The sequence below is a fragment of the Paramisgurnus dabryanus genome, chromosome 6 (assembly GCF_030506205.2).
Source record: "Paramisgurnus dabryanus chromosome 6, PD_genome_1.1, whole genome shotgun sequence".
In the NCBI taxonomy this organism is placed as follows: Eukaryota; Metazoa; Chordata; class Actinopteri; order Cypriniformes; family Cobitidae; genus Paramisgurnus; species Paramisgurnus dabryanus.
The window spans coordinates 41,827,194-41,899,282 of record NC_133342.1 but is presented as its reverse complement, the minus strand read 5'-3'; the positions used below and the strand labels follow the sequence as shown (position 1 = coordinate 41,899,282).

General features: G+C 38.3%; 3 protein-coding genes and 2 long non-coding RNA genes across 16 annotated transcripts; 3 read left to right on the top strand and 2 right to left on the bottom strand.

The window, feature by feature from the left end:
• Positions 1 to 27,209: 27,209 nt before the first annotated feature.
• On the top strand, positions 27,210 to 38,771 carry LOC141282311 (uncharacterized). Of its 9 annotated transcripts, XR_012336878.1 has the most exons (11): positions 27,210 to 27,423; positions 27,530 to 27,701; positions 28,772 to 28,788; positions 29,006 to 29,023; positions 29,188 to 29,374; positions 30,265 to 30,382; positions 30,481 to 30,532; positions 30,641 to 30,674; positions 30,854 to 30,932; positions 32,557 to 32,625; positions 37,810 to 38,771. It is a non-coding gene; the product is annotated as an uncharacterized lncRNA (long non-coding RNA). The 9 variants fall into 9 exon arrangements; XR_012336876.1 differs by having other exon boundaries at positions 27,210 to 27,701; positions 37,810 to 38,769; XR_012336877.1 differs by having other exon boundaries at positions 27,210 to 27,701; positions 30,265 to 30,390; positions 37,810 to 38,769.
• Positions 38,772 to 46,888: 8,117 nt separating this feature from the next.
• Positions 46,889 to 52,568, top strand: LOC135767176 (uncharacterized). 3 transcript variants are annotated; one of them, XM_065276830.2, is made up of 8 exons: positions 46,889 to 46,966; positions 47,098 to 47,156; positions 48,215 to 48,891; positions 49,012 to 49,057; positions 50,704 to 50,795; positions 50,944 to 51,054; positions 51,127 to 51,400; positions 51,762 to 52,568. In XM_065276830.2, the coding sequence occupies exons 2-8, from the start codon at positions 47,112 to 47,114 to the stop codon at positions 51,966 to 51,968; spliced, it is 1,452 nt and encodes a 483-aa protein (XP_065132902.1). In that variant the 5' UTR covers positions 46,889 to 46,966; positions 47,098 to 47,111; the 3' UTR covers positions 51,969 to 52,568. The 3 variants fall into 3 exon arrangements, with proteins under 3 accessions (XP_065132902.1, XP_073671127.1, XP_073671128.1); XM_073815026.1 differs by lacking the exon at positions 46,889 to 46,966 and having other exon boundaries at positions 47,010 to 47,156; XM_073815027.1 differs by lacking the exons at positions 46,889 to 46,966; positions 50,944 to 51,054 and having other exon boundaries at positions 47,010 to 47,156.
• A 1,630-nt stretch (positions 52,569 to 54,198) lies between these two features.
• Positions 54,199 to 54,826, top strand: LOC141282338 (uncharacterized). Its single transcript, XR_012336940.1, has 3 exons — positions 54,199 to 54,330; positions 54,432 to 54,567; positions 54,699 to 54,826. It is a non-coding gene; the product is annotated as an uncharacterized lncRNA (long non-coding RNA).
• Positions 54,827 to 59,116: 4,290 nt separating this feature from the next.
• LOC135767177 (uncharacterized) lies at positions 59,117 to 61,975 on the bottom strand. Of its 2 annotated transcripts, XM_065276833.2 has the most exons (4): positions 61,762 to 61,975; positions 61,014 to 61,208; positions 60,623 to 60,699; positions 59,117 to 60,411 (listed from the first exon to the last, which is right to left on the bottom strand). In XM_065276833.2, the coding sequence occupies exons 1-4, from the start codon at positions 61,858 to 61,860 to the stop codon at positions 59,439 to 59,441; spliced, it is 1,344 nt and encodes a 447-aa protein (XP_065132905.1). In that variant the 5' UTR covers positions 61,861 to 61,975; the 3' UTR covers positions 59,117 to 59,438. The 2 variants fall into 2 exon arrangements, with proteins under 2 accessions (XP_065132905.1, XP_065132906.1); XM_065276834.2 differs by lacking the exon at positions 61,014 to 61,208.
• LOC135767321 (G2/M phase-specific E3 ubiquitin-protein ligase-like) lies at positions 61,918 to 63,894 on the bottom strand. The gene is given in 7 exon segments (XM_065276962.1): positions 61,918 to 62,162; positions 62,298 to 62,424; positions 62,563 to 62,707; positions 62,792 to 62,898; positions 63,014 to 63,336; positions 63,420 to 63,625; positions 63,884 to 63,894. Coding segments are annotated over 7 exon segments (1,164 nt in total).
• Between the last annotated feature and the right edge of the window lie 8,195 nt (positions 63,895 to 72,089).

The window sequence follows — 72,089 nt, the reverse complement described above, 5'->3', positions numbered from 1 at the left end:
ACACAAGGGGGTGTACACAGATACAGTGACTTCTTGAGCATAGTATGAGCTCACTGTGAGTGTACTGTGACCTCACATATTGAACATAGTATAAGTGAACTCACATCGCTCACAATGTGAGATCGTACCACACTCACTGTGGGCTCATACTATAGTCATGATGTGAGGTCACAGTACACTCACTGATACTTCCTAACAGGCAGAAGTCAGGTGGTCAGAATGGGCAACAACACTTCATCCCCGCTGACCCTCAGCACTGGTGCTCCTCAGGGCTGTGTCCTCAGCCCGCTCCTGTACTCCCTGTACACACATGACTGCACAGCCACACACAGCTCCAACGTCATCATCAAATTCGCTGATGACACAACGGTGATAGGCCTGATCACTGACAACGATGAGACAGCCTACAGAGAGGAGGTGAGCACCCTGACAAAATGGTGTCAGGAGAACCATCTCTCACTCAACATCGACAAGACCAAGGAGCTGGTGGTGGATTTCAGGAGACAGAGCAGAGAACACAAACCCATCACCATTGACAAGACACCTGTGGAACGGGTAAGCAGCTTTAAGTTTCTCGGCGTTAACATCAGCGAAGATCTCACCTGGTCTACACACACTGATGCAGTGCTGAAGAAGGCACACCAACGCCTCTTCTTCCTGAGACGGCTGAGGAAGTTTGGAATGAGCCCCAGCATCCTCAGATCTTTCTACACCTGCACTATTGAGAGCATCCTGACGGGCTGCATCACTGCCTGGTTTGGAAACAGCACCGCTGGCAACCGCAAAGCTCTGAAAAGGGTCGTGCGAACTGCCAGCCACATTGTTGGAGGTGAGCTTCCCTCCCTCCAGGACATCTACACCAGGCGGTGTATAAGGAAATCCCGGAGGATCATTAGTGACTCCAGCCATCCGTCCCACAGACTGCTCTCTCTGCTACCCTCAGGAAGACGTCTCCGCAGCATCCGATCCCGCACTAGCCGACTGCGGGATAGCTTTTTCCCTCAGGCTATTAGACTAATGAACAGTCAAAGGGATAGCTTTTTCCATCAGGCTATCAGACTAACGATCAGTCAGAACTAATACACCCCACAGCATACTTCACAACATGGTATGCCACACACTGCACTTTAACTTTAACAGCCCAACACCGAACTATTTAATACAATAATCTATCTGAACTATTTAATACAATAATCTACCTGAACTATTTAGGACAATAATCTACCTGCTCCCACTGGACATAACATTTCTGTGTCCAACTCAAGTACACTCTGTTGCACCTAAGCAGAATTTCATTTTCATGCGTAATTATGTCTACATAATGCAAGCGTACATTCTGTGTATAATGTATAATTCTGTGTACATTTTGTGTACATTCTGTGTATAATGTGTAGTGCTAACTGTATGTATGTCTAATAGTACACCGTGTGTACTGACTATTTGTATGTGCACATTGCACATCTTTACCTGTTAAATGTGCATATTGCACATTTTTTATTTGTTTTCTTTTTGGTTATATGTTAACTAATTCTGCCATTTCTGGAGCACGCTCCCAAGAATTTAACTCACCAAGGCACATGTGCTATGATGATGTGACAATAAAAGTGATTTGATTTGATTTGATACGGTTTACATGCATCCTAAACATTGCAATCTGATTAAAATGTTAGTTCACATGTACATTCTATAGAATCCGTACAGAACGTCTGCGCGAGCGCACAGCCAGGGTTGCCAGATTTGCGTATCAGAACCATAAAAATTGAAATTAAAAACTAGCCCAAAAGCATCCAAATGACTATTCACAGCGCAAATACCAATAACTAATGAACAAAATTCTTTTATCCTTATCTCGCAGGAAAAAAACCCCAGTGGAAACAGTTTAAACAGTATCCCAAATCTAAACTCGAAAAAGCAGAGGACTTGGCAATGCTGCGGACAGCATCTCTCGTCGAGTTCACGCTTTATCTCACAGCGCGTGACCCCATTAACGTTACCTTAATAATGCGCGATGCGTAACCTTGTTGTTGCGTGTTAAGTGAAGACTTTTCAATACGATTGAGCCATCAATACGATTACAAACGGATTATTTGGTTGCATGTAATCATACCTACTGTGTGCTCATAGCATGGTCATAATATAAGGGCATGACAAACTCATTCTGTCATAGTAGGACAGCACATACTGTACAGTAATGTGCAAGAGTAGGACACCATGCTACCATTAGATTTGTTGTTTTTGCAATTGTATAGTGATCATATATAATTATTTCTCAATCTCTTTATTAGAGTACAACCAGAAAATACATGAAATGTTTATGTAGTATTAAAAACAGTATAAAAGTATAAACTGAAGTGTCAAGTGTTTAGGGTAAACTCCCCTTCCACTTGAGCACTAGCAGGCAGCTGCAGGATCTCTTAAACCTAAATGAAATTAAATCCTAATTTCTAATACTAATCGAATGACTTCAGTACTTCAGTCCCTCAAAAAAGCTCAAGATGTGTTTCATGCCAAGAGAGGTCACACTAAATACTGATTTATGCCTGAAGAAGACATTTAGTTCTGAAAATATTTTGCTTTTAATTTTGTGTTCATATTTCCTGTATTTTCTGTTTGTATCTAAAACCAGAGTGTAAAATGTGGTGTGCAAACATCTATTTGTGGTGGCCAATTTAAATTTTGTGGCGGATGGAGAAATAAATAAATATATGGGAATGTACAACGATGCTCTCACTTGAATGATGTCACAGCAGTAGAAAGCGCAAATATAACGACACACCTATAATCCCTCCCACTTCGAAGTGATACTAAACTAAATGGAAAAGCTTACCAATCCAAAGTGAGGCGAGCTGACCGAATGTAACCCAAACCAAACCATGGGGTACTGTAATGCAATAGAAAAGCGCCAAATATGTCTGGAAAACGTTGGCCCAAAAGTAGAATGTAACCCTTCTTACCTACAATTTCTAAGAAATATTATAGGAATAATCAGGATAAAATTTAGTTTATCAGTAAATTTTCAGTAAAGAAAATACTAATTTATGTCAAAGAGTTACTTATTTATGTCAGTTTATGCATTGAAGTTGTGTTTGAAAAAAAAACCTAAAACAAAAGTGTAGCATTAAACTAAACTGCTTAAGAAAATCAAACATCCTATGAAATAATTTTGTAAGTGTATATATGATATGTGAATTCAGTTTATAAGAGACACTTTTATCTTTTGTGTATTTAAGTTAAAGTTGTTGTGTATTCATTGTTATTTTAACCCATGACCTTTATGCTACTGAAAAGTTAATTTGTTAAACTCACCTCTATTGCAGATGAAATAGTACTTTTGGTCACAGTAGTATCGAACCCATTTCCCAGAGTCAGTTGTTGACATAGCAACACAGTTACCATATTTCCCCAATGGATGTCCTGCTGCCCAGTTTTTAAAGGTGAGGTTCCACTGATCAGACCACTGCCAAGAGTCTGAATACAGACCGATCCAGAAGCTAGGAGAACTTCCAAGAACTGCATGTAGCTTTTGCTGCTCTTGAAAGTTGTGGACAGTGGCCAGATCAGTGTAATACCGTCTGCAGTAACTCTGAGCATCTGTCCAGGTTTTCAAAGAATTTATTTTGACATATCCAGTACTTGCTATTGAGAGATGCAAAATAAAAACACATTTCAGCTCCTCTTAGATAAACTGAATGTTAACAAACTCAATAAGCTGACTACTTACCATTGTAACACGCAAAACGATAGTAGTTTTCACACCGATTAGAGTACCAAGCATTATTGTAATTTGTAACACAATCTCCAGTTCCATAAGGTGCTCCTCTGTCCCATGCATTGTACTGTGAAATGGTATCTTCTCCATTTGACCAAACCCAACGGCTCTGGATTGCCATCTGCAGTCCAATCCACACTGATCCTCTGTACCCATCCGTTTCATTCACTAAATCTATCATCCTGTTCACATCATCCAACGAGTCTACAGTAGCCAGATCAGTGTTTCTCTCTCTACAGTAACTCTGAGCGTCTGTCCATGTCATACTTATTTTTATGTACTGATAATTTCGCAAAAGACCAGAAGCACTGCACAGAAGTCCTGTTAAAATAAACATGTTTAAAGGATTAGTCCATTTTCTTAAATAAATCCAGATAATTTACTCACCTCCATGTTATCCAAAATGTCTTTCTTTGTTCAGTCAAAAAAAAATTATGTTTTTAATGGATTTTAATAGAACCCAACACTTAATACTTAACCTCTTGAAAAGCACCCCCACTCTGGCCCAAACCATGAAAAGACCTACTTTCACTAAAACGGCTGTTTTTAATAAACCATTTAGAGTATAAACATAACTGTGGTACCATAGATAGAAGACACTTTGAGCTCTTAAAATTATTTTAAGATAAAAATTAAAAAAGTTAGAGAGGCTGAAGTACATTGTAATAATTTTTTTTTTGCATAACATCTTTTTTACTACTAAAAATCTTAATGATTTATATGTGTGTGAAACCTAGAAATGCAATGATGCCAAAGCCACAAGTCTGAAGAAGTGATATTTCACATTTGAAGTCAATAGGTCCAAAAATGAGGTTCTTGCAAGAGTTTTTGTAAGACTAGTGCCTTTTCTAAGTGCCAGTCAGACCCAAAATAAAAGTCTTTTGTTTACATGCATACACGTTCGTTCATATTATTATTTATTCTTATGTAAGCGTATAAAATGCCGTTTCCACACCAGGAAAAAAACATCACACAAAGATCGTTGAATTCGTTATCTAATTGGCTACACGTTCTGTCTATCAATATTTTCCATGAAGTCATTGGAGGAACGCGCGAGTCAGATGACGTCACGATATTTGACAGCGCTGTTTGGATATTATGTATTACACTCCCGCCTACTTTTACAAACAAGTTTGACTGCTGGTTTTGAACGCGAGTGTAATCTCATATACAAGTGTTACGATGTAAATAGTCCTCAGATTGTATATTATAATCTATTACAAGACGTGCATGTGAAATCTGATGTAAATAATGGATAATATATCTATATTTCACGGATTATACGCATTTGTGGACAAAAATGGTCATTGGATGTACTTCATTGGAGAGTTTTTATGGCTTATTCACACATCTGAAACAGACTGGATTCGATTCGCGATCGTTATATCAACACAAAGGTAAGGAGTCCCGTTTATATTTTGCATGTTGTCATCTGGACTTCTGTAACAATACTATATTTATGATGCTAGAGCATCTGTATCTCAAAACAGAGACCGTACACTGATTCTAAACCAGTAGACCTTTTAAACGATGTATAGTAATGGTAATATTATTATTGTTTGTAGACAGTAGGCTTTATAGATATTGTTACCAGCGTTAAAAAAACTGACGTATTTCTAGTGCACGTCGAGAGGTTAACTCAACACTTAACAGTTTTTTTCAACGGAGTTTCAAAGGACTCTAAACGATCCCAAACGAGGCATAAGGGTCTTATCTAGCAAAACGATTGTCATTTTTGACAAGAAAAATAAAAAATATGCACTTTTAAACCACAAATTCTCATCTAGGTCCAGTCCTGTGATGTGCCAGCACGACCTCACGCAATACGTCATGACGTCAAGAGGTCACAAAGGACGAATGCGAAACTACGCCCCAGTGTTTAAAAGTGTGGAGAAAGAGGACCGTTCCGACGTTGTTGTATGTCAACTGATACTAATTAATGTCTTTGTGTAAGTTTATTGTTTAAAATGGTCCGCAAATGTGCTTTTTATATATGTAACACCATGGGACAGGACCCACCCACTTTTTAAGACCAATGATAATGGACCCACCCACCTTTTCCTTATTTAGCGCATTTGTCTGTTTACGTATCAAAGCGCTGTTAGTCACAATCCATTCTACTAGAGCAGGGGACCCCAACCTTTACTTTTTTTTACACCGCGGACCCCTTTCAGTTTTTTTTTTATTTATTCGCGGAGGGGGGTTTCGCTTAGTTGCTGTTCAAAAAAAGTGCTAAAAAAGCTACTTTGCGAAATGTATAACGTTTTAAATGGAAGTAAAGGTCAAACAACCATGCATTAGAAAAATTAATAACTGCCTTATTTACTGTATAGCAGGGGTGTCCCAATACGTCGATCGCAAAGGCAATGCCAGTAGATCGCACATAAGTTAACTGTATATGCTGCTACATGAGCATCGGAAAACAGAGCGCGAAATTGGCATTATGAGAGTAATTGTGAAACACGCAAAACTTTTTGAGTAGCTGTGCCTTTCTTCTCAAAAGTGTTTTTATAAATCTTATGCCTGCCCGCTGCAGCGCAATCGTCTAATTTCCGAAATTTACCAGGATGCGCATTCTTGCCTTCATCAGGAGCGGATCCATGCGCACGGAGTGTGTGTGTGTGTGTGTGTGCACGAGCAAACGAACGAGAGAGAGAGATACGCTTCTGATACTGTTGTCTTTTTCTAGTTTGTTTCACCAAACCGCATCTCCGCTATTTGAAGTAGTACTTGACATGTACTCAATAACTTTTTTAACTCCTCAAAAAGAATGGAGTAGCCTAATGGTGACAGCCTTAAATTCAATGTAGAGATATGCAGTATAGTCCTAATACGCATTTAAATTGTTATTAAAAAAAATTACAAGTTAAAGTTAAAGTTTTTTAGCAGGTAGATCTTGTCAGCTTTATCATTTTAAAAGTAGATCACCACATAAAAAAGTCTGGACTCCCCTGCTGTATAGTATATTTTCTATAGACGTGTAAAACCATATTATGGCGGATTGTTTTACTTTCACTGTTTCATGAGTTTGACTGCCCATTTCGTCTTTATAATAAACTGTAAACGAACTTAGCTTGCTGTTCTTAAAGGCAGCTCGAACCTTAGGTCGGACTCAACCCCCAAGTTCAAGAAACAGAAGAAAAAAAGGAGGAGATGAGTAGGAGAGATGCCAGAAGAATTGCGGCTGTGCGCGGAGGCACGGAGACTCCCGTTAACCATATGCTTTTAATGATAATTGACACAGGTTCCTTTCAAACCTTTGTTAAAACCTGGGGGGTGTTGACCTGGGGACCCACCCACTTTTCATTTGCTTCCGACGCCCATGTGTAACACGTGACCTCTCTACGTCACTACGCATTTACGTGAGGTCGCGCTGGCGCATCACAGGACCGGACCTAGATGAGAATTTGTGGTTTAAAAGTGCATATTTTTTATTTTTCTTGTCAAAAATGACAATTGTTTGGCTAGATAAGACCCTTATGCCTCGTTTGGGATCGTTTAGTTAGTCCAGTGAAACTCCGTTGAAAAAAACTGTTAAGTGTTGAGTTAAGTATTAAGTGTCGGGCTCTATTAAAGTCCATTAAAATGAGAAAAATCCTGCAATGTTTTCCTCAAAAAACATAATTTCTTCTTGACTGAACAAAGAAAGACATCAACATTTTGGATGACATGGTGGTGAGTAAATTATCTGGATTTTTTTAAGAAAATTGACTAATCCTTTAAATATTTTCATGTACACACATATACTTGTGCAAACAGATTTAAATAATGGCACCAACCTGACAGCAGAAGCAGCACAACAAACAAACTCATGTTCATAACTGCTGTCACAGCTCCTCACTGATGTTTCACCATCACTGGTACGAGAAAACAACTATTCAAGCAAAAACAATGTGACAAAGATTGTTCATATATGTGACCTGATCCAGCAAAATGAGTCACAGTGACCCAAATTTCAAAACTTAGATTTCGGCATCAATGGAAAGAGGAGATCATAAGTTTTCAAATGATATCAAAGTCATACCTTGAATGGTTTTAAAGATATAGACAACTGAAAACCTGAGAAAAACGCCTTTAAAGTTTTTTGCCTATTTTTTGTAGATATCTTTCAAAATCCATTGCATTTTTAAAGGGATAAACTATTTATTTTACAGATAAATTTTACCAAAGACATTAATATAAATGATATTAAAGTAAACCAGGAAACAAGCTTATAAATCAAACAGAATGATGTTTATTGAAAATGTGAAGTAACAGAAAGGTTTCTGTGATGGTTGGGGTTTGAGTTAGGGGATGGGAATAGAACATTACGTCTATGGAATGTCCCCACAAAACATGGAAACCAGAATGTGTGTTTGTGTGTGTGCGTGTGTGTTCGCGCGTGTGTGTGCGTGTTCGCGTGTGTGTGTGCGCGCGTGTGAGAGAAATCGAGAGAGGCAGAGAGACAAAAAATAATAATAATAATGCTTGCCTATGCAATCATATCTTTGTGTAGGCTAGTTGACAATAACAGTGTAAACAATTTAAAAAGGAGTTAAATAGAAGAGGAGAGTGCTACAAGTCTGACCAATCGCGTGCCCCGGGGTTTCCCATTGACAAATGATCAGCGTTTATGAAGATTTCTGTTTGGCTCTAAAACAACGTGTAACACCATATTTGGAGAGATAGTGACATTTCAGGGGATACCCGGGAAATGCTCGGAGGTGACGAGAGGATTTGAGAAAAGCAATGTTCATTAACTTAAATAGTCATTTAAACACCTTTACTCAATTATTTGGACTACGAAACTTTGGGAGATTATTTTTTAATGTCTGTTCTTTGAAATTAGCTTAAAATATTTTTTTTTATAATTTCATTGTTTTTCACATTATCAGCTCATATCTTAAAATGGAACGTAAAGACTTCCGACTCATTTTGCCAGAGCGGGTCACATTTGATTATTTGTTCTTATGTTAATGTTAACTTGATTTTAACAATATCTAAAATTCATACAAACTAGTTTTTGGTGTCATAACCCTACAAGGATCACACAGGTCAAAAACAATTGAAACAATAATCAGGCCTGTTTCATGTAGAACATTTTTATGGTGGGACCAGGCCAGTAGAAAAAAATTGCGTTAAGTCCTGCAATCATTAATTAGTGTTAATTGTATCACCTATTTTTTATTTAGTCTTATTCTTGTGCCAAATATCCTTTTTAGTTTAAGTCATATTCAGACATTAACATATCTCAATGTAGTTATTTGTTGCAGCTACAGGGTGGTAGCAACAGTAGCAACAGAAGCATGAGACCTGTACTAACTTGAGCAACAGCGCAAACTCATTCATTGTAGGCATAACGTAACTGTAAACATTTTAGTCCCGTCTATTTTTGTCAACAATAATGCATGTTAATTTAGTTTTAGTCAGCATTTTTGGACATCTGTGCAGTCTCATCATCGTCTCGTCTTAAGCACTATTCGGACGGGATTAGTTTTCCAAACAAAGTTTGAGTTTCAACGTGTCCCCCAGGACGTCTGTGATTTTGTGTACCGATTCAGACGGGATTAAAATTATGCAGGCTATTCCAGAGATGGGAGTGTCTGTTTCATGCATTTGGGTATTGCAGAAGAGCACGTGCTCTGGATACGCGTGTTTGTAATGTTTAATATTTTGCTTTAAATGTAAAATTATGACAGAATGTAATTTATTAATTTATTTTTAAAAATCAAAATAAAATATACAAATCCTACTAAATTTACGTTTAAGAAATAATGATTAATAACAATTTATTATCTTTATTATTAACATTACCATTCCGGAGTTGAACGGAGTTTCTTATAACGTTACTGATATTACAGTGGCCAGTCTTAACAGTGTTTGATATTCAGCTCGTCTTGATTTAATTATTTTATTTTGCCGAATGCGTAAAAACATCCATATCTTAATGAACAGGACTCAGGAAATACAATATACGCGCATTAGTAAGACCTTACGGCAGATCACGTTGGCCAAAACACGAAATGAACCGCGTTTTCAAAAGATATTGCGGGCAAACACAGACATTTGCATCCGGACGGGATTAAATTTCTCAGAGGACCTCTGAGTTTGGTGAAAAACAGTAGGTAAATTGCTCTGGAATTCTTACGGAGGTCGTCAGAGAAAAACACAAAACATGGCCGATTCGGACGGGATTAAAAACACAGAGGACCTCTGAGAACGCTTAGGTTACTCACGTAACCCCGGTTCCCTGAAATAACGGGAACGAAGCATTGCGTCAGTTAGCTATGGGGGAAACTCCTGTTTACTCCGTGACTGAAGCCTATTGGTTAACGTCTGTACAAAGTACAGACCAATGACGTTTGAACCCGCGCGTGGGATGCACACGTCCTTATATAAGCGCGGTTCAATCGTCAGGAGCTCATTATTATTCGACTGAAGCGCGCAGCCGAATAACACTCGCTGCGTAGATGTTTGTAGCATGGCAAGAGACGCAATGCTTCGTTCCCGTTATTTCAGGGAACCGGGGTTACGTGAGTAACCTAAGCGTTCCCTTTCAATACGGTTCACTTCGCATTGCGTCAGTTAGCTGACGCTATGGGGGAACGTAATCCCATCACGCCGTGCATACACAACGTACTGAACTGCCTTACCGGAGAGACACTGCGTGTGGCCCTATACCTGGCATATTCACAGCTTTAAAGCAAATGTGTAAGCACCATATAAATTGTTGACGCGCACACGGTGGGGTTTTAAACGCACCGGGGGCACATAACATAGCACAAGACGGCGAGGTACCGAGCGCGCCGCGGCTGTGCGAGATAAGTAAATTCAGAGTCACGTTGGTGAGCTCGCTGAGCGCACCGTGGTGTACACATAAAACGCATGAGCGTGCATGATTGAGCCGAGAGAACCTGTGCTTGTAGGGCAGGGACGTCTAAGCTGTACAATCTGACAACGTAGACGGCGAAGACCAGCCGGCCGCATAGCAGATATCAAATATAGATACCCCTGTAGACCAAGTTCATGAAGAAGCCAAACTCGCACAGAGTGGGCTCTATATATGACATAGCTCATAGAGGGGCGTGAGCCAGTGCGATGGTTTCAACGATCCATCTAAATAACCACTGTTAGCAACAGACATACGTGTTGTGAGTGATCTGCGAAGCTCACGAACGGCCGATCTGACTATAATATGCGGCAGAACGGTTCGTAGCGTGGGATTATACAGATACCACAATAGTGTGAACCCAGGTGCACCCTCGAGCGCATCGGGATGCATATAGTAGTATAGTGCACAGATCGGTGAGCTTTCCAAGCGCGCCGTACATGTGTATTGACTATAAATTGCACGGGAACAGGTGAACACTTGAATACATCTTGAATGCATATAGATGAATCAGAGTGTTATAATGCACAGGCCGGCAAGTTCTCGAGCGGTGTCATGTGTTCTGATAATAAATTGTGCGCACACAGGTGAACTCTTCAGTGCACCGTGAACGCGTATAGATAAATCAGTGCACAGAACGCGCCGTGAATGTGTACAGATATGATTGATGAACGTAACGGTAGGCACCCAACGCACCGTGAACGTACACAGATGAACAACAATGTATGTGTCACAAAGCATAACACAGCTGTGTATACAGGTGAGCTTTTCCAAGCGCATCTTATTGTATACCAAAATGTTATAGCGTGTACATGTGAGCTTCTCTAAGCGCACGGTGGACGCATATAATTAAAAACCCATATCGTGCATACAGGTGAGCTAATGGGCGCACCTTTAATGCAACAAACCTCAGTAGTGCGCGAAGCAGGGATGTCAAAGCTGTAAACTGACAACGTGGACGGCCGGGACCAGCCGGCCGTGTCACAATTGTCAAATGAGAAACCTCTAAGACCATCCCCATGCTCTAAGACAAGTGAGCATAATTGTCACGGTAGGTGATAACGTCAATGATCCATAAATAACATGTATTGACAGGTGCTCTAGTGAGTGATCTGTGACGCAGATGAACAGCTGATCGTCTGATGTACGTCAGACGTATCTGTCATACAGGACCTTGGACAGTTCCAGAGCGCTGTGCCTCGGGCACCGTCCACATCTGAGAAATGACAGGCTTATGAATAAAGTGAATGGCCAGCCGTAAAAGCATGGTTCACTGTTACCGCCGCCGTCCACATCTGAGAGATAACAGGCTTGTGAATTAAATGAATGGTCGGTCGTAAAAGCGTGGTTCGCTGTTATCACGGCCACATAGATATAGGTAGGGGAGAGAGCCGCCGTGCCTGTGTAGTTAGGAGAAAAGTGTTCCACCGACGATTCGCAGGGGGTTTAGACTTTCAATGTCACTAGGCAGAATGGATCAATATTTGAATCTTGGTAGTTTAAGCATGAGATGCGTATCAATCTGATTGAACATAGCTTATAAAGCGATGCAATGAGTTTATAAAGGCAATGACTCGTCAGCTTGTTCAGGGGGCAAGATCTCAGTCTGGTTGGGTAAATAATGAAACCACCGTAGATTACCCAACCGCATTATCACAATAACACGGTCGAGTGCTGCAGAGCTAAATCATCCCCTTAATGTACCGTATTCACAGTACAAGGTGATTTATATGAGACAAACGGCGTTCCACGCGCCAAAGGCTGATTGCCGTCGTAAAGCGTGTTCAACCCACAGCAGATGCTGGGCTAGCTCGTAATGACAGCACTTCATGCAGCCGTGTGTAACTTAAGCAAGCTTCCCGGCCGTCAGCTCGGGGCGGGACCTTTGCTTAGTCAAACTGAAGTGGACTTATGAACAGAATGCCACGATATTCAGCTTTCTGAGGCTCGTTAGAGGGGTACGTGTGCCCGTCTTAAACGAGATGCCGCGCGCGTCTGACTGTGCGCGCGCTTTGAGCTTTGAAACTTATTGTGGCGGGTAGCAAGCTCACTTGAGGTTGATATTACCCTTAATATCTCAGAGTATTGGAGCGGGGGTGTGAGCGTCTTCGGATCCGCTAATATAAATCAGCTATATGGCCGAAAAACGTCATAAACCGCTTGGCTGTAAGCCTTTGAGTGGTCGTCCGGAGAGGGCGCGATTCAAACGCTTGGAGCCATGCAAAAGACTGAGGAAGAGAGAATAACAGCCGTAAGACCGTGCTCGTTTGCGCCATCAGCATCGTAGCGGAGAAACTGAGGTGGGCTGCGAGCAAATTTTGGCAGAAAGGTGTTAGAGACACCGTACAGTCGTGGGGTGTCAATACACAGTATATGGCCAAACCGGGTTTTTTTCGGCAAGCGTCGATAGAATTATGGACAGCGGGCCGTGTGTGCGTATTACTGATTGCTTGTCAGTAAGGCAATAAGGTGTTTAGAGACACCGTACAACCGTGGGTGTCAATACACAGTATAGTAAGCACGGAAATTACTCTTTTTAGAGGGATTAAATACAGTTCGCCACTATAGTGAGGTCGCATAACCGACAGTATTACACAGTATGTTTGGATAAACAGCACACAGAAAACATTTCAGGGCAGTCCAGCCGAGGCGCGACATAACCCCTTTTCTCCCAGACAGTTTCGTTTTCTGTTGATGCAGCTGTGCTGCGGAGACCAGAGCTCAGCCGTTCAGGTGCACAAGCCTAAGCCTAAGTAGTGACGGTGACCGAACGGCTAACGGAGCAGGGCAGTATGTCTAGGTGGTTTAATGTCAGACTGAACCCATCGCAGAGAGGAAGTCTGCCGTGAGGCCCGCGGTTTTGCCGTTTATTAAAAGGGCAGAAAAACCGGGTATATAAGAATGTACCAATACTCAGCGCACTGATATAGGACGGGACTGAATAAAGGGAGGTACGGCAGGGGAAGACGCTAGGCCTGGACTCCGCTGCAGGGCTTTTGTCAACGGCGAGGTAAGGCTTCTTCTTTTTCTTCGGAGCAGCGAGAGGTTCGCGCTGAAGGAGAAAATAATGAGCTCCTGACGATTGAACCGTGCTTATATAAGGACGTGTGCATCCCGCGCGCGGGTTCAAACGTCATTGGTCTGTACTTTGTACAGACGTTAACCAATAGGCTTCAGTCACGGAGTAAACAGGAGTTTCCCCCATAGCGTCAGCTAACTGACGCAATGCGAAGTGAACCGTATTGAAAGGGAAGCACGATTTTCTAAGAGGTCCCCCTGTAAAACTAATCCCGTCTGAATAGTGCTTTAGTCATCGAAAAAAGGTTGTTGACGAATGTCAGGGTATTATATATTGCTGTTATGTGTTGCAACATCCACCCGCTAGGGGGCCTTAGAGAGCTATAGAAGGGTGAGTAAATCTAGACGAGCAAGTGTGTATTCAGACTGAGCACATGTACAATGTTGTGTTATAAATATGTGTTCCACAAGCCTCAATAAATGAACCGAACTGCTTAATGCAGGCATGCAAACTCCTCACCTTTCAGCGAAATTCATAGTTTTGAAGCTAAAATGGGTCACTTATGTGATTCGTGCAGATCCGAAGAGAAAATATATATGTATGGGGGGAGGGGTCAGCTTGGCCAAAACACTGGCTACGTCCGAAACCGCATACTGTATAGTGGGTACTGAATAAGATGAAGTACCTACTTACTTGCCGTAAAACAGTAGGTACTGTATAGTATGAATCCTGGTAGTATGAATGAGATTCAGACGTACTACATCCGCCATGTTGCTACATCATGTGACAAACGTCGTCATCATGTCATGTCATTCCAGCGCGACAACAGCCGCATGTCCCTTCTTCTTCGTTGGATAACTCCTCTGCCAGGGCATCATGGGATAGTGAAGTGTCCATTGTATGCACGCTGCAAAATCTAACCAGAAGTAGTAGGTCATCCGGGTACTTTTCGCATACTGTTTTTCGAAAATTATGTATTCGGACATACTACTCGCCAGAGATGGGACCAAGTCACACATGTGCAAGTCTCAAGTAAGTCTCAAGTCTGAACCTTCAAGTCTCAAGTAAGTCCCAAGTATTTTTTTTCTTGGTCAAGTCGAGTCACAGGCTATGTCAAGTCAAGTCAAGTCCTGTAGTAGGTCAAGTCAAGTCCAAGTCAAGTAATTTTACCTGCAGAATCTGATCTTAATAAAGATATATAGAATATAAAGATATAAAGAAATACTTATTCAGTAAAATACATCATGGAATCAAACAAAATTGTAATCTCTTCCGTTCGCGTGCCTACATTTGAAATAAGAAACTTGAGCGCGCAAAAGACGTGATATGTGAACCGGCCCCTACATTGTAGAATCCAGTAATTTTTTTTTGTCTAAGTTTGCCACCTGAACACAAACAAAATTATTTTGCCCATATTTGTCCCCAACACGGTATGATGAGGGTTAATGGCTACTTTAGCTATTATTACATTAGCTAACTACCAACTAACCTTCAAATGACGGAGGAATTTGGAAGTTGTCGTCTGGCTGCCCGTGATTTTAATGTTGCATGTCTTGCAACGCACTGTTCGTCTTTTGCCATCGTGTTGAAGCTGAAAGCGATGACCCCTGCTACCCCTCCGGCTGACATGTTGATATCTGTTCTAAGTGGGCGTCGTGTGCGTAAGGTACGAGAGGGCATGACTGATGATAATGTTGTGATTCAGTCATGACAACGCCATTCTCAGCCTGCGCTCCAGCTGGGTCAACTTTATGTTTTAAAATAGTTTATATATTTTATATTCAAACTGAAAACATGATGTGATTAACACTCAAGTCATTCAAGTCATCGTGTCTCAAGTCAAGTCAAGTCCCGAGTCTTTAACTTCCAAGTCCGAGTCAAGTCTCAAGTATTTTAATTTTTGTCAAGTCAAGTCACAAGTCACAAAAATAGCGACTCAAGTCGACTCGAGTCCAAGTCACCAAGTCACAAGTCCCCATGTCTGATAGTAACTTGATGATGCAGCTTAATGATGCAGTAACCAAAGATCATATGATAACAAAAGAACATTTTACACACTATTTCACCTTGGCAGTTTTTCTAAATGGCTAGTAAGATTTAATATGATTCTAATACATTCATAAATCTAAGCCAAGGATTATACATTCATAAATTAACATAACATAAAATATTCAAAAATGTAATAAGAAATACATTTTCTCCAACACAATGTAAACCCGTAATTTCTCCCGCTCATGTTTAAACGACAGATGTCTCATCCACTTGTAATCCTATTGACAAAAAGCGCATCTTAATGTCACAGGTAGGGGTGGACCCAGATGTTAATAAGGTCACGCCCCTTTTTCCACCTCGAGGAGGTTCCCAAAGCCACCCCAATGACCAGACACACAAGGCAAGAATAATGTTAAAATACACTTTATTTAATTTACTTAAAAGAATAAATTAGGGACGGGGAGAAAAGGGAAAAGGGCAATTAAAACAAAAAAACTCCTGCTCTGCCTTCCAGGCAGGCTGTGGCCAAGCGAGTGACAGAAAGGGGGGGCAACGGGGGTCCAGGGCACTATAGACCATAGGGGAGGCGTGGAAAACAGGCTCCTGCCTGTTCCCGCTATCCGTGGCGCCCTCCTTTTCTTTCAATTCTTTGTCGTTTGTTCACTCTCCTTCTCCACAGGCAGCGGCTGGGACACAAAGACACAGTTACTCTGATTTGGATGACTCTCACCTCTTTGCTGTTTACAGCTCTCGGTAAGTACAGGTTTCACACAGTTCGTTCTCTTGGTGCTCACTCTCGTTCTCTTCCTCCACAGGCAGCGGCTGGGACACAAAGACACAGTTACTCTGACTTGGATGGATCTCACCTCTTCGCTGTTTACAGCTCGCGGTAAGTACAGGTTTCCCACAGTTCGTTTTCTTGGTGCTCACTCTCGTTCTTTGTCTCTGTCAATACAGCTTGTAAAGGTTAGTGCATAACTGGGCGAGGTGGCGGACTCACGACCATGGACGTCTACGTTGTGTCAGATGGGCAGCAGTTCCTATATGGCGCCGGGGGCGAAACCCTCTCGGCGAGCTCGATGGTCTGCAGAGGGGCGAAACGTCACACCGTCCCACCCGGGTCGAGCTCTGCCCTCTCCTCGCTGCTCGTTGGCCGATCGAACACTGGACAGGGGCGCCCCTTTGTAGAGACCTCGGGGCGGCGAAACTCCTTCACCTTTCTCTCTGCGACAATAAAATCCACACAGGTAAAGTATCAACACTACTGGCCCAAGGTTGTACTCACACAACTGCCAACTTTTCAGTCCTTCACCGCCACTCTCCAAAATCCGCCCAATGTTCAGACGGGAAATCGTTCCAGGGCACCACACCGTCGCTTTAAACCTGAAGCACACTCACAGCATATAATAGATAGGTCTCTCTAGGACCGTTTGCCTCTTCGTCTTCCTTCGACGAAAAATGGGTAAAGGCGGGGGTACGTCTGACAAGACACACAACAATTGCACAGCAATACACAGCACCACTTCAACGTGAAAGTTTCTTAAAGCACAAAGACTCACCCACCACACTCAGGTGTACACAAAGGACGCCCGTCTTCCTCCACTTCTGCTTTGGTCGAATTTGGCGATGGAAAATATGGCCTAGTTGTTCGTGTCGTTGCTGTGGTTGCTTCAGTGAAGATTCCTTCGGCTCACCCACCACGCTATCTCAGGGGTAGGGCCGCCCTCCCACTCCTGGAGGTATCCAGTAAAATCACAAGTCAGTATTCGATTCGTTTCAATAAAAGGTTTTGTTACTCACAACTGTCGCAATTTTCTTCGTCCCACAATTCTCCGCTTAGTTCACGTTGCAGACAACCAAAACTTTTCCTTCTCTTTTGTTCCTCTCAATGTACGTCGTACTCCGCTCGTTTTTCAACCTATAAGGTTCACAAGATCTTCATCAACATCCACTTTGGTCAAGCACTGTGGTGCAGTGCTCCTTTAACTCTCACAGCTCCGTCCTATTTTGCCTCTCTTGGCTGCCGTACTCTCTCCTTTCGCTCTAAGCGCTCCATGGATCAACGGCGCCCTCCGGCTCCTCCGAGGACGGAGCATGTGAATTTCGGCCCTAGGCAACAATGGAGCTCGTGCCCGAAACAACTCCTCTCTCTGTGTGTTGCTACAGCTCTATTTATGTGGCCCGTCCTCATTCCCTCTCCCAATCGGAGCTGCTACATTAATTTGCTGCACCTGTTGCTTGTTTTCTCCTGATTTGGGTTGCTAGGGAGATCAGGAAGTAAAGTGGTGTGTCGTCGAATGCGGCCTGGGCGAAAACCATCTTTGAGCGGAACCAAGTTTCGCCAATTTCGGTTCCGCTCTATAAAAGTCACCCTGTGACATTAATACTAGATGTAAACAGCCTCTCTGTTAGGGACAGCTGTAACATTTCACACTTTCTTTGCTATCTTTTAAGCTTCAGGAAGAGACATTAACGTCCAACCGAGGTCATTGGGATATCAACACTTTTGGGGGATGCTTGAACCCACTAGAAACAGGTCTGGTTCTGGCCCCTTTGATGTTGACATCCATACAGGACAGAGTTGGGGGCCATAACCCCCCACACTTAATAGTAATTTTGCAATCCCAGTATCAGATTTGACCCAGTTATGACACTGACATTTGTTTTCCCTGTCATCATCACATGGTGTGTCTCAATCAGCTCCCTTGTTCAGTAGTCAGTCATTCACAAAATCACCCTGTGTCTCAATTCGTTACCTAGCTCCCGAGGTTGTGAATCAATATATCGTGTACGCAGGTTCGGGCACTGGTAAGGACTCTAGCTCACTTGACATTGGGACACTGTTTACTTATTTTTCTGCCATGTGGCTGCTTAAGTGCGTTGTGATCACTCACAGCTGTTACTCATTAACAACTGACAAAACCAACATCTCTCTGACCTGAGTAGATTGTGGTCCCTAACTGTGTAGCGATGTGTGTTTATATTTAAAACTAAAACAAACGTTCTGTCACATTTCTCAAAATTTATTGAGTTCGATCACATGTTTTTCGGTTGGTGAGCTCCAGAAAAGGTCACGCGATTGTTGGTTGTTTAAAAGGCACACCAGGTTAATATAATGGGTCGTTTGGTAGCATTCGCTAGCAAGTTTTCCAGTACAGTAACAACATATCTTTTGAATATATCGTGATCAGTTTTCATCAGAATTTTAAAACTGACATTCCCAACACAATCTAAAGGTTCATATGAATTTGTATGACAATACCTATTATTATTATCATTATTTTTATATTGTTTGTTTTTTGTATGATTCACTTTACAGAAATTCATAAAAATGAACCAAAAAATAAATTCCAAGCTAATAAAGAGTTAATTGTGTTAGAAAATATGTGTAGTAAAACACACTAACCAATGCAAAAATACAATGTGCAGTAATTAAACAGAGAATAAAATTAGAAACAAATATTAAGTGTAAATTAAACACACAGGCAAACATTACTCCAAACACAACAGGCATTAAAGGTAGGGTAACACATTTTGAAAAATGCTAACGGTAGCCGCCTAGCAATGAAATCCCGATCCCACCCTCAAGTCAAATCGCCATCCAAAGTCACGCCTCTTTCCAAACACATGAACACGCACAGATCAGACGGTCACGTCTCATGTCTCATTCACCAGTGAGAAAACTTTGCAGTACAAAGTGAATAACACTTCCAAAATAACCAACATAAACAACTGGTTTACATCAGAATTAGTTTAAGCACACGTTCGATTGTGTAGACGTAGTAACTATATCGTTATGCTAATCCGGAAAACGAACACAAATTTCATAAGCAACACAACGTTTCATCAAAGTAGAATATCTGAATCCATCTCAATACAAACATATCGCGTACCTACCTTACCAAAATAAACAGTGCAACGACCCTTTCAGACCCTTTGCCTCCTGTAGCTGTTTGCATCTCGCGGTAAAGCAGTAAAGTTACCGATGTTAATTTCGGTTTTTGCTCTTGCTGATCCAGGCAGTTTTTGCTGTTGTTGTTATAAAAGATGCATTTAGTTTTGTTGCTCCTGTGTAGGTTGTCAATTCAGCAGAAAAGTTTGCTGTTCTCGCTGTTTACAGCCAGAGCGCACGTGAACGCGCCGATGACGTATGGTATCTGCGTGGACTCGCTGCGCGGTGGGAATTCAAATTACGCTTACGTATGAGGGACATAAAAGGAAACGTCCGTTCGGACCGAAATCTATGATTTGTTGAACATTTTTTGGTCCTACGCCTTTCACAGATGACATAAATTTTTATAAATACATTTAAACAACTTAACACAGTGATTGCTATCAGAATGTGAGGAGACTTTTAACCAGCATAACAAAAAATGTTTCAGGATCAAATCTGTTACCCTACCTTTAATATATAAATATAAATATATAAAAATAGACTGATACCAATGGACATTATAAGAAGATATCTGCTATTGTGCTAGAGTGTTGTGAACAACGATTTTGGCTAAAATGTATAGTTAAATGAACTGGTAGTGTCCCAGTTTGTGCAAACTAGTTTTAAAGCTAATAAAAGTTGATTAAAAACTAGTGATGTGAAACTTGATTTATTAACAATGTCAGAAATAAAATTCTTACCTTAAAAGTTTTTTTGTTCTTCTATCTTTTATGTTTATGCTGTAGAGACAATTGAGGCAGCAATTGTTATAGTGATTTCATCCCTCTTGGCAATTTCTAATTTGTAAATCTGATATTGTTACCCAGTAGTGAACACTCCCAGGTCTCCCTACCTAATCTGTTTTGGATAACCCAGCCCCCTGAACATCATGAAATCAAGCACCTGTACATGATCAGCCTATGTTTGGATCACTTTTGTAATGGTTAATAGGAATGGTGATTTAACAATTCCTTTAACCCTAACTGATAAAGTGTCAAGCTATTAAAAATAAATGCTGTAAAACTTTTTAGTGTTCATGGAAAAGGCGCTACCATTTCAGAAAGGATAAATGATAGGCCTGCACAGTAAACAAGAAGACCACCACGCAACACAGTCTTGTCTTTAACCCCATTAAACTTTATCATTTGAACATTTGACAGAGGTTTTTGTCAACTTCCAGTACATTCAATCTATATGCATATTTTATCAGTATATGTGTTTTTGTGTATCAAACCCATGACCTTTGCATTACCGACGTGCTTTAACCAAGCCAGAAAACAAAATATTAATGCATATCACCATGACTGGTATATTTGATATATTTACAATGTAACTACGTCTTACTTACAGTATATTACCTTGTAAGTGAAAATTGCACCACCAACATAAAAGCCCCTGAGGAAATAAAATAGGGACTGAGTCACCTGGACAATGTGTGTTATAAAAGACATTTAAAAGACAAATAAATAAATCAAATGAAATGACTTAATCATTTCCAGGGGCACAAAGATTTTGCACATTAAAACCCATCGCGTCATCGTAGGGCTCTTGTTTTGGTATTTAAATAGTTTGTAGTCTGAAGAGCTCTACTGCTGTCATCTCATGATATAAGCATACTGTATATACATTCCATGTTCCACACCTAGGGTTGCCACCCATCCCGTGAAATACGGAAACGTCCCGTATTTACAGGCGAGTCAGAGGAGGGCAGAGTGAGTGTTCTCTCTGTGGTGCATGGTGCCGGTGTCAAGTTGACGGAGGCCTGACTTAGATGTGCGACATCATGCATCAGGAGAGCAACATTCACGCAATGCTCGAGCTCACCGAAATCAGAGAACCATCTCACAGTTCTTCATACATCTCCTGAGCAGATACTGTAATGTTTTTATCACCTCAGTTTTTTTATTGATAACGTTAGATTTCATATGCTGCCTATTTAGAAATAATGTTAATAATGTACATTAATCATGTTATGGTATGATTTGTTTATTAACTCTTTCACCGCCAGCGTTTTTAAAAAAAGTTGCCAGCCAGCGCCAGCGTTTTTCATGATTTTCACCAAAGTTTAATGCCTTCCAGAAAATGTTCTTCTTTAAATAAATAAACATACAATATACCAAATGAAAGAACAGACCCTCTGCTTTCAAACAAAAAAAAACGTTTCATCCTACCTTTAGTCGTTCTTTTGCAATCAGCTTTTGAATATGGGTAGGTTTTTGCAAAAACACCATATTTTGAGCAAAAAGCAAAAATAATTCCATATTTGTGACAGACTTTTCATAGAGATCCCATTCAGTGCGCTCTTTAAAACAGACACGGACATGCAGCAGCTTGCCATAGGGCAATACTTCCGGTTTTGAAAAGTTGCGGAATGGCGCCACCTGGTGGATAATAGCGGTATTGCGGAAAGACGGAAAATCTCGTCAATGGCGGGGAAAGAGTTAAGTTGTACAGTCAGACACATAAGCATTACTTTAATAAGAGAGATACATTTAAAAAAATATTATTTAATTAAAATATAGTACCTATGTGAATAAAATAAACAACTATTTTTACTATTTGTTGCATCATTCAATACCATAGAATTAACAATAGACTATATAAAAACGGAATAAATGATTACATAAATATAATTACTTACCAATAATAAAAATGTTGTTAAGTGTTTTACTTAAATAAGAAATGTTTGTAGATATGTCATTTACAGTTATTTAGGTGTGGTTTCACTGAACAGTGTTAGGCTCAGGGCCTGAAGTTAACTTTTTTGACCACCAGCCACTGTGGCAGGTGGATTTAGAAATCCACCTGCCACAGTGACTTTTTACCAGCCAGTTTTTTTTTTGCCTGAATAGTGAATGATAACACTGTTTTTCATTTATGAATTAAATATAATAATTTTTAGAGCTATAAAAGTGAATTTCTCTTTGTCTTAGGTTTTTTGATTAACATTAATGACACAGACTTAAGTATGTTAATTGAGGTTACTGTCTCTTTAAGACCATCACAGACACAGTTTTTGACTCTCTAGTCTCTATACATACACTTAAGTTAAGACATAACGAAATGTTTTATTAGAATAAGAATACTGTTGAGATTATTTTGTTTATTATATGTGCCCTGTCAAGAGCAGAAAGACTTTATGTACGCTTGCTTTGAGGAAGGCGTCTCTCCGATGTTCCCTATTGAGTGCCCTTAAACCCGCGCGCGCGCACACATATACGGAGGGGGCACAAACTGCGCACATAAACGCCCCACATACGTTTGTTTTTCATTACTCTATTCGCAAAATGTATGTTAATATACTACAGTATAAGACACAGTAGCGCAACTCTCTTTAAAGTTTACACATCCAAGAGTTCTGATCCGTCACAGCAGAACTACACATCTGTGCAACTGTGATTATACTGTAGTCTATGTCACCATTGCATTCTCATCCCATCTCATCAACAGTTTAATACTTACTCGCACATCCAAACGTAGTCAGAGAAGTGCCTCATCTTCTTTCCAATCGCATGAACGTTGCCAAACAGCAGTCGCATCCTCTCAATGAATCACTCAATTTGCATCAGTTATATGCGCAGGTTGATAAGAAATGAGCGGTTGCCGGTTACCCAGACAAATATTTTAATGATATTCGGGCCGCGGTCAGTCGGTCGGGTTTAAAAACTATTTTGAACAATTCCAGGCGGGTTAGTTGAAAATGTCGGTCGGGAGTGGGTTGTTTATACATTGACCCGCACATCACTGATTCGCATTGGCTACCCGCCAATGTGGCTGGTAGATTGACAGTGTTACCCGCCAATTGCAAAATCCACCCGCATTTGGCGCGTGGTCGGGTGTTAATTTCATGCCCTGGTTAGGCTACTGCAAAATATGAGAAACATTTTAGCCAAAATCGTTGTTCACAACACTCCAGCACAATAGCAGATATCTTATTATAATGTCCATTGGTATCAGTCTTAATATTTTTATGAAAACATGTTTTAAGTTATGATATACCACCACTTTCCTAAAAACAGGCTGACGTCTTCCTTGTTCTATGAAGTCCCTCCTTCAGAAATATGTTTAGAGTTCTGATTGTGTAGCTTCTTAAAGGCGCTCTAAGCGAATAATGTGCGACGTCACTTCCTGTTGATGTTTGAACTGTTTTCAAACAGACAGAGCGTAGCTAACTCCTCCCCCTCCCCCTCCCTTCCGTGCTTTCATGAACGCGCCCAACCCCCACCCCCAAATCCTTCTTGTCGTTTATTGGCTGGAATACTTTGTTTTGTTTTGTGCTGGCTAGGTTTGGCCATTTGTTGATATTGCCGTTTGTGAAGCCTGGGCTGTCTACAGAGATCGCGTTTTTTTACAGTTTGATCAGCGGACAGGCAGCAAGCAGATAGTGAGGAGATGTTTCCGGTATGTAACAAAAAATGTTTTATGGTCTAAAACGCTTCAATTCGCTTAGAGCACCTTTAAGTGTGTTATGATTCGATAGCGCTTAGCTTAGCAGAGCCGTTTGAGCTGACTGATGTATTCCTGTGGGGGGAGTTTAGTCAAACACTCTTGCTTTGACATCATCTCAGAGTTGCGTATAAATAGCACGAAGTGTTAAAATTGTGCAGTCCATATGCCAAATTCCACTTTGGGGTGCATATGATACGCCAGTCCTTCCCATTCACTTAAACGGCGCATCTTTTTTTTGTCATTTTATTTATTGGGTTCTCTTTTTTTGCTAGTTTTTACCATTTCCGCTAGGGTTTAGGATTAAAACAACAATTTGTTAAATAAAAATGACATTCTAACCAAAACCCTAATTCTAACCCCAACTCCAAGCACCATGGCTTAAATATAGACAAATTCATGGAGAGACCTCCTTCAGCAAATCTCAAATCTAACCCTAAACCCAAGCGAAAATGGTTTAAAGGGACACTTCACCCATTTGCATTAACACTCTGGGGTCGACGGTGGCGCGGGCGCCGCAAACTCTTTATTTTTCAATCACTCCGCAAAGAGACTTAAATTACTCTGCTGATTTTTGACATACAGATGTGATTTATACATCATTTCAAACGTTAAAGTGTCTAGTTTTTTTCTGTCCACTCCCAATAAAAACAGAATGTTGTGCTTTTCGCAAAATTAAGAAAATAAACATGATGCACGTTCTGTTCTCTCTCCCTCAGTGAAGTCCTTTCAGAAACGCGTCAGAAAAATAAACTGTAACTTAACGAATACTTGGTGTAGAAACAAAAGATAAATGTCTACATAATGCTTGGAATGTCTCCTTTTAAATGATATAAGTGAAATTGAAAACAGATATTGTCATTCGGTGTAAACTGTATGAGAAGGAGGAGAAGTACCGTATTTCGCCATTATCTGTAATGAGATCGGATCGCCACACCCCCGCGCCATTGAAGTGAATGAGCAGAAACATCCATATGCATGACTCCTGCCTCCTGCAGTCAATGGATATGCAATCCACAATCCAGTCTCTCCATTCCTTGTTGTTCCATCCGATTGCACCAAACATGACATAAATCCTTATTTCCTTGCGTATGTGTGTCAGTATCTCCAGACGCGAGTGTTTTCTTTGTTCTTCCGTCAAACAGTTCACGCGATTGGAACACACATACACAAACACGCGAGTCAGGAAACTCGACGCGCTTTTTGGTATTCTTATATAATGCGCGATTCCAAACAGTACAATCCTTATTTAGTTGCGTCTAAGCGCATATCTCCGCACAGCAAGTTTATTAAACACAGGATCACTCGCGTGTGCACACATTCACTGCTTTCATGATCAACACGTGAGGTAATGGCGGCGGTTGTAAACAAACATTGATACGTTTACCACGCGTGTCCCTTGTTGTGTTTCTACTATAATGATTACTAACACACAAATAAGAGTCCAGACAACGATAGGCAGTTGTTCTTTTGAGCTTTTTACTGCACAAAAGTAAACCTCTCGCTGGCCAACCAAACACTAACCCTGGGTTGAAGTGTGTTCATGTTAAGATGGCCAAACAGTATCTTTACCATGATTAAGCTACTATGGTTTTTAAAAGGTAACTTATACTTGTGAAATTAATAGAAAATATTTCAATAGAAATATATATAAATATATATAATGTGTGTATGTGTGTATTTACATTATATTGAAAAGTAAACCTTATCATGGTTTTACTACAGAGAAAGTTATTCCTGTTGAACATCCACACAAGGCTCATTAGTGGCTCATTATTCAACTCTTTTGTCTCTCAGCTGTCAATCACTGATTATTCAGGAGCTTTCCCGCCTCCATGCATACAGCCTTTCCCAAGCAAAAGTGTCTTAGAAATTGTAAATCAATATCTTGCTTTATGTGATTGAGTAGGCCATATGATTTTCACATCATTTTGAAGAAAAAACTCTAGACTACTAGATCCAGTTTGGAAAGTCTTGGGAAAACATGTTTAGAATGAGTTTTGTGGAGTTATATCAGTGACTTAAAAATTTTGCTTTTTCAAAAACCACGCATAAACATTTTTCTCTCAAAAATACAAACATGTACATACATGTTGATTATATGATATTGTAGCCCAGTTTGTGATGAACACAGTGTTATGAGACTTTTGCCATTAATATGTTTTTAAGCAACTGAAAAAAGCACAAATGTCAGTGCATGTCAAAACTTCCCAAGGGCCCTAAAAACCCCTTAGACCCCAGAGGGTTAAGCTTTGAATAGTTAGAACCCCAGTCATGTTTTTCAATGGTCATGCAGAATTTTCTCAGTTGCCGCTGAGACAGGAGAAATACAGATTTCAGTGTTGCTCTTCCTTCTTTCAATGATGTAATAATCGTCATTTTGCATCATTGAAAGAAGGAAGTCCAATATCTTTGTTGAGGGAGTGAGACTACAAACACCACTTTTCTCGGTCAAATAAGCACCAAATTCTAAATGTATGTTAAATTTTGACAAAAAATATGACACACTTTCAATAAAGATTCATGTTTATACGGGTGAAATGCTCCTTTAAAAAAACAAAAATTGTTTGCACGTATTATTTATGCTCTAACAGCAACATTATACACAAATTTAAGTTTGAAAAATTAGATCCGGAAAACGGGACATTTAAAATATTGCTGATCACATATAAAACCTTTAATAGTCTAGCCCAAGGGTCCCCAACCTTTTTTTCACCACGGACCGATTTCAGCTTTAAAAAAAAATCGCGGACCGGGGGGTGAGATTGGGGGGGATGGTTGGGGTCGCTGAGTTGCTGTTCAAACGTGCTGAAAATCGTCCTTTTCGAAATTTACGTTTTAAACGGAAGTAAATATAACAACCATGCATTAGGAAAATTAATAATTGCTTTATTTAGGCTACCCAGACAGCACACGTACGTCTGCCCGACGTCGGCTCAAGAGCGTACGTCGGCCTCCTTATCTGAAACATCTAATAAGTATCGGCCAGGCATCGGCCAAATCTTCAGTCAAGTCAACGGTATTTCCCGCTCATCAAGCTTGTCTGTTACGTCGGCTTTGGGTCGGATAACTATACCGGAGGCCGATGCCGCGCTTCTCTCTGTTGGTGCGTGCCCAGTTACTTCTCCCTTTGCAACCCAGTGAACCCACCAGAGCAAAGGCGACACCATGGGTGTATCAAGTATGTACAAGAACTAAGTAAATGATAATAAGTGGAGAAAAATGGAATCCGTTAAGTAAATGTAAATGTTTTAATATAATATACAAGTAAAAATAAATAAAATAGCAGCGCTTTCTTTGCTTTTAATGACACACAGCTGCTAAGTTCCATTATTCCGAAGCAGGAGGGGGCAGTAATGTACATACGCTGGTTGCCAGCCGCCGTTAATACTCAAGTAAGTTAGAGAAAAGACAACTCGGGAAAGTGAGGACAAATAAGGGATTATTGGCTTGTTTTACACGTATCATTGTTTTGTGTTCCCCTCCTTCGTAAAAAAACAGACAATTCCACGTCAACTCGAACACGCAAAACCCCGGTATGATGCATTGTCATGAGCATGCCAAACCAACAGATGGCGATATATTCCTTAACCCAGAGAAGCCACTACAGTCTCGTCTTGCCATGAACAAGGAAAAAATGCGGGAGCTGACTTCGCAGACGTACGTGGCTCAGGTAAGTTTTCGACAAAAATCTTATATTAAAAGTCTTAAAAGTTAGTATAAGGCACTCCGTCTACTACAGTACAGCTAATAAAGTCATGCGTTTGTAGTACTAGCAGCGCTATTCAGATTTGCGGCATTTTTGCTAAAATGTTTGTGTATTATTTAATAGAGATGATAATTTCCATTATTTTTAGTTGTTCTAAAATGTTTCTGTAAAACAATACGTGTCAGCTTGTTGTTATGTAGAGTCTGACCGACTAGAGGTAATGTTAACGTGAGGACAGAAAGGTCATTTCTCGTCTAATTTTTTATGCTATGAGAAAAACATGGTACTTGAAATCAATCTGAATACCTTTCACTTGTTCAGTATTGTGTTTTTGTTGCTATATAAACGATGAACTTAATAGGCAGATGGCCATTGCTTTTCTGAACAGCAGTTGGAAGTATTCTGAGGTAATTTACATTTTAGGAAAAATATGAGGATGATTATCAATGATTATATAATTGAGTTCAATAACATAGTAATTTGGGTTGTTTCATTTCATTTTGAGTGTTTGTTTGATGTTTAAATGATCAACATAATATTATGGTTAATTGTGATGTCCCGTTTGTTAGAAAAGCTTTTGCAAATATCTTGTCTGAGGTAAATTGTCATTTTAAACACATTTAGTGAGTGTGAATAATATGCTTTTTGTCTCTATATATAGTTATGATGCTCTGGCAGTTTTAGTTACTGTATAAAGTGTATTATTATGATCTCTATGATAGTTTGAGTGCTTACAATGGCAGCAAATTTAAAAACAACACAAACAAGAGATGTTTACATTGGCATTATGTAAGTTAGTTCAGCTTCTTTGACAACCATTTTGTTATGCACAGTGCAATCTGATTTACGTTATTGTATATCAGATGTATGAAATGTACAGTGATTTAATGAACAGGTGTTTCATATCATAGTCATTTGCCATACTGTGGATTTTAAACACATCAAGGGCTGGAAATGACTGAATAAATTTCTTGCCTTTTTCCTTAGCTAATATTTCCCTCATATATGTTTCCTCTCTTCTTGTGTGTTAACAGGTCATTGGCACTGCTGTGTAAGTATTTCACTACCCTGATAGCAATAGGCTCCGGGGCGGATCCGCAACGGATCCAGACCGGAGCTGTCGGCTTCGGAGCAGATCCGTTGCAGATCCGTTCCGGAGCTTATTGCTATCAGGGAGACACCTCAAGACATTTTAGTGTGTGTAACTGGACATCATTTATGTAAATCTGTAATATTCAATTGTTATGTTTTATGTCTTTGCAAAACAGATCACAACATCATTTGCTGTAAGTTGTTTTTAACCAGCTGTTACTCACTTATAACTGATTATCCCCCCTATGTTTGGATCACCGGGGCCTCCATCGCCCGGCATGTACACGCTACATTAGGTGTAGGTAAGACGCACACTCACTGCTTCCCTGGTGCTTGTGTTCTCAATGTTTCTGTGCAGGTGCCTGGGATAATGAAGACAATTTGGGTTGTCGTGTTACACGCCAGGTGAACAACATCAGAGTGCGGCAGTCAGAGATCCTAAAGAAGGACTCCATATGTTTACTCGAGACAGTACGCCGTACATCTCTTACGACGAGGATATTTGTTTCAGGACCGCTTTCCCGATACTGACAAGGACATTTAAGGTTCAGTGGACAACTTGCTTTCAATGAATGGTTAATGTCTGTAGCCCTTTTCACTCACATATTATGGAAAAAATACAGAGTACACATCCGGGAGTTGTTTGGGATTATTTGATTTTGGTTAATTCACGCTGCCAATAGTTTTCTGGATTTGTTTGTGCTTTCACACACATGCCATAAAGACATGACATATTTAAAGTCTTGCACTTGGTAGGTTTTTTTGTAGTATCTGTAGTTTGCTTATCCGTGATTTCTCTCTCGAGAAACCACACATGTATTTTTTTGTTTAATAAGATCATAAAGGAGTGCGTTACACCAGTGCTTCCCACCAGTGCTTCCCAATCCTGGTCCTCGAGCACCCTCTCCCAAAAATTTTTAGTTGTCTCCTTATTTAACTCATCAGCTTGTTAGGGAGACATGTTTACCATTTTGGAAGGAGGCTGATAACTTGAATCAGGTGTTTTAAATAAGTTTTTGGGAGGGGGTGCTCGAGGACCAGGATTGGGAAGCACTGCGTTACACGCTGTTTTGTTATGCTGGTGAATGTTCATAGCTGATAGTGACGAGCCCCCTGATTTCTTCTTCAGTCCAGTTTGCAGATATTTCTCATTGTGAATGTTAATCTGCATTTAAATCTGCCATGTCAAAGGGGAAAAGACTATATTTTTGTCGTGATGACACAATATTTATGTTGACTAATTATCGACGTTGAAATTGACACCGCCGATTCTATCGACCAAACGCAACAGCTCTAAGTCTAGCATACACATAATTGCATTCACTAACCTTTGCCTCAGGTTAAAAATAACTTAATAATCACAACCATCCACTACCTAAAAAGCTATGAACAGCAGTCATGCAAATTTTCTCAATTTGCTTTTCTATTCTACTAGCAATTATGTGTGCTGCAGTCTGGATCCTGCCTCTGTCAGATGACCTAACACAAATGGAAAGATGACATCGACCCTTGCAAGGACTTCAGACGATCCCAGCACTGGACTACATACAGTGGTAATCATGTGCGTTTCATGTTTAACTTTGGATACTTTTGGAGATCATTTCATCTTCCCCTCGCTTAAATGTTTACATTAACAGAATTTTTTTACTAGGGGTGCCCAAACTTGTGCATGTCCCTGTACTGATATATACTATACAAATAATGTAAGTTGAATTTACTTATTTGAAACGCATTATACTAAGCACTACACTGCAATGTTGTTTTTAACGTTTGTGCATAATATATTATTTTTTGTCTTTATCCTTCATTAGATTTTCAGTAGTCCGTGTCAAATTTTATTTCAAGGTAAGATAGCTTTACATGTTTTTTATTGTGCTTTAGTGATCACACAGGCCCTGTTTATGTACTTAACCGGCATGAGTTTATTTATTGTGATATACACAAAACAAGATATTTTGATAAATGATGTTAAGTACACAGCTGCTCATTTACTTCAATAAAATGTCTTTTTCCTATTATGGAAGTCAATGGGTACCATCAACTGTATGATTGACATCATTTATCAGATTAAAGAATTTTTGGCAAGTTTATAACAACATGAAGGTGAGTAAATGATACAATTATAAATTTTACTCAAACTTTTAGCTTTGAAGGATTATTTACTCAACCCCATGTCATCCAAGATGTTTGTCTTTCTTTCTTTAGCCAAACACAATTAGAGTTATATTAAATACTGTCCTGGCCAGTGGCGGCTCGTGACTGCTCTTCTGAGGGGTGCGAATTCAAAATAAGTGTTCAGAGTGTCATGTGTGTTGCTCGTGTTTTCAAAAATACGTGTTTGTTGCGTCATGTAAACCATGTGCATCACGTGTCTTGTCAAAAGAAGTGCCTGCTGCACACGCGTCAAAACCTTTTATGATAAAAGAGATGCTCACGTTCACAAAATACACGCAACACATTCACTTAACATTAAACTCTGATTACGCATGGGATAATGCATTTATCTTTTATCATAAACCATTATGACGTGTGTGCAGCAGGCACTTATTTTGACATGACACGTGATTCACATGCGATACGCCTAACACATATTTTAAAATGACGAACCACACACATGACGGGCTACATACATGTTGGGATGAGCTTCGCATTGCATTGTGCGCCCTCGGAAAATAAGTCATTGTCCGCCACTGGTCCTGGTTCTTCAATGCTTAATAATGGCATTGACTGGGCATCAATGTTTTGAAGTTCCAAAAGTGCATCCATCCATCATTAAAGTGATCCATATATAACCCAGTGGGTCTTCTGATGCAAAATGATAGGCTTGTGAGAAAAACTTTATATTTTAAGCGAGTTACGATGCATATGTAATGTAAACAGACTACAACAACTCAATCGCATTGTTTCTCACGTGTCTCTACTGCGTTTCATCACAATTCATATTATCCAATGCGATAACACGTGCCGCCATATTTAAATTGTCTTTTTAACTTTGTAAATGTCTTGTCTCTATCATAAAAAGCTATAAATATGAATATTTTTTCTCACAAACGTATTGTTTCGCTTCGGAAGACATTTATTAATCCACTGGGTTACATATGGATTACTTTAATGATGGATGGATATACTTTTGAGCTTTGAAAAACATTGATCCCAGTCAATGACATTATAAAGCAAAAATATAAATACAATATATAAATGTAAAGAACCAGGAAATGATTTAATATAACTCTGATTGTGTTCTGTTAAAAAAGTAATAATCAGTCAATTTTCATTTTGGTGGGAGGAGTAATCCTTTAACTCATTTGAGTCATCAGACAGTCATCTTGTTGCTTTGACTGAATTCAGTTACAGATCAAAATCCCTGGTGGTAATTCAACACTGCTCAGTCTTATCTATTTAAGTACACTGACGATCCTGAAGGTGTGTTTAACATTAATAAAATAATAAAGTAATGCATAAAGTGATAATTGAACATTACTGATGATGTGTGCTGTTAACAAGCAGAAGGGTAAAGATAAACTAAAACAAAGACGTCAAAGCAACAAGATGACTTGGTTCAGACAACTCAACCCTTTTAAAATGTCTTTTATTTAACAGTGCATTTTATCCTTTATCTTAGACAAAGCAGACCATGTTATTTTCATTTAATACATTCTGGAACAAATCTGGGTCCACTTATCATTTCTACTTACAAATTAACATTTCTGTTCTGCTCCGTTTACAGTGTTTGGGTGAGATCTAGACCGAGGACTAAGGCGTATACTAGGACAGAACTAAGTGTTGTGGCCCACAGGTGAGACAAACTTTGCTACTTGGTATCTGTTAGACACGATACATTGAAGAAGGGCCCATTCATATTATACTTAAACTTGGTCCAGGACCATTTGATTTTTGGTTCATTCACACTGCCAAAGATTTTCCGGAATCTGTGTTTATGCCGTAAAGACACATGATGTGTTTAAAGTCCTGCACTTGATAGGTTTTATCCACAGTGTCTGAGGGTTTGTTATTATTGGTTATTTCTCTCTGAAGAAGACTGCATTTTTGTTTATGATAAGACTATAATGGAGTGCGTGATGCGCTGTTCTAGTATGCACATGAATTAACCCAATTTCAAAGTGGATTTTTGAAACTCCCTGAACTCTGTTCTAGTCCAGTTTGCAGACATTTCTCATCGTGAATGTAAATGTTCATTTAAAACCCCGTTTTAAAGAGCTGAATGGTATATCTTGTTGCTATGACGCACATGTATTTTGTTTAATATAAGCTCATGTGAGCACCTGATGCGCTAGAACTGTTATGCTGCTAAATGATCTCTGCTTCAGCGTGGATAGTGACGAGCTCCCTGATCTCTGCTTCAGTCCAGTTTGCCGACCTTTGTAAAACCCTTGTTTTAAAGAGCTGAACCATAACTTCAAAACTACGCCATTGTTTTTGCGTCTCATTCACAAAGAGGGCTTTCCAGGTATCTTACGGTAATGTTCCAGGTATCTTGCGGACTTCACCAGATCAATTATTGTTTGTTTTCGTAGCTTTAAGGAGAAACAACGAGTGCTACATGCTGCATGGTCTCTAAAGGACATTCGCATCAATGATCAACGGATATATTTTGATGAGGATTACACCACTGATGTTTTTAAAGAGCGTGCAAAATATAGGAGTGCAAGGAAAAAACTTCAGGAGCGAAAAATCAAGTCTCGTATTCTCTACCCCGCAAGACTCAAGCTGTTTCTGCAGGACGGAAAGACCTTGATTTTTGAAAATCCACGGAAAGCAGCTGAGGGTTTAAAAGACTTCGGTGTAACAATGGAAGTTCCAAGAAAAGAGCCGGATTGGGACTCAGCGCTGCGGGCAGTAGGATGGCAGTCCCCCCGCAGCAGAAGCAAGTATGCCCCCGCTGGGGAAATAACAGCCAGCGTTGAATCTCTTCGACTTTCATTGGAAAGTTATGAAAATGATAAAGCACACGATGAATAAGGTATGTGGATATTACATTGTGGCAAGTGCTACTTTGTATAACTGACTGCAATGTCCACAGTGTCTGAATAAGATAAAATTTCAGAATGATGTGTGACTATGATGAACTGGACTCGGAGTCAAATTTATTTCCAAACATAAATGATACATGTAAATATTACACAGATGCAGAATTTACTAGGAATATAGAAGTGGCTGGTTTATTTTCTCTTATTCATTTGAATTGTAGAAGTCTTTATTCAAATTTTAGTAAAATACAGGATTATTTGAACACATTACAAAATAAATTTACTGTCATAGCTTTGTCGGAGACTTGGTTAACGGAGGAGAAAGGTGTGGAATTTCATTTTGAGGGTTATGAATTGTTTTATGTTAATCGGATTAATAAGAGAGGAGGGGGAGTTGCTTTATATGTTAGTAGTGATTTGAGTTGTAAAACAATTGATTGTATGACTATTGCAATAGAAGATTTAATGGAATGCTTAACTGTTGAGATTGAAATGAAGAAACAGAGGAATATTGTTGTCACGTGTATGTATAGAACTCCAGGGTCTAGTATTATAGCATTTAATAACAAGTTAGAGCAATTATTAGTGGGGATGAATGAAAATAAAGTGTCTATAGTTTGTGGGGACTTTAATATAAATCTTTTGAATGTGTCTAATCATTCTAGTAGTTTAGATTTCCTAGAGTTAATGTATAGTAGAGGCCTTTATCCTACCATTACTAGGCCTAGCCGAATAACCTCCAGTTGTGCCACATTAATTGATAATATTTTTGTAAATATAATTGAAAAAACGGTTAAAAGTGGTCTTTTGTTTAATGATACAACTGATCATTTACCGATATTTGTTACGTACCTCTGTGAAGTAAAAACAAATAAAGAAAAGTTTAGTAAATTTATTAGATTAAGAACTGGGGAAAGATTAAATAGATTTAGGGATGATCTTATGAAAGAACACTGGGACAACGTTTATAGTACAAATAATGTAAACAAGGCTTATGAATTATTTTTTGAAAAGTATTTATGGTTATATAATAAAAATTGCCCAGTAAAAATATTGAATGATAAGGACAGAAAAAATAATAAACCTTGGTTAACGAAGGGTATATTGAAATCCTGTAAAAAGAAGAATAAGCTTTATCGGGATTTTGTAAAATATCGAACAGTAAAAGCAGAAAAAAAGTATAAAACCTATAAAAATAAATTGACTACTATAATGAGACGTGCAAAGAAAGAGTATTATACAAACTTGTTGATGGAAAACAAAAGTAATATCAAAGGAATGTGGAAAGTCTTAAGGGAGGTTATGGGTAGTAAAATGATTTCTAGTCAGCCATTATATTTAATGAATGAACGGAACATTGAGATAAGTGGTGAAAAAATGGCTGATGAATTTAATTCATTTTTTGTTAATGTTGGTCCAAATCTTGCCAAAACTATACCTTTACATAATGAAAATATTAGTTGGAAAGGTGAAAGCAGAGTCATGCAATCTTTTTTTCTCAATGAAGTTAATGAGAGTGAAATTATTTCTACTGTCTCTAGATTAAAAAGTAAATATTCATGTGATAGTGATGGCTTAGATATGTACATTGTCAAAGAAACTATACATTACATTATTGGACCCTTAAAATATATAATTAATTTGTCTTTTAACACAGGAGTTTTTCCAGACAAAATGAAGGTGGCTAAAATTATTCCTATTTTTAAATCTGGGGATAGGCATAGTCTTACGAATTATAGGCCTATATCTTTGCTTTCCCAATTTTCAAAAATTTTAGAGAAGCTTTTTGTTAAGAGATTTGATAATTTTCTTGAAAAATATTCCTTGATACATGATAACCAGTTTGGGTTTCGAAGCACTCGCTCAACAGCTATGGCTTTGATGAAAATCACAGAGGACATTATTACAGAATTAGAGAATAAAAATCATACAGTTGGTGTTTTTATTGACCTTAAAAAGGCCTTTGATACTCTTGATCATGATATATTGATATCTAAATTACAGACATATGGAGTAAGAGGTGTAGTACTGAATTGGATAGTTAGTTACTTAGAAAATAGACAGCAATATGTGGAGTATATAGGTCATGAATCTAAGTTGGAAACAATACAGTGTGGAGTCCCTCAAGGCTCTGTGCTGGGGCCTAAATTATTTACGTTATATATTAATGATCTCTGTGATGAATCAAAGATTTTACGTTTTGTTCTTTTTGCAGACGATACAAATTTTTTTGTATCAGGGAAGAACTTAAAAATTTTAATGAAAACTATTGAACAAGAATTGCTCCTACTGCAGAAATGGTTTCATAAAAATAAATTGTCTTTAAACTTAAAAAAAACTAAATTTATGTTGTTTACAAATCAAAAATGCCCTGAAAATGTTTGTTTGACTTTAAATGGAATAACGATTGAGAGCGTGTCAGAAATTAGGTTTTTAGGAGTACTCATTGATGAAAAATTTAAATGGAAATCACATATAGCATATGTAAGAAATAAAATTTGTAAAAATATTGCTGTTTTGAGTAAAGTCAAATTTATGTTAAATTATAAGGCAATGAGAATCCTATATTGTTCCTTCATTTTACCATATTTGATGTATTGTTTAGAAATATGGGGTAATTCTTATTTCACTAATTTAATGCCCCTATTTATTTTGCAAAAAAGGGCTATAAGAATAATTAATAGAGTTGCGCCTACAGAACATACTACAGGACTATTTCTGAGGTCAGGACTACTCCAGTTGAAGGACTTGGTTGCTCTACAAACTTTATTGGTTGTTTTTAAAGCAAAATATTGTTTGCTACCACATGGATTACAATCCCTTTTTACGACAAATAGTGAGACAAGCAGAAGAATTAATGATTTTAGACCACCGTTTGCTGGAAATACCCTGAAACAAATGTGTATTTCAGTTTCAGGTGTGAAAAGATGGAACTCCCTGGATAATGATTTAAAATGTTGTACAAATATAACTCAATTTAAGTATAAGTATAAACAGAAGATACTTAATTTGTATAAAGATCAATGTGAAAATTGCTAAAATTATAATAATGATGCTTATTTAAAAGTTGTTTTCGTTGTCAGATTGTTTTTGTTTGTTTAGTGCTGTTATTGCTGTGTACGCAGAATTAATAATAATAAATAAAAGAAAGATAAATTAAAAAAAAGGAAAATGGTCAAAACTGGAAGTAGATTAAAACTGGTTAGGGCTATTTTGTTATTTTTTTGGTGTTGGTATTTGTTTTTGTTTTTTGTTTTTGTCTATGTCATGTCGGTGAGGCCATCAAATTTCAAATTTGTAAATGCTTTAAAATAAGAATGGGGTAGGAGTCTATAAGAATTTAGTTCTTCATCCTACTCCTGTTCTTCTTGTCATGGAATGCATTTTGTTGTGTTTATTGGATTGTTGTTTGTGGCTTCTTGTATTGCATTACCATGAAAAGAAAAATAAATAAATGAAATGAAATGTTACTAGGTCCTCTTTCCTGGAACAATCCCAGAACATCTACGGCACATGTTTGCGTTCACACAAATGCCTGTCTGCCAATTTTACGGATATTTTCTGGGACCAAAGTGCTGTGTGAATAAGGTTATACTTTACTCGATTACATGAACACTGATGCAAGCACTTGTTCAACACAGTTTGGTGGTAAGCAAGTGGGTGACTGTTATCTTTAGATATCTCTAACAATAAAATGTATACTTTTCAAGACATTTGCATTAATTCCTCCTATAGCACTCATTTTAAGTATAGCTGAGGATGCAAAGAAGAATTAACACTGTTTATAATGCACAGCCAGACACTCAGGAATGCAACAACACAGTAGACCAGATGTTTTATATGCTTACATAAAGTACTGTATGCTTTGTGGGTCCACTTTTTGATTATCTATCCAATATACACGATTGTTCATGTTTGCCATAGGCACCTAAATTTAAATATAAAAATGTGATCGTATGATTAATAATTTTTTGTTGGATGTTTCCATTTAGGTGATCCTAAAGCAACAAAGAGGAACCATGGAGAGGAAGAAGTGGTGTCCAGATGTTTAAAAGGCGGTGTTCGGGACAGGAAACAAAGGCAACAAAGAGGAACCTCTAAGGTTTAAAGGCACTGCTTGCAGAGACGAGTGCAGAAAACAAGACAGAAGACCTGTCGAGAATGTTTTATGATTAAATGTTTTTGTTATGTACATGCACATTATTATTTACAATATATTTCTAAGATACATAAATATGTGACATTGTATATGAAATCCAGGCTACTGTCTTAAAATCTAATGACATCTAAAGTTTGAATTTGTTGATTTAACATTGAGTTCAGTCTTTGGCATGACCTTACTCAGTCAGTATTGAAGATGTCAAGATTATATTTTCAGAGAATGTTTTCTGAATTGTGTAGGATGATTTTATGTAGAAAACAGTAAGTCACAAAGAAATACTTTGCTGGGTTTTCACAGTCCGTGTTTTTCCCATTTGTACAACATATGTGAATTATCTTGAGACTAAAACTTCTGAAATCCAAACTGTTATATTTTAGCATTTCAAATGCAGCCACCCTTTGCCTAGAATTTGAAATATATACCCTTGGGTTTTTTCAGTAATTTTTTGACATCTCACCCTGAGATATTTTTAAAGAAATTTCTATGTATAATGGGCTTGAATTACTTTATTTTATCATTTTGTCCAAGTAATTTGAAAAAAGTTTTAAATTAAATTTTAGTTCTCAATTGAAATAAATGTATATGTTGAGACTATATTTTTGTCCACAAACGTAATTGAATCATATACTTTAAGAGTATATTATTTTGAAGGGTATAAGAAATATTTTAGTTAAGTGTAAGTAAAACGTTTACACAGTAGTATAGCCGTGTATAATAGTTACAGAATATGTAATTTATGTGTGACACATGTAAATATTCTTTTACTGATTTATCCAAGTTGTTTATGTGTTATATTTGTCAAATGAATAAATTTGCAACGGTTATTGACAGTGGTGTACTTGTTTTTAGTTATTATTGCAAAGAAGCACATTATTCTGCATAAGTGTGAATGAATAAAGGTTTAATTTAATAAATAAATTCACGGTAAAGCCCGTGCAGAGCGGCTGTAATTGCATCGTTTAAACATCGGCCCGAGGGCATTTTGCGACGAGATGACGACATCTAGACGACATCTTCCCAATGAGCAAACGCTCCCTGAGCGACATCTTGCCGATGGAACTTTGAAAGTCGGCACAACGTCGGCCAGATGTATGTGTGCTGTCTGGGGATTATATAAACAGGCAATATTTGTTTTCGTTTATAATTAGCTTGTTTAGCTAGTTTGTAGACATTTCAGGCTTTCTTTGGATATAAGTATCATGTTTGTGTGACGAGTATTCGCGGAGTTTCAACTGATTTTTGTAACGTGTTTTGAGAGACAGCTGGCGGAGAACAGAAATGTCTAAATAAGCACCCTGTTTATTTTCTTTATTTGACAAAAACACAAAGATCTCTTGTTATTGTGAATGTACACTAATTAAAGAGGACCCTTTAGAGTTTCAAATGATGTCAAACACGTACTCTTACTATATGCTAACTAACCTATAGTAAAGAAATTACCCAAACTCATATAGTAAAAATTTCTTTATTAAAGATCAAAATCCAATACAGATAATAATTTATAAATAAACATAAATTATTATATTTGTCAAACATGTTAGTTAAATTAATATGTTATATAGTAAGATATACTGGAACCCATAGATGCATGTGCGTTGCCACAGTTACACGCCTGGCCAAACTTAAAGGGTTATTTAATCCAAAACTGAAAATTATGTAATTAATGACCCTAATGTCATTCCAAACCCGTAACACATCCGTTCATCTTCGGAAACAGTTTAAGATGTTTTAGATATGTGTATACACGATCAGATATATACTGTACATGTCCAGAAAGGTAATAAAAACATCATCAAAGTTGTCCATGTGATATCAGTGGGTCAGTTAGAATATGTTGAAGCATCGAAAATAAGTTTTGGTCCAAAAATTACGACTTTATTCAGCATCGTTTCTCTTCCAGGTCTGTTGTGAACCTTGTGCACGACACTGGACTGATGCTGCTGACATGTTATCTTGTGTGCCCAAGCTTTTTTTCCCCAAGCTTTTTAACAGTCTGAGGGAGACGCACGCTATAAACAAAACAATCTTCACAAACATGTCTGAGGATAACACGTCAGCAGCGTTGTACATCAGCAGCGTCACTGTGCACGCTGTTTTTATTACCTTTCTGAAAATGGACAGTATACCGTACAAACATATTCAAAGATCTGTAGCTAAAATTGTAAAGCTTAATTTTACACAGTAACATTAAATCAATGTAATGGTTGAAATGCTTTAGCTACGATTTGATCTAAGGCTATTTACTGGTTATTTATTTTGTTTGTTATCAGAAAAAAACTGCTCCAGAGGGACTATTGAATCTATGTGGAGGTCTACCCGAAGTTAAGTTTGGGCCATAAAAGTGATTTGTTTATATTGTTGCCACTGAAACCATCTATATTAACACACAAACATACAACTACCATCTCCTTACATGCAAAACTCTGACATTATACTCAACATTTCTTAATAAACTTAAAAAAATCACAATAGGGATAGTTCACTGAAAAATTAAAACTGTAATCATTTGCTCACCCAAAGATTGTTCCAAACCTGTATAATCTATAACAGTCAGTAATTGAACAAATACATTTGATAGAGTTTGAAACATCTTGATGGTAAGTAAATGAGTTTCCATTTTGGGTGAGCTATGCCTTTAAATCTTCTCTTTTGCCCAACGACCTCCATCTCTGTCTGTGGCAAGCTGCAACCATGTCTTAACCCAGTGCTCAATCTCTTGGTCTGTAGCAGATAGTTGCTGTTAATCTGTTTCTTCTGACTGCAGCTACAATGACAAATGTAAACAGTAAGGTACAGAATAAGTATAAAAAATCTTACATTTATAAGGTATACACATATTAGCTGACACCAAACATGAATAAATAACATTAGTTATTGTTCAATTCAATTCAATTAAATTTTTATTTATATAGTGCTTTTCACAATTTGTGATTGTTTCAAAGCAGCTTTACAATAATAGAAGCAGTGCAAAGCATAGAAAAACGACAGATAGCACAACATAATACACGATAGCAAAAGCAGCTAAATTTGCTGCGGCTATGAATCAACATTATAAGCGTGCGTATTGCTAATGTAACGTAAAGAAGAGGGTGCTAAGTTAAGCCCAAGAAGGCTGCCTCCCCGGGTTGAAAAACCCCCTATGAGAAAAAAACCCCAGACTCTGCAGGGGAAGTAAAAAAAAGTCTTAGGAGGGAAAAACCCTTGGGAGATATATTTATATATACATTGAAACAATTAAGGAGATTAGGCGGAGGTAAAGCGGGTTCTGCTGGTGGTCGTTGGTCATGCATCAGCTGGGCATCACGTTGACGGTCTGCCGGTGAGTCAGAGGTGTGCCGACTTTCACATTTACCGGAACTGGGTCTGTTTGTCTCAAGTGTCCTCGGAGACAAGGACGAGACATGAAGAAAGAAAAACAAAACCCAATTAGCGTAGGGGCCATTCATATGTATACACATGTACATATACACAAACATACATACATACATACATACATATACATATATATATATATATATATATATATATATATATATATATGTATATATGTATATATATATGTATATATGTATATATATATGTATGTATGTATGTATGTATGTATATATGTATGTATATATGTATGTATATATGTATGTATATATGTATATATATATATATATATATATATGTATATATGTATATATATATGTATATATATATATATATATATATATATATATATATATATATATATATATATATATATATATATATATATATATACATATATACATACACATACATACACATACATACACACACACATACATATACGTATTGAAGATACGTCATCCCAGTGACAGACTCTGCACAGTTCGGTTTAGGGAGAACGAGAAAAATACACGGGACGGCGAATGTTTTAGGAAATGGATGCAGTGACGCCCTTTTAAGGACTGAAGTCCCGCCCCCGACTAGTGGGCTTAACACCACAAATCTATACCCACCGAGCTTTATTAAAATCCGGACGAGCAAGGGAGTAAAGGGGGGAGACGGGGACGTGACTGCGCCAGCCATCTCCCTGATGCCTGTCTAGGCTTCACAGTACTCCCCTACTCGACTCAGAAACCTCAGGTGGAGGGCCGAACAAGTGATAACATAATGCCATACATAATTTTCAATCACTCCTCTGCGCTTGGCAATTAATGGCCCGATTCGGGGTTTTATTGGTCTAGTGTTGAAGTTTTGGCCTTGTATTGTGGTTTGTATGTGCACAAAGTAGCGTTTCTTTTCCTTATATGTAGCCTTTTCTATTTTATACGTGACATTTGTTTTTGAAAGTTTATGCCTCGGCCCATGGTTTGCTGCACATATGTAAACAAGTAAGGAGAGATTAAACATTTTCTTAAGTTTATTAATAGCATTTACCATGCTTTGAAATGTTGACAAAAATGAGGATTTAGTTTATTTATTTATCAGGTTGTACAAGCTATCTATTGTGAGATGAGTACCATTACTAAAACAAATTATGTGAATGCCTTGTTAAAGAGAAAAGTTTTAAGTCTAGATTTAAAGGTATCTATTGTGTCTGATTCTCGGACAACGGTTGGTAAGTCATTCCAGAGCTTAGGGGCTAAGTAGGAAAAGGATCTTCCACCTTTAGACACTTTTGATATTTTAGGGATAACTAAGAGACCAGAGTTTTGCGAACGCAGTGCACGTGATGGATTGTATTCTGATAGTAATTCTCTAAGATATGAGGGTGCTAGGCCATTTAAGGCTTTGTAGGTGGTAAGTGATATTTTAAATTGTATGCGATAATTAACTGGTAGCCAGTGTAAAGATGCTAGAATTGGACTTATGTGGTCATACTTCTTAGATCGAGTAAGCACTCTTGCAGAAGCGTTTTGAACTAGCTGCAGCTTGTTTACCTGATTTGCATGGCATCCCCCGAGTAACAAGTTACAATAGTCTATTCTAGAGGTCATAAAAGCATGGATAAGCTTCTCTGCGTCAGATGTAGATAGTATATGGCGGATTTTTGAGATATTCCATCCAGTCACTAACATCGCTAATGCAGTCTGTTAGCTTAGAAAACGTGTGGGTTTCGCTGGGATGTGAGGAGATGTAAAGCTGGGTATCATCCGCATAGCAGTGAAAACTTATGTTATGTTTCCTGATAATGTCTCCTAGAGGTAACATATATAATGAGAACAGGATAGGACCTAAAACTGATCCCTGCGGTACACCATATTTAACCAGGGAGTGATATGACTGTTCCTCATTTACATAAACAAAGTGATAGCGATTGGTTAGATACGACCTAAACCAGGCTAACGCCTGACCACTGATACGAACATAGTTTTCTAGTCTATTGAGTAAGATTGTGTGATCTATTGTGTCAAAGGCTGCACTAAGGTCTAGTAATATAAGGATTGAGATTTCACCACGATCGGATGTTAACAGGAGGTCATTTGTAACTCTAAGCAACGCTGTCTCTGTGCTATGGTGGGGCCTGAATCCTGATTGGAACTTTTCATACGTACTATTATTTGTCAAGAATGTGCGTAACTGGCTTGCCACTACTTTTTCTAATATTTTCGAAAGAAAAGGGAGATTTGAGATTGGTCTAAAGTTATTAAGCTCTCCCTGATCAAGCTGTGGTTTTTTAATCAGCGGTTTAATAACTGCTAGCTTGAAAGCTGTTGGAACATATCCTATTTTTAACGATGAGTTAAAGATATTTAGAACCGGGGTTGACACTACAGGGAATACCTCTTTAAGTAGTTTTGTGGGAACGGGGTTTAATATACAGGACGATGATTTGGATGATGTGACTAGTTTAGAGAGCTCATCTATTGTAGTAGGTTTAAATGAATCAAGATGTTCATATGGTAATCTAGTGTTTAGTGAACTAATGGGTAGAGTGATGGCTGCTTGGGTAGTTACGATGTTTTCCCTAATAGCCTTAATTTTGTTAGAAAAGAAGTTCATGAAATCGTTACTATTGTGTTGGAGTTTACTATTGGTTTCTGTTTGTTCTTTGTTTCTTGTCAGTTTTGCAACTGTGCTAAAGAGGAAACGAGGGTTGTTATGATTTTCTTTAATAAGCGTACTGAGATAGGTAGATCAACTCTCGATGTCATCAGTGATATGTGTAGTAGAAAACTCTCTGTGTCCGTGTGTGTGATGAAGAGGTGAAGAAATAACACAAGCGAGGCGAACCACGCGATCCTCTTGAACCGTCACAATGTGGGAAACCCAGCCGGGCTGTAGGACATCCAGAGAGATGTTAACACTGACGAAATCCTGGCGGGCACGGAGAGAGATTCCTGGCGGGGCACAAAGAGAGAGAGTTAGGCTGACGGAGTCTTCAGCTGACAAAGCGCTGGACAGCGCACACTACTGGTCAGCACAAGCCGATGGACAGCGCTCAGAGTACCACAGATGTAGAGAGCACAATACTCGACTGTGCCACACAAATAGGGAAACCAGACTGCAGTGATATGGAGTAAACCAGCAGAGATGGAGGGCGAAGACTGGAAACTTATCCACAATAGCGTGACAACGGGGCGGGGAATATAAGGGACAAAGGTACCAGAGAGCACAGATATAAATCAGAAAACTTTCTAGCTAGACAGGACTGGAACTAGACAAAGCTAGCAGGCACGGACATACAAAGACGAACTTGCAACGAGACACTGAAAACACAGGGAATAAATACTGAACAGATAAGGGGAAAACAAGCTACAGGTGAGGATGACACAATAAGGAAATCACACAGAGCAGGAACACCTGTGAAGGAAGCACATGTGAACCTGTGAAACAAACACAAAACACAGGACAAACAAAGCACTAACAAGACAAAACCATAAATATATTTATGTATATAAACAAATATATAAATATATATATACACACATGAAAACAGTACACTAGACTAAACAAGACATAAAATCAAAGACTAGAGAAAACAAGGGAGCGGGGAAAAGTCACAAGACACAGGAAAAACGTGGTCTAATTGTCACGACCTGGTCTCTCCATTTCTTGTCTTATCCGAGTTTGAGAGATTAGGTTGTGACAGTACATGTCTGCCCTGAGAGAGTTGTGTGACAGGCCCTTCCGCGGTTCGTGAATTGTTTCCCGCTCCCTTATGTTTGATTAGCTTCAGGTGTTTGTTGTTTAGAATTCCCTATTTAATTCCATTCTGTCCTGTCCTCCGTGCGTTGGTATTATTCTCTGTTCCCTTTCTAGATCCCTGTGTTTACTCTCTGTTCCGGGTCTCTTGTGTAAGTTTATGTAGTTAGTGTTTCCAAGTGTTTATGTTAGTTAGTTTAGTTCGTGTGTTCTGTTATTGTAATGTTTTACCCCCTCGTGGGTGTTTTGGTTCTGTCTGTTTGTATATATTAAAGTATTCTTCATTTTAGTCTGCGTTTTGGGTTTTCCTCGTTTCCTTCGTCTTCCTCGTGTACCAGCCTTGACACTAATATGGCAACACTAAAACCACGTTCTCCCACATAAAACATAGTACTGTCAGAACCCTGCCACACTAGACTAGATATAATTACCAACAGGACTCCGGCAGGATCCTAACAAAGGGTTCTTGGGTTATCCAGGGTTAATTTTCTATTCATCCAAAAATCCTGAAAAACACTAAAACATGAAGCAACAGAACTGTTGATAATCAGAAATGTTCCTTGAGCAGCAAATCAGCGTATTAGAATGATCTCTGAAGAATATTGTGACAGTGAAGACTGGAGTAATGATGCTAAAATGTGAACATTAATCACACAAATAAATTACAGTTTACAATATATTCACATAATAAACAGCTCATTTACTTTGTGAAAATGTTTCACAACATTTCAAGTTTTTACTGTATTTCTGGTCAAATAAATAATCACAAGCTTAAACTTTTGAATAGCAGTGTATAAGTTTGAGGTTTCACTTACTAGCCATATGGTTCAGAGATGTTTTCTGACAGGTCTGTTCCTATGGCGTAATATTTGTGCCTCATTCCTGAGCGAGCAATTGTAAGTTTTGAGCAGAGAGAACTATATTTTGCAAGCACATTATATTATATTTTGAACAGAAATTAACAATCGCAAAAAAAAAATAGTTTGAGCAAATAAAAAACGATTCCGTGCTCAATAAATGTATTTGCTTGTTTGCTATTATCCATATATTTACGTGCAGTAATAACCCGTCTCACGCGCTTCACTCAGGTGCTCTCTCACAAACTTATTCTCTGCGCTCCTGTCAAGTTCCTCTCTCTCTCTCCCAGCCCCTTTCTGTGCGCGCTCAACTCGATGCACACGCTCGCTCAACTTACAACAGGGTAACAAGTGTGCCACAAAATCAACCAATCAGAAAATTAAAGGTCAATTTTGATTGCCTGTTGGTCTCCAACCAAATCGCTAGTAGAACCAAAGCCCATAGATATGTATATAAAGGCTAGATGGCTCAAGGCGGAGTCCCTAACGTCATCACCTGGCGGCCATCTTACGACAGGGCGCTCGCTCACTCGTAGCATTGAGTTTAATGGTGCAGGTACTTTTAAATGACCATAACTTGCTCAATTTTCTACCGATTTTCAAACGGTTTGGGTTTTTACAAACGTTATTAACGTGGCTATAATTCTGGATGCTTTAACATGTTTCATGAATTTATTTTTTATTTTTAGTATAGGTATGCAGTGTCATAGGTACATCTTTGACGTTTATAACAAACCAAACCGTTTGAAAATCGGTAAAAAATTAAGCAAGTTATGGTCATTTAAAAGTACCTGCATCATTAAAACTCAATGCTACGAGTGAGCGAGCACCCTGTCGTAAGATGGCCGCCAAAATGCGGACGTTGCACTCAATTGGCCAGCAGCGCGGACGAGCCATCTAGCCTTTATATACATATCTATGCCAAAGCCCGTCTGGTAGAACTACAGCATCCCGGAAGCTTACTGAAACAAATCTAAAAATAACAGCGAGACTAATGGATTAAAACACATTTTGGTAAGTTTTTTTATTATTAACTTAAAAGTGCCTTGATAGTTTTTATGTATTATAATGCTGTTGTGTTGTTTAACTTACAATATTATATCTCATATTGTGACTAAAGTTAGCTTGACTTATCCTTTTCAAAGCACAGCTGCAGACAATGTCATCAGAACAGCAACCCCTAAATGTCCCACCACGGCCACATGTGAGTAGTTTGTAATATTTTGTTATAGGTACTGTGTTTATTACCTTTATTTTGTTTGTCTGCATTCTTGTGCAAACTACATTTCGTTGCTGACGTTAACCAATTTATATAAAAAAGCAGTAGGCTAACTCCCAGGATAACTTTAATTGGCAAACTAAGAGAACAATAAAGTCTTAACTTTGTTCTTCATAATGATGTAAACGTTATTTAAACTATAACCTTACCTAGAATGCACGTTGCTGCCAGACATTTCAGATGTTACATTGAAATTGGTCTTGTTGAGACTTAGGGAGGATGTATGAGAGTTATGCAATTAACATACAAAGTACAAGTATTCCATTACATGAGCATGAATAGATATGTTAATAGTTACATTTAGTGACATTTTGCATTATTAGCAGAATTAAAATAGTAATTCATTTTAAAAGAAACATGTATATATACAGTACTACCATGCAAATGCGCAGTCAAACACATTACACTTCACGAGTCTCACAACACCTCAGGTCTCCAGTAAAAGTTCATCTTTATTATCATGGCCTTTATTGGAAAGAAAGTTTTCACTAGGTGGACATTTCACTTAAGTTTTACAGATTTGAAAATGCTTTATATGCTACTGTATAAATTTATGTCTACTTCATAAAAAATATTTTATTTTCTTACAGTATGTTACATTGGTATGTTGTCTTAGAATAAACTGAAATAAAAGTCATATAGGTTTTCCCTTGTCTTTAATTGCATATTTGGCATTGAAGTAAAAGTCCACAACCATGCTGATAATCTACACATACATAGCCAAAGTAAACTATCATCTGAGAAATTTTGTTATAATCTAAAAAACATGTTTTTAGACAGCATGTTCTACATTTTATTCTAAAGTTTAAATACAGATTCCTATCTGGCTATGGCTAGGATGCTGTAAGGGATACAATTATTACTTTTATCTACTACATGTTATCTTACTGTATCTCAGTCATGTACCGGTAGTTTATTCTCAAAAATATATGCTAACTATGAATCCCTCTTCTTTGCTAATCTGAGCACTTTCTGTCTAACAGGACTTGCTGAGACAGCAGTTGATGGAGAGACTTCTTACCAGACTGCAATCTGCCATAAACCAAGTACCACTAAATTTGGATTATTTGGAGTTTCTGACACGCCACGAGCTTATTCTATTTGAATCGTTCTCTGGGCAGATAGGCAGTGTATCAAACATTACAGAAGCACTACAAAACCTCTATGATGTTATCAAAAGGGAAATGAATGCCAGATCTATGCCCATTGTTGAACAGGAAACAGAGGTTGGTCCAGGTTCTGGTCACCCCAAAATTGTAATAGAGAAAGAAAAACTAAAGAATTTGCTGGACACACATCTGCCAGTCTCCTGCATTGAAAAATTGTTGTGTGTTTCAAGGAGAACAATTTACAGAAGAATGAAAGAATTTGGCTTATCTGTAAGAGGATCATACAGCACAGTGACTGACCAAGAGCTTGACAACATCATTTCAGCTATAAAAAGTCAGATGCCAAATGCTGGTTATAGAATGGTTCAAGGCCATTTGGTGTCAATGGGTCACCGCATTCAGTGGTGGAGAATGATGGCCTCCATGCATCGGGTTGATGCTGCAGGGATCTTCTTACGACTCACAGAACTAGGTTGTGTTGTGCGAAGAAGTTATTCTGTGCGAGGCCCTCTGTCATTGGTCCACATTGACACAAATCACAAACTGATCAGGTAGATTAAAATATAATGTTGATCTAATTATTTAAACACCAAATGTTGTGGTGTAGGAGGCATGTCAATCCCATAACTAAAAGCTGTTTGTATACTGTAACTTTTTTCCCTCTTGAACAGATACAACATTGTGATCTTTGGAGGAGTGGACGGCTACTCAAGGAAGGTAATTTATGTGTTCTTGTTTTTTTTTTATTGTTAATGTTATCAGCCTAATAGATTTTTTTTATTTCAAAATGGACCAAAAAATACATATTGGATGAAGGGGTTTTTCTTTTTTCTTTGGGGGGGTTTACAATAATTAATCAATACTTTGTGTGCATAAAACATAATGAATTCATTCATGAACTAACCGTAAAGTACAAAAATTATCAGTATCGCATGCATGGCTTAATTTCTGAGTTATTAATAATCATATCTTCTTCATAGGTAGGTCTGCTGTTAAGAACAGGCAAAAAACTGACCAGTCACAGAGTGCACATTGATGAATTCCAAGTGTTGTAATCATAATTAATATAGCATTACTTTTTTATTACAGCATGATTGTGGCTATTCAAGAAAGTCATGAACAGTCCATCTGTAACACTGATAAATAACATCAGAATTACAGATGAACATCATTTATAACTCCAACATCATTTGTTGCATTTTAATATTGTTTTTCATTAAGGCGTGCATGAGATACTGTTCATTTTTTCATATTATTCAAAGTTGAGATACAACAAATACATTTTCTTTTTGCGTGAAGCCATGATAGTTGATGTACCCTTACCATAAATTGTTACTAATCCCTTTTCAAATTGACTGTCTAAGGATAGACGGTGTACAGATTAAAGCCTCCTGACACAAATTGTGATTATGGGGTATATAACATTAAACTTGATCAAATTGTAATCAGCTGCTTAAAGGGATAGTTCACCCAAAAATGATATTTCTTTCATAATTTACTCACCCTCATGTTGTTACAAACCCGTATGAATTTCTTTGTTCTGATGAACACAAAGGGAGATATTTTGAGAAATGTTTGTAACCAAACCGTTCATGGACCCCATTCACTTCAATAGTAGGAAAAAAGAATACTATGGAAGTCAATGGCGTCCACGAACGGTTTGGTTACAAACATTCCTCAAAATATCTTCCTTTGTGTTTATCAGAACAAAGAAGTTCAAACAGGTTTGTAACAACATGAGGGTTAGTAAATGATGACAGAATTTTCATTTTTGGGTGAACAATCCCTTTAAGACATAACATTCATTATTATTGTAGGTTCGAACAATTAGTGTATATTTTATCTTCAGCTAGAGTGTATTTATGGTTGATCATAATTTTATCATCAACTGACAGTATTCAGAGTGCTCAGAAACCACAATGCTTAAACATTAACCTTACATATTTCTTGCCGTTATAGAATTTCATGTTGAAGCACTACTTTTTCTCAAATTGCATTCTAGGTAGTAGTCCTTTTCTTCTGCTTTCCTTTCTTACCAAGGCTAACATTTAAATGAAGCTTGATTTATAGAATACATTATGTATTTTTAATTTACATATGTGCAGTATTAGTGAGTCTGTTTGAATACTTCAACCAAAATTTATAGACATGCAAGAGTAAGTTGCAACAGTACATGTGCAATATATGTAGTATTCTAAGATGCAAGGTAACAAAGTTATTTTTTTAAATATTTGAACACATAATAATTTAAGTACCAAAGTCTGTATAATGTTCACTAAACAAAACTAAGAGCTCAAGGCCAGCTATTAGGATGGAACTTTATAGCTGCAAGAAGATTAACATTTTTCATGTTGTTTTATTAGATCTTGTACTTGGATGCTGCAACAAATAACAAAGCATCAACTGCATTCTCAATCTTCCTGAGATCAACCCAGCTTTATGGCTTACCATCAAGGTATTTTTGCCATGAGAAAACACAAATCTGCAGTTTTTCATATTTCAGAATTTTTTATTAACTTATTGTATACCAGAAATTATAACTTCATATTCTAAAGTAAAAGTAAACCTTGCTGAATGTCATTTACATTTGTTTTTTATCTTAGAGTAAGGGGGGATCAGGGTGTTGAGAACGTGGACATTGCACACTTTATGTTCACCACACGGGGAACAGGAAGAGCCAGCTTTATCTCGGGAAAGAGTGTCCACAATCAGAGGTAAGCAGTTTATTTGTTTAAAGTACACATTGCTTTATAAATTCAAGTCAACCAATTAAAATGTAATTCTAGAATAGAGCGACTTTGGCGGGATGTCTGGGTTGCAGTCACTAGCAAGTACCATGATGTTCTACACTCTCTCGAGGAAGACGGTCTGCTTGATATCTCTGATGAGGTTCATCTTTTTGGTGCCCACTACATATTTGTCCCTCGACTCAGAGCAGACCTTGAGACCTTCACTGGAGGATGGAATAATCATCCTCTACGGACAGAGGGAGGTCTCAGTCCTGAACAGCTGTGGTATATGGGACATCAACAAGATCTATACGAAGGGGAGAGTCTTGAGGTACACAAATATTAAAAGGACAGTTCATATATATATAAGTTAGGTTGCAAAAATTGGGCAGACAGACATGTCAATTGGACTTTAGAGCATATTTGCCAAAAAAACATTTTTTTGTAACTGCTGTGGTCAAATATAGTATATCTACAAAGGCCTTTAAATACACTGAGAAATATATAAAATCTTTGGCATAACCATCTGTTTAATTACCAGCAGTTTTTAATTTCTAAATTTAATGTTTTCAATGAACATTTGCACCTTTTTTGTATTTTTTCCCCCCAAAATATATAATTATTTTAAATAAACACAAAACACCTGAAGGTTCAAAATCTTAATTTATTTGAATTGTTTTCTGGCTTTGTAGGAACTTCAAGATCCAGGCATTGAATGGGAGAGTGCAATGCTCCAAGGAGATGCCAACGGTACAGTTGTGGTTCCTGAAATTTTGTGCCCACTAGATGATGAAGCCCTGGAAGAACTTCAGAGAACTCTTGAACCTATGGAACATTCTCAGTCACATGGTCGTGACTTGTACACACGATACTTGCACATAGTATCCAACCAACAATGACATTTAAACCTGAACTTCTTAGCTGGTTACAATATTGCACTTGGCAAAAACATCCCATTATGTTTACCAATGAACCAGGAAAAAAAGGCACTTAAGGAGAGGCACCCTTTGGGATGTATAACTAACAGTAGCAACAGCTGTTACAAGTTCTATCTAGCTCTAAAAAAAGAAATACTAAAGATGTTATACAACTAGAGGTGAGAAAAGTAAAAGTGCAGAGTTCACCCATTTTGGGAAGTCCCTAAATAAAACCCAAATTAACAGGTAATGGTAGTTTACTTCTACATATTTACCACAATAATTGGTTTACAATTTGTATTAATATCATAGATCACTGATTTATTAACTATTTTTACCAGTTTTTTGTCTGAATAAGTTCCCAAAACTTGTAAACTAAGCAGCACCTAGAGGAGTACTTTTTACTTTTGCCACCTCTGAATGTACAATATTCTAATCAAAATCAATAAACAATGATTGCTTAGTTATGGCTTTGATTTGAGTAGATCTCGTTGTTTTAAATTCTGTGGAATCCACCACCATATTTTACTGCTTCACTCATGATTTTTCTAAAGTCAATGTAAGTGCTAAGATGCTGTACTGGAAAAGTCACAGTCTGAGTGCATGCACTCACAATTCACTACTTGCACGTAGACTCGTGACGTACTTCCGCTTTGAAGTACTAGCGCTCGCTGAGTTCCGGTTGTCGGCCATTGTTTTGGAATTTGGAGGAAATGTTCAGAAAAAAGTGTGTTTATAGATTTCAGAGACAGCAGAAGGTATACAGCGCACACTGCTGTGTTCCGCTGTGTACATCTTCGGCTAAATTTAACGGAACTTTAAGTTTTCACGGTTTTCCTGCAGATGTCGACCTTAGAAAACGGTGGCTTGTGAACATACGCCGAGACGATTTTTGTCCTACCAGCCATTCTAAGGTTTGCAGTAAACATTTCACCAGTGATCAGATTATTGAACCGCAAACACCAGAGGCACGGAGAAAGTTAGTAACTGGCGCTGTGCCAGTGCTCTTTGCCTGGAATGATTACTCGGTTAAAGCATTGCGGCCCGGTGTGTGGGATAGGAGAGAGAGGCCTGCCGAAGTGGTTTCCGCTGAACCTGTGCCCATGGACGTAACGATGGATCATGATTACTGTAGCATTCCCGATCCCTCTTCATTAGACCTGGGGCCTCATTTATCAACATTGCGTAGAAAATGCTCTATATTTGTACCTACGAATGAAATTTAGAATGTGCCTAAGTACAAAAAAATCGGGATTTATCAAACGTGCGCACGTGGTTCGTACGCACATCAGTAAGTAATCCTTGATGATAAATCCCAAGTGTTCTTAAGCACCATGCTCGTGCACGTTCATGGTCATTTGCATTCCGAAACGCCTCCGATGAACCATATATGGTGACAACACCTCCCGTTATAAGTCACGTGGTTGTGCTTTTTCCCTCATCGCAATAATGGCAAAGAGAGCGTAAAAGAGGAACTTTACAGACACAGCAATTGAGTTACTGGTGGATGAGGTTAATAACACATCTGTTTGGTTCACTTAGTACGGGAGGAATGACTAACAAAAGAAAACAAATCTGCATGGGAACATGTTACCAGTGAGTTTAATTCCATTGGGTATGAGAACACTTCTAGAAATAAAAAAGTGGTTTGACATTAAATTATCAGCCAAAAAAAAAAAAAAAAAAAAAAACGCGTCACAGCACACCGACGTGAAATCAGTCCAACTGTAGGAGGACAGACAATGAAAGAACTTGGACAGCCGCATAACCATCATCATCGGCGCGATCTTTGAAAACGCGCTCCCGGCGGAATGGATTATTTGCCAAGTCTTTCAATAATGCAAGATAAGCCATTGCACTGTGTCAAGCATTTGACGGAGCTTTCTTACATAGGGTTAGACACTAATTTCATTAATTAGCTTCAACACTGATTTGCAGTTACTTTATTAACAGTAATCATTTTTAACACCTTGGGGTGGATAATAAATAGACAAAGTGTTCTTTTAACGCTGGGGATGGACGGTCCTGTGTAGTATCGCTATTCTACCACTAGATGCTCTGCGTACGCATACTCCGAGGTGTGCGTATATTTACACACATTTCTACGTATAAGTACAATTTGATAAATTCCACACTTTGCGTGAAACTGTTCCTACGCACACTTTACGCACACTTCTGTGCGTACGAACGCTTGATAAATGAGTCCCCTGGCATGTGCTAAAATAGAAGAGCTCTCCAAAGAAGTGGAGGAGCTGCAAAAACAGCTACATGAGTTACACGTTCAGCGTGATTTCGGATTGGAGCGGTTTGCCGGCTCAGATGAGGATATCAGATTTTACACAAGGTAAATATAAAGATATAGATGTGATTACATATACTCAGTTTTAGATGCATGTAAACAATCAGTAAACCCTAATGTATTCAGTATAAGACTTCTGCTTACAGGTTTCCCAGCTACCGTCACCTGATGTCATTCTGGTGGCTAATCGAGCCATCCGTACACAAAATCATTCCTGTGTCCAGATCTAAATCTGCTGCTAGAAAGCATGAAGATATCACACGTGTACTGCCACCATCAGAGGTAGGTTATATACTTGCATGCACACAATAAGTGACTGTACATGTACAAAACACAGTACAGGGCAGTATTTACAATGTGTTACCTATATGTTTTTATGCAAACTTACATTTCATGCATGTTTCATTTTCCAGAGACAGCTGCTGCAGCCAATCGATGAGTTTTTTCTTTTCCTTATCTACCTGTCAGTTGGTCTAAAGGAGAGAGACCTGGCACATCGATTTCATATGCATCCTTCCACAGTGAGCAGAATAATTTCAACGTGGACTAGGCCTGGGGCGGTAACCGGATTACCGCCATACCGCGGTCACGTGACCCATGCCGCGGGTCTGAGCTCCTCACCGTCATAACCGCAAAAAAAAAAAAAAAAAAAAAAAAACTTGAAACATTGGCCTGCACCTGTGTGTTATGTGCGGATGTTATACACGCAGCTTGTTAACAACCGCAACTTGTTAACTGAACATTAACTGATATGATTTTAATATTAAATTGTCATTGAGTAGAAATACAGGTGACGTTGTCTGTCACTCGTTTAAAGTAGAGTTGCTGTTCAAACGTGCTGAGAATCCTCCTTTTACGGAAGTAAAGATAACAACCATGCATTAGGAAAATTAATAATTGCTTTATTTAGGCTATAGTATATTTTCTATAGACGTGTAAAACCATATTTTGGCGGATTGTTTTTTACTTTCATTGTTTTTACTAGTTTGCCTGCCCATTTAGTCTTAATAATGAATGGAACCTAAACGAACTTGACTTGCTGTTCTCGAAGGCAGCTCTAATCTTGGTCGCCCAATTCCAAGTAAAAGAACAGAAGAAAAATGCAGTGAAGGAGGAAAGATGCCAGAAGAATTGCGGCTGGGCGCAGATCGTTTACCATGATTAATGATGATTGACAAGTTTAGGTTCCTTTCAAATTTACGTTAAAAGTGCAGCCGTTAAAATATTATTAGTCTAATAGTTTATTTTGATCATGGTGCTACAATCGATGGATAATTCTGAAGTTGTTTTAAAGAAGAATAAAATAATGACTTCTCAGTCATTTGCGCTGTCACACATTTGAACGTCTCCGCATATGTACATCATTGCAACGTACATTTGCAAATGATTCATAAAGTCATACCTCCGCAATTCTTTAATCGATTGTGTTTTAAAAGTACTGAATGCTCAAACTCTAATGACAGCAATGTGATCGCTGATGCGCTGGTAGAGAGAGAGAGGGCGGAGAAAAAGAGAGAGAGCGTGGCTCTGTTCAAATGTGGAAATGATTGATGTTTTTTGAAGTCGGCTCTTACAGTACAAAATACCCGATTAAGCTATTACGTGGCTATTATACACATTTTTTCGGGACGTTCTTGTGACCCGGTGGCAACTTGTCCACGACCCAGTACTGGGTCGCGACCCGGTGGTTGGGGACCTCTGATCTAGCCTACAACAGTGGCAATTTCTAAAGCAGGACACATTTCAAAAAGTTTTGCTTTTGCGTCTTCTTTCTCTGTTTGTGGAAAAAGACAGATGTTTATGGTAAGGGTCGAGGATAGAAGCGGTCTGTCCAAGCACGCGCAACAGAGGCGGACTGCCCAGGCGCGCGCGAGACAGACAGACCGCGTCATCTTGCACACACACACATGCGTCTCCGTGCAGCTTCCCAGCTATACTCAAGCACAGACACATATGCAGTACAAGTGATTTCTCATACAAATGGTTATTTTACCAGACCATCAGGGCAGCAATAATTTGCGTCCTTACAGGCTATTCACAAATTAAGGATAGAAAAGTGGCGAAATGTCTGTAGGCACGTGTGGACACGCACAATGCGTTAACATTTTTTTTAACTGATAATACTAATTGTTCAAGTTGTTGAATGTTGAAATTGAAGAAATGTGGAAGGAAATAAAATTCACTTTACATGTTCCTTAAGTAATTTGCACGTGTTTTGTATTAAAGATAAATAAATCATGCATGTTATTTAACTCATTGTCTTGCCAATAAACCGCAAAACCGCGGGAATTTGTTGATTACCGACCGCGGTAAAAAAAAATCCAAACCGGCCCAGCCCTAACGTGGACAAACTACCTCTATACACTGCTGGGATCAGTGTGTGTGTGGCTTTCAGCAGCTGATGTGATATCTAACCTCCCTGAAGAATTCACCGATTTCCCAGACACACAGGTCATCATTGACTGCACTGAAATCAGATGTCAAACACCATCCTCACCACTACTACAAAGTGAAATGTACTCAAATTACAAATCTCACTGCACAATAAAAGGCCTCATTGGAATAGCTCCTCATGGACCAGTGACATTTGTCTCTCAGCTTTATGCTGGGTCAATCAGTGACAGGGAGATCTTTAAACAGTGTGGGATAACCAAAAGATTGTCAGAAGACATGGCAGTTATGGTTGATAAAGGCTTCCTGATTAGTGACTGTGTCCATTGTAAAGTTTACTGTCCACCATTTCTCTCCAGGTTAAAGCAGATGCCAGCACATCAGGTGAAAGAAACACAGGCAATAGCGAGACTGCGTGTGCACGTGGAACGAGTCATCAGGAGGATCAAACAAAACAAACTTTTTGATGGTGTCATCACACTTTCCCACAGTGTTAACATTAATCAACTTTTTACAGTTGCATGTCTGTTGTCAAATTATCAAAACAAGGCATTAGTAAAGACATGGATCAAATTAGATCTCTTAGATGACTTTGAGTACTGGTATGCTATATTTCACATGTATGATTTTATCTCAGTGATACTCAAATCTGGCTCCTGAGATCCACTTTCCTGCAGAGTTTAGCACAAACCCTAATCAAATACACCTGAGCATGTTAATTAATGTCTTCAGGCAGTGCCGGCGCCAGCCGAGCGCTGATGAGGGGGCGTCTAAAATACCAGAGGGGGCGATCACATGAATGCATATAATTCCCCCAGCTAGAAAATACATAGTTTTGGTACATTAAGTTTTAAAGTGTTATAAACAAACATCTCTGTAATACAACCACAAAAAGATGGTTTCATCGGACGCACGTGATACACGTCTGGATCCGAACCTTACTTCCGGTTTCGTTTTTTTAATGGTCTGACTAGTTGCTAAACTGATCTCTTGAACAAATGCCTCGTCGAAAATAACAAATGTTTTGGTTTCCTAGGTAATCTATGTGTTGTTTTGTTTGCTTGTTATATAAATAAACTATGTTTAAAGAATTTGTTGTTATTTATTATTAGCGGAGTTTACCGGAAGTTACGTGCGGACCGCGACAGCGGCTTGTTTATGTTGTTACCGCTGAAACGGTCTATAGTGAGCAACGTACAGAGCTCTGAACAATACAACAACAACAAAAAAACGCATACCTAACGTCACATATTAGCACAACACTACTCATTAGAAGTTCAGACCCAGAGGTAGAAATACATTTTACGTAATGGTGGGGGGCAGTGTTGGCAAATAGAGTTGATGGTTTTCAGCCCAAAAACGGTCCAAACGCAACATTTTATCAACATTTTGGTTCAATTTGATCATATAACGTAGTTATTTTAACTGCCACAAGTAATGCACCAAGCTAGCGATTAAGCAGCTAGAGAACCACAATAGCAAAATGGCAATAACTCGTTTACATATACAGCTATGCTGTAGGATAGGCTAATTCAAATTCGTTAATTATACATTTAACAATGTCTGTTTTTTATCTATTTACTCCTGATAAACAGGTGTGTGAGAGAGAGAGATCGTACAGGCTTACCTTTAACGTTAAATGCAGAACAATAATAGGCTGTTGGTTGTACGTTGACTTGCAAGGATGCTGAAGAACATGAACATCTGAACTTTTCAAAACTATGTACAGTCTGGCTGAAGTTCATGGTGCCCGAATTGACTTAATGACAGCCGAATATTTGGATCTTTGCACCTGAAATGCTCCGATAATTCATCCACGCCACGGCATTAATTGATGTGTGACAATCCGGAGTCCGGTTTGTAGAACTTCCAATGCTATTTTCCATATATCCATTGCTACAGGGCAGGCCCAGGTCACTCTCACACTCCTGTCTGTAAATTTTTATATAATTTCCCACTTCGACATCTTGATTTCCCTCTGAGACTCAGAACGCGGGCTCATTGTCGGCGTGCCTCAAGCCGTCAACACAAACTTGTTCAACTTCAGACGCGGCTGCAAGAACCAACAACCACATGACGTCAAAGTACCGCGAGAACGATTCGAGAAATCATACTAAGTGTCGTTTCGTCTCGCTCTCGCGGCATTTTGACGTCTTCGCCTGATGAATTCGAACAAGCCTATAGGCTATACATGAGTGGGCGTGTGTCACGGTAGAATACATGCACACTTGTTTTTTTGTTTTGTTAAATAATTAGACTTTAAAATTCCCTTTAGGAAGACAATACACAAGGCAAACGTGATTTTTAAATAGCGCATTTTATCATTAAAATCCCATTCAACATTAATGGTGATCTGAGGGGGCGGGATAGTGCCAGTGAGGGGGCGACGCCCCCTCACGCCCCCTCGTGGCGCCGGCCCTGTCTTCAGGGTCATTAGAAAAAAACAGGCAGGTGTATTTGATTAGGGTAAGTGCTAAACTCTTCAGGAAAGTGGATCTCACGAGCCAGATTTTAGTATCACTGCTTTAACTCTTACATTAAAAATGTCAATGTTAACTCTGAATATGTTTATTTAAAAAAAGTTTATGACAAGCAAGATTAATGAAATTTTCTGAATAAAACTGACATTGTACAAATAAGAAAATGGATTTGAACATAAGAAACAGAAACAGATATTGTACAAATAATAAACATTTATTAAAATATGTCTGAGTGCTATTTTACACAGTTATGTAATTTCTCTGATGACTTTAAAATATCAGTTACTTTTTCATTGACAAATATTTAGGCATGTATGTGTAAAAGTAAAAATAATCCACCTTCTCTCTAATAACTTTGTGCACTGAAGTGTCACTGTAGATACGCTGGACAAAATAATCATCCTGGGCCCACACCATGAAATCACACCACTGCATTCCTGAGACCAGTAGCTGTCCCTGCACTTGGTAGTAGTATGCATGGCTCTTTTTTAGGGTGAGAAACCCATTGTCCATTTGCAAATATTTGCAGTCAAAAATGTTTTTGACATTGGGGCATTTAATTTCAACAAGTCCAAATTGAGGACACTCAGTGGGATCAAAAATTACACCATCAGGGGATGCACCAAGCCAAGGAGCATCTGGATGGATGATTAAACCACAGGGTGAGTAGTTAACATTTTTCAGTTTGCTGTATTCCACTGTTACCTCAGACTCCATTTCAGCACCTCTTCTCATCTCTGCCGTCTGTCGGGTTCCTCTGATGATTCGCTCTGCGAGGGACTCTGCAGAGCTCAGACCTCTCACGTGACATATCTCCCGAAACCTGGAAGCTGTTACTCTTGATCTGCGAAGCTGATGCCAGTCGGGACAAGAGCTTTGCTCACGTGTTGCCTCTTCAATTTTCTGAGCCATATCTAACTGTGTGTTTAGACTTTGAAGATGTAAGAGCTCCTCCTCAGTGCAAACAAACATGCAGTCAGATGTAGCAAGGTAATGTCCTTCAAGAGGAAAAGGTGGAGTTGATGGGGCATCATGTAGTGTGATGTACCGTGATGTTAAAACAGGCTGCTGGTTGGACAATATGCTTCCTTCCTGGACCAACCCAAATGCACTCTCTACAAGTGGCTTGTCAGGTGACATGTTCATGGTGGTAACCAGTGGCTTGTCCTCATGGTTGTATTCTGCATATGCCTCCTCAACTCTAAACATACATGGATCAGGTAAAAGGCCCACCATCCCTCTGTAGAGTCCACTTCTGTAGGGAAATGTTTAGCTTAAAAATTGTTGTTGCTAACTTTACATTTGTTATTGTTCTAATTACTGTGTCTACTTTTTATACTCTGTATTTTTTTAATGCATAATAAATCTTTGCAGCATTTAATTGCAAGACTTAGTGCTGTTAATCAAATTATCTTTGTCCTAAGCATCCTTGTACTAACTAAAAAAAAAATGGTTGCTGAACTTACCTCACTCCACCTTGTGCAGTACGATTTGCTACAGGTTTTGTGATGACCATGGCATTGATGGGGCCTGGTTTCACACCCTGACAAACAAATGTAAGTATTAGAGAGAATAAAAAGCTGAAACTAAAAACATGGAATGCACATAAAAAAACAGGTTCTATATAAAAGACCCTACATAATGTTAACCATATTCTGTGAAAATATAACCTTGATATCTTTAATATTCACTGAATAAGAATGTCAAATATTGAAATTATGGTGAATTAATTAAATGGGTGCAATTTAACTTTGATGCTCCTGATCTCAGAAATTAATTGAGACTCTAGTCTAAATTTCATAATGTCACATACTGTGAATATACAGTCTTATAAATAAGGCTCGGATTTTAAATTACCAGTGTTCGTGGTTTATGCCAGGATTGTTCTCTTTCAGTGCAGCTAAGCACAGGGGGTACAACATGTAAATTAAGCTGTGAATAATGAGCACTTTGAAAGAGTAAGGCAACAGTGTGATTGCACAAAGCAGTGCCTGCCACACATGAACACTTGCTTTGTGTGAGCACCACAGGTGAGGCATCCCTGAGTCCAACCTATAAATACATATATAATTATTAATTTGCATTTATTACCCATAAAGTCCAGGTTAGTAGCATGTTAATTTTAGTAGAACAATAACGAGGTGGCTTTGCAGGAGCAGATTACTCTATGGCTACTATACTCTGGGTTTATGTAATACTTAATGTTGGAACCATACATAATATACAGACAATATTATGATTCTTCTGCAAAACCTCCTTGTTATTGAATACTATAAGAACGTGAACACATTAACATTTGAACACACATGAACATTTGAACACATTTGAACGCACATGAACATTTGAACACCTGAACTGGGTTTGGAGAACGGTAAACCCTATGTCTCTAGCATAACGTTACTATTAAATTGTGTGGTGCCTCATTCTTCCTCATTGACCTGTAACACAAAGCTCTTAACGCTGACTTCCCCTGTCAGCCTGTCTTTATTTGATACTGATAACAATAACACAAACACACACACCATGAAAACAACAAAAACATTTGTTTGTTAATAGTTAGCTAACAGTTAGCATTGACAACTAATAGATATTCAAAGTTGCTTACCTTCGTAATCGTGTATATACGAGGCTCCGTATAATTTAAAGCCTTTCTCCAGCTTGCTGGATGGAGCTGTGGTGGATTTTTTGCAAATGCGATGCACATCGGTAACGTTAATCTTAGGGAGATCCTGGAGACAGCGGGTGTAGAACGTAGCCATTGCTAAACCGGAACTGACTGAGCCTTATTGAGAAGAACGCGGAAGTAGTAGTGCAAGTAGCGTATTGGGTAGCAAACTGAGTGATCTCCTAGTCGCTCCCTGCAGTTATGGTCAAAGTTGCATGTTATTTTAAAACGTCTCTTTTCATCAGGGAGGATAGGGATGTGGGCCTGCCCTGTCATCCACTGGAGCACGTGTGGCACTGCAACAGGCTCTGCGTCACCAGCTGCCCTCTCTGTCTCCCCATCTGTGATTATTTTATATTTCAAATAACATGAGAAGCTATTAAAATTTACACATAAAATAAATTATTAAAGAATGTGCTCAGTACATTTAAATTGTTATGTGTAGTTGTGTATGCATACTATAAAGTATATAGTACCTGAAATTTCAACCTCCTGCAAGAAATCTTGCAGAAAGTTGATAATCTTCCTCTCAGTTCTCTCCTTAGAAGTCCCCTTTTCACTGAAATTGGGCTGGACACTCGTCATTATGAAATCAGCATCAGGCTATAAAGAAACAGTGAATGCATATTTGGTTAAATATAATGAATGTACATTTGGTTGAAATATAGTCGTGTAAAGGTCATACAAAATGAATTACTGGGCAAATGTAAAAAAGAATTAAGTGGCATTTAAAATTGATACCTTAATAATGTTCCCAAGAACAAACAGGGAGCGGCAAGCTTCAGGGTTTGTAGCCATCTGGTCCACCAGGCCATACAGTTCCAAGCCCTTTCGAATTTGCTGCAGCATTGGAATCAGTCTTGTAGTTGAATGTAGGACAATTGCTCTTTAGAGAAAAAAAAATGGTTTGAAATGTTTACAATTTAAATGAAAAATATTTTGAAATGTAATATTCTTTTAAAACTCTTACCGAATGATACTTTCTTTGCTGTCCAGGTTGATCTGGCTCGTGTATCCGCAGCTTATAATTTCATCAGTGTTCAACATCAGAGATTGAGCATCTGCAGAATCTTCAACCTGAGAAAAAAGAAAATAAGTATTTTTTTTTTTAAAAAGCAGCGAATAAAATAAATGACAAAAAACCTAATCTTTATCTAATTTATATCAGAAAACTCTTCAACAGAGTGCTCACCCTGCTGATGAGTTGACAGGATTCTAGATCGGCCACATCTTCCTTAGACAGAGAATTTAAGTCCACTTCTCCTGTGCAGAGGAAGCTGTAGCACCACCCTCTCAAAAAAGCAGGAGGTGGGCCACCTTGTGCCAGGCTGACTGCCATTATTTCACCAATAGTTCTGTGTGCAAGGTAGAAAACATCTCAGTTATAAAATCCTTACATCCAGTACATGCAGTAATGTGATAAAAAGTATGTACAAACTGTCAATGAGTACTTGGGATTTTTACCCTGGTTTCCAGCTCCTTCAAAGAATCTGTTTTCAATACCTGAAACCATATCTTAGACAAAACAGCAATACCCAGTTTTAGCTGACTGATTGGTTTTGTTTCATATTAAAACAACAATTAAATGACCAACTTACCAGATAAAAACTCTTTCCTAAGGGCTCCTGTATCAATACCTGCCTCTCCTATAAACACCACCTTCAGAGTACTGGCAGGAGATGCAGCTTTCTTTCTTTTCCACTGCAGAATGCCCCTGTCTGGAAGGTCTTCTCTGTCCACACACAACTTAAATTCTGTTGTGGTGTCAACTTGATGTTCAAGGAAGTCCAATATATCTTCCGTGCTTAAAGAGGACAGAGAACATATAAAATAGTCGCAAATTATCAAAAACAACGTGTATACATTATTGCCATTTCATAGTTCCATCCAGCAGTGTGCAGAACAGTGTTTGGAAAAGAATTAAATTATGTGTGATTATCAATTACTGCACCATGTGCTGTGTTAAATAATTTGATAGTATGTGATGTCTAGATAAGATGGTTAAAAAACATGAAAACATGGAATGTGTAAATAAATATTTCTGTATTTGATATAAACTCACACGAAAGGCATGTAAATAAAACATACCTTTTTGATTTACATACTGGAGTTTGAGCATGGGTACTTGGGCCACTGCTACATGCTTCAGAAGTCACTACAGATTCAAAGCTGCACATGAAAACAAACGCAGTTTCAAACACCTGCATATGTATACATAGACTTTAACCTTAAAAAAAAAAATTTAGTATTATACAGAGATGAACAAAGCAGATTACCTCTCTCCACAAAGGCTAGCATGGAATGTGATCTCATCGTCTGGGAATTCTTTGGTGCAAATTGGACAAACCACCTGGAATTTGAAAGAAAGTCGCTCCATGTTACAAGCAACTGAAACAAAGATTACTGGTGCAATTAAAGAGATTTTAGTTATGGCCTTACCTTGCACTTGTTCTCCACAACCCATACCTCATCAGAGGACTGCAGATTTATAAAACAGTATTTGAATTAAAGTATTCATAATATTTTTATTTTCATTTACATCAGACAAACAAACTTGCTTTCACCTCTTCATCAGTGTCATCGGAGGTGAGTTTTCCCTTGCATGTCTTAATGTGTACTGCAAGCATATGCAAAGGCATCGCCTCATTACACTGGTAGCATGTCTTCTTTGGCATTTTTGAAAAATGCTCTGAGTCAGGAGGCAAAGGAGAGGTGTCTAATGTCTCCTGGAGTGGTACGATGTAAAAAGTTGCTTTGCCCCCTGCTGATGCAGTTCGCAGAGCTTTGACAGAATACCCCTCTGCTTCTGGTGGAATGACAGTCAGCTTTCGTCGACCACTGCCACCTTTATTTAGAGAGAGAGAGAGAGAGAGAGAGAAATGTCTTAAAATTATTTGCTTTGTTGAAGACAAAAAAAATCACATTTTGTCTGAGAACATCTCTAATGCTTGCAGCAATAATTTAATACACCATAAGGGTTTACATACACCAAAAATAAATCAAAAATTGACATTTGATTAACATTAAATATGACAATTCAACAAAACAAACCTGTTGCCTTATACAAGAGCCATCCCCCACAAAGACCCTCCATTTTTGCAAATGTTTTAGTCAGCTGCTTTGAAATCTTGGTTAACGAGAAAGTAAAATTAAAATAAAGATACCCACAGACAAATCTTAGACAGTGACAAAACTTACAATAACTATATTTCATTCAAGCCAAAAAGCTGGACTGGGATATGTACCTCTGTGTGGTCACCATCTTCTGGAAGAGACACTGTTTGTCTTCCCATACCCGCCTGGATGAGTTCAAGCTCCTCAGTTGGCAACGGTGTGTGGGATGTATTTTTGGGAAGAAGATAAAAATTGAGAGCAGTTGTTTTGCTTGTTTTTACAAGTTGCTTGGTGGCAGTCAAACACCTCTTTTTACCACGACTGAAGTTTGATTTGAAATATCCTGGAAAAGATCTGTGGATTACATTATATCTTTATATTAGTATATTATATATACAGTAAATATAACAATCAAGCTAATATTCTAAATAGCTTATTTTTACAAAGCAATTGGCCTAGAAATCAAGGTCATGTCCTATTTTTATATGTAGCCTACAGTAGACATCCAAGTATTTAAATCAACTGGACGTTACCAAATTGCATTTAACACGTGGGAATTCCTCATGATTTGAAAATTGAATATAAGCATATCTACAGTACTGTAGGTGAATAACAAACCTTGTCATTTCTTGCTGCACTGTTACAGGCACATTTCTAGGGACAGGGAGCTCTGTCTCTGACGGCCGTGTTGGACAGTTTGAGTTTGTGGCCATACTGTTTGAGTTTGTGGCCATACTGTTAAGCAGCACGGACACCAAATTTCTGGCTGCTGACTCAACTGCACCTTGACCCTAAATCATTAAAATTACAATAAATAAGTTACAAGTAATATTCTACAAGAGTTAGCAATGTTTGCTATCATTAACGCTAGCCGGTAGGTTATTACCTTAAGTTATAACTATATATTCAGCTAGCTAGCAAACTTCACTTTTTACAAAACATGCATTGAAAATCGGAACATCATAAAACTATAAATTACTAACTCACCTGACGTTGTGGCATATTGTTGCCGTTTTCACCATTTGATTCTGTCATGTTTGATGGTCTCTAGAGTAGACATCCATCCATAAAATCAAGTTTTCGTCGTCTTTGTGCTGCGTCGTGGTTGGAGACCAACAGCCAATCAAAAATGACCTTTAATTTTCTGATTGGTTGATTTTGTGGCACACTTGTTACGCTGTTGTAAGTTGAGCGAGCGTGTGCATCGAGTTGAGCGCGCACAGAAAGAGGTTGGGAGAGAGAGAGAGGAACTTGACAGGAGCGCAGAGAATAAGTTTGTGAGAGAGCACCTGAGTGAAGCGCGTGAGACGGGTTATTACTGCACGTAAATATATGGATAATAGCAAACAAGCAAATACATTTATTGAGCACGGAATCGTTTTTTATTTGCTCAAACTATTTTTTTTTTGCGATTGTTAATTTCTGTTCAAAATATAATATAATGTGCTTGCAAAATATAGTTCTCTCTGCTCAAAACTTACAATTGCTCGCTCAGGAATGAGGCACAAATATTACGCCATATGTTCCAACCCTACTGCTCGGCCATTAGCATGGACAAATCTACAAACATAACATTCAATCTGTCACAGAGACAACTATATATATATATATATATATATATATATATATAAAATATGCAGTGCAAGATTTACTTATTTAATATTGCTCACTCACACAATGCTACTCACGTTTGGATGTCAACATCTTAAAATAACTGTGATAAAGGTGGAAGATTTGAAAAGCAGTTTTCTACATCTGTCTTCAACTCCCTTCAGAAAATGTTGAAATCTTGAGCTTCTCTTCTATTATGGAGGGTTTTTGTCACTCCTGAAATCAGAGAACAACATGTCTGTATTTGTATTTGTATACGATAAAACGTACGTACTAACGTTAGTAGTTTCAGCGCTCCGTGTAATTTAACACGTTTAGACGTTAACAGTTTAGACGTTACAGTACATCGCATATTTAGGCTAAATAAATTTGCCTACTTCTAGTCATGTACTGACAACGCTAACAAAGACTTTGAAACCTCTCATCTATGTTTTCAAAAGCCCAAACGTTCATAACCAAGAGCAAAAGCTAACGCGTATAGACGGTTTCAGCAGTAACATACATACATACAGTAAAGAGGCTTATGTGGAAAACACGCAACTTCCGTTAAACTCTGCTAAGCAAAAATAACAACAAAGTCCTAGCTTATAACAAGCAAATTAACAACACGTATATTACATTGGAAACCAAAAAAAATATTTTCTACATGTTATTTTTTCAAGAGTTCAGTTTAGCAAGTAAACAAACAGAAACCGGAAGTTAAGTTCCGACCGCATGTGCGGAAACGGGTTGAGATGCTAACAAACTTTTCTCAAAGACACAAGGCATTTCTATTAGGTAAATATACAACAAAAGCGTGTCAACAACAGGTTTTAGTATTGTTTGTGTGATTTGATGGACTAAACTTACTTGAAAACAGCGAAGAAAACCGCGGGAGACGGAGCTAGCTGTCCTCGTGCTCCTTCCGTTCCCTTCGTGACTTAAAGTGGCAGGACATGTTTCGCGTGCACAGCATAGCCATTGGCCTATTATAGACATGGTAAAGTCTCACACCATTTACATAAATAAACATCTCTGGAATTAGAACAGCACATAACAATTTAAAATATCTTTAAATTGTTTTAAAATCGTAAAAACTTATTTGGTTGTTCTGTGTACTATTCATCATTGCAAAGTGACACATCTGCATGTGATAGTGGGACGATTTTGTATTGTTTTACACTTGCGTAGCACTTTCTATTTATTCTACAATTAGTTTTTTAATCTTTGCTTTTGTTAAAGATGTACTTTTTATCCTATTCTTAAATGTCACATAACTTTTTTTCTGCTAAGCTGTAAAAGGTTAAATAGTTCACCCAAAAAATGAAAATTCTGTCATCATTTACTCACCCACCATGTTGTTACAAACCCGCATAAATGTCTTTGGATCCCATTCACTTCTATAGCAGGAATTGGAAAAGTAATACTATGGAAGTAAATGGGGTCCACGAACAGTTTGGTTAAACTTGAGTAGCCTACCTATCGAATAGTAGTGTGTGCATCCTTCAAATCTCAGAAGAGTCTTTTATATCAGATTTATAATAGACATATCAGTTGTTTACAAAAAAGAGGAGGAGGCCTGGCCTTTGGCAGAGCGAGTCACGTGCAAGCAACACACACAAAACATTACCCCACTATCTCTGGATAACTTATGATTCACTACATTTTTGTGTACATCAGGGCTTTTCAAAGTTTTTGGGGCCAGGGACCCATGGGAGGAAGGGAGGAAATTTTCCAAGGACCCCCGTATAACTATAAGCACTCGCTTACCACAATTTATTGAAATATTTTTGCACTCTTAAAATAAAGGTTCTTCACAATGCTATATATTAACCTTTTTGGTTACATGGTTCCATAGAGAACCTTTAACATCCAACACCCTTTGAAAAAGTAAAACTTTATATGAAGTGGATTTGTGCTTTATAAAAATATTAGGATATAAAACCGAGTGCGCAGGTGTCACTAACTCATGACCGGTTGTTTTATCACTGGGACCACCCTATTTAAATGGACAGTGTGTAGTTTTTTATGTATTTTATTTGTCAAAATCAATCTCTTTATTCATAAATATGTCCTCATTGATGTCAAATAACCTCTGCCAATGATCTGACTTTTCTTTGTAAGCTTAGAATTTTTATTACTCTTTATTTACTTTTTATTTTTGAACGGGTAAGTCCTAAAAAGCTTAATGTCGTTCCGCCTTATTGAAAAACTATAATAGCAGAGAGGGACAAAAAGCACTAGCCTACCAACGCGTTTTCACAACTGAAACAGACAAGGAGATCAGTGAGTACATAACGGCTACCATAGTTGCAACACGCTTTTGAAAAAGCAAGGCGCTAGAGAGCAATATTTGTTTGAATGCAAAATAGAATTTCACTGCTAGATGGGGGAAAATCCTATTTACTGTCCCTTAAAACAAACAGATTTGCATAACTCTACTGCTACCCTGGAAAAACAAACTGTTTCCATAATGCTGGGTTTTTGGGAAGCTTAAATTTTCCTTATTAACAAAAACACACTATGGCGTCGCTCTCTCTGTCTCTTTCTCTCAATAATTAAAATAATTTAAATGTAATCATCCTAACTTATGTCTGTCTGTTACTGATTTAAAGTAGGCAAATCTAATGTGCCGTAAATTATGAAAATAACTGTCATTTTTACCCATTTTATAAAATTTTAGGCTACAAAGAGCAAAACTAGTTTTAACTTGTCTATAACTTGGCAAATGACCATGGAATAAGTGGGATCATTTTAAAACCAATAAGCCTAACCATGCAGCATATTAGACATATCTGGCCCAGAAATAAGCCGAAACTCACATAAAAACAGTCTGATGTCAACATAACCATAAACAAGTAATATCTGGCCCACATACAAACAAAAAGCCATCACTCATCCTGAACCGATTTGTCACACAAGGGCCAGGACTGGCCCAAACACAACAAGCCACAACTCACGCTAAAACCGGCTTGTCCCACTCAGCCGTATCTGGCCCACACATTACAAGCCACAACTCAAACTATAATTGGCTTGTTGCACATGGGCCGTATCTGACCCAGACATAACAAGCCGCAACTCAAATTAAAACCGGCTTGTCGCACATGGGCCGTATCTGGCCCACATACAACAAGCCACAACTCACACTAAAAATGGCTTGATGTGTGTGGGCCCATATGGCCTTTGACGCCACCGGAACTGAGCGGTATGTGACATAGTTGGCCCAGATGAGGCCCAGTAGTGCATGCTATCTGCTATTATAGTTTATCAATACGGCGGAACGATATGGATTCCTCCTTGGACTTACCCGTTCAATGTAAGTACAGAGAAGAAATTCTAAGCTTAAAAAGAAAAGTCAGATCACTGGCAGAGGTCATTTGACACCTGATTGATTGATTTTGATTAATAAAACACATAAAATCCTACTTATTGCCCCTTTATGAGCAGGTAATGATACCTTTAATGATTAGTGACTCCAGATTATGAGCATGAAGTACAACTGAACTGAAGATCTTCCTCACGTGTGTATAATGTTCATCATCCAAACTATTAAAACTTAAAGTTTAGTGTTTACATCAAACCAACCATTTACCTGTTTTATACCAATAATGAGAGACAGACAGCTGACAGACTCTTTAAGTAAACAGTTAACATTTATTTTCATTAGTTTTTTTTTGAAGAGAGAAAGAGAGAGAGAGATTTCCATAAGCAAGTACAGTAACTTTTTTTTAAAGAACAAATAACTTTTGTAAAATACCTACTCTAAATATGATACTATACAATGGCTACTTTCATGCTATATATTTTACAAGGATAAATAAGATGTAACTAATATTTCCTAATTTTGCAATGCAAATTTTATTTTATTCTAAAATATAAATCTACATTATGTTTAGTTTTAAATTAATCCTCAGAATAAAAAGAGTGTTGTACACTTTAAAAAGAAACAGTGCTAAATAGCACTAAAAGTGGTTCACTGGCTCGCAATCATATTTTAAGTGCCATAAAGCACCTATGTAGTACCTGTGTAGCACCTGTGTAGAACCATATGTGGTGCTATATCATCCTTGGATGGTTCTTCATAGGTGCTTTATAGGTTCTATATAAAACAAAAAATGGTTCCCCTATGATTAAGAGCTTTTAGTGCTATTTAGAGTGTTTATTACACACAGTACTGCACAGATATCATAAATTCACCTGAAAATGGGAATAGCATTAACATTGTTCATACCGATTAAATAATGTAACAATTATAATGATAAACTTCAACTTATAGCTCTATTTAAAAGTCATCTTAAAACAATTCACAGAAGAGAACATAATCAGACTAAGATTTTTTAAACGTATGTGTGAATTTGCCTTAGATGTAGTCAGGATTCTAGCTGCTTTATTTTAAACATGCTTCTTTATTATTACAATTAATGAAATATTTATATTCTAATATTTGATAATAACTAAATAATTTTATAATTGTGTAATTTGTATTATGCTACTGTATACAACAAAAATTAACAGTGGCATAAAGTAGCTTAGAAAATAAGAAAAGTTAGTGTACTGTACAGAATGAAGTCTATAGATTTAATTTACCTCATGTTCACATTAATCTTTATAAAGAATCTAGGTATTAAAACACAGTTTAGATATGAAATAGGTGTATTTTATATTCTCTTGAGACTGTTCTAAAGTTTTACATTAAAAACGCTTAGGTTACTCACGTAACCCCGGTTCCCTGAAATAACGGGAACGAAGCATTGCGTCAGTTAGCTGACGCTATGGGGGAAACTCCTGTTTACTCCGTGACTGAAGCCTATTGGTTAACGTCTGTACAAAGTACAGACCAATGACGTTTGAACCCGCGCGCGGGAGGAACGCGTCCTTATATAAGCGCGGTTCAATCGTCAGGAGCTCATTATATTCGACTGAAGCGCGCAGCCGAATAACACTCGCTGCGTAGACGTTTGTAGCACGGCAAGAGACGCAATGCTTCGTTCCCGTTATTTCAGGGAACCGGGGTTACGTGAGTAACCTAAGCGTTCCCTTTCAATACGGTTCACTTCGCATTGCGTCAGTTAGCTGACGCTATGGGGGAACGTAATCCCATCACGCCGTGCATACACAACGTACTGAAGTGCCTTACCGGAGAGACACTGCGTGTGGCCCTATACCCGGCATATTCACAGCTTAAAAAGCAAATGTGTAAGCACCATATAAATTGTTGACGCGCACACGGTGGGGTTTTAAACGCACCGGGGGCACATAACATAGCACAAGACGGCGAGGTACCGAGCGCGCCGCGGCTGTGCGAGATAAGTAAATTCAGAGTCACGTTGGTGAGCTCGCTGAGCGCACCGTGGTGTACACATAAAACGCATGAGCGTGCATGATTGAGCCGAGAGAACCTGCGCTCGTAGGGCAGGGACGTCTAAGCTGTACAATCTGACAACGTAGACGGCGAAGACTAGCCGGCCGCGTAGCAGATATCAAATATAGATATAGATACCCCTGTAGACCAAGTTCATGAAGAAGCCAAACTCGCAGAGAGTGGGCTCTATATAGGACATAGC

What these genes read in the sequence shown, in the direction of transcription:
- LOC135767176 (XM_065276830.2), top strand. Translation starts at nt 47,112, where the DNA reads ATGTCATCAGAACAGCAACCCCTAAATGTCCCACCACGGCCACAT. An exon ending in ACAAATCACAAACTGATCAG is followed by an intron (nt 48,892 to 49,011) that starts GTAGATTAAAAT and finishes CCTCTTGAACAG; the next exon opens with ATACAACATTGTGATCTTTG. An exon ending in TGGACGGCTACTCAAGGAAG is followed by an intron (nt 49,058 to 50,703) that starts GTAATTTATGTG and finishes TTGTTTTATTAG; the next exon opens with ATCTTGTACTTGGATGCTGC.
- LOC135767177 (XM_065276833.2), bottom strand. Translation starts at nt 61,860, where the DNA reads ATGTGCATCGCATTTGCAAAAAATCCACCACAGCTCCATCCAGCAAGC. An exon ending in GTATATACACGATTACGAAG is followed by an intron (nt 61,209 to 61,761) that starts GTAAGCAACTTT and finishes ATGTATTTATAG; the next exon opens with GTTGGACTCAGGGATGCCTC. An exon ending in GGCATAAACCACGAACACTG is followed by an intron (nt 60,700 to 61,013) that starts GTAATTTAAAAT and finishes TTTGTTTGTCAG; the next exon opens with GGTGTGAAACCAGGCCCCAT.